Source organism: Myodes glareolus, chromosome 8 (assembly GCF_982192425.1).
Source record: "Myodes glareolus chromosome 8, mMyoGla1.1, whole genome shotgun sequence".
Classification (NCBI taxonomy): Eukaryota; Metazoa; Chordata; class Mammalia; order Rodentia; family Cricetidae; genus Myodes; species Myodes glareolus.
In genome coordinates, this window is record NC_142033.1 from 65,604,255 (window position 1) to 65,676,343 (window position 72,089).

The 72,089-nt window shown below is 35.9% G+C and overlaps 1 long non-coding RNA gene across 1 annotated transcript; it reads left to right on the forward strand.

Moving 5' to 3' along the window:
• The first annotated feature begins 13,455 nt into the window (after window positions 1-13,455).
• LOC125387376 (uncharacterized) lies at window positions 13,456-44,142 on the forward strand. The gene is made up of 3 exons (XR_015738502.1): window positions 13,456-13,665; window positions 28,529-28,665; window positions 43,773-44,142. It is a non-coding gene; the product is annotated as an uncharacterized LOC125387376 (long non-coding RNA).
• Window positions 44,143-72,089: the final 27,947 nt, after the last annotated feature.

Below are 72,089 nucleotides of genomic sequence, written 5' to 3' on the forward strand. Positions count from 1 at the left end.
CGGTTTTGGCTAGTGGAGTCGGCCATTGAATTTTAGCAAACTCTGGTTAAGCTCTCAGTTCTTTAAATGACATCCCAGTAGAGGTGTTAATGAAACTGTGTGTTGTCAGAGCATCAATTTCAATATTCCCTGTGAGCGAAATGATGTCTGCGAGGACCCAAGTATTCGCTCTCTATCCACTGCCTTCAGAGGCCAATACACAACTCCACAAACTACTGTTCAGGTAAAACTTTGTCCCTAGTGCCCACTAATAGCATTAACAAGAGCACAGCAGACACTCAGCAGTGTCTGACTATATGGCTGGTTCTCAGGTTCTCTGACAGATTCTCTTCCACTATCCATGACTTCAACAGGACTGAGTAGTTAGGTAGGCTTTCAGAACTAGACATTCTTTCCTCTTGTGTAGATCTTAAGGTTAATTACAGAGCTATTGACTACTGCCAAGTTAAGAATGTCACTACTACACCCTTAGGGTTATTGTGCCATGTTGGTCTTTGGTGTGGCTAATAGTCATCCTAAATGGGTAAGACTATTAGTTAATTCCCTGTTTTGAAAGTTTGCATGACAGCTTCTGGTACTTGGAATTTAGTTATCAGAGAGGAGGTCATCAGATCATATCCAATTCAGGTATTCATTGTCCTGTGTTTGGGACACATGGTTTCTTCAGCAATTGCTTACTTTTCACCTTTGGGGTCAACCAAGGATATTAACAATAGCCTATAATATTTTGGGAGTCTCTTGAATAGCTTCAACCAACAACTCAAAAGAGGGCTTTTCAAGCCTGCTGTGTGTAAGACTATGTGTGTTGGGGTGTTTGTTCGAGTGTCTATGGCTTTTGAAAGGAGGATTGCCAATCCTTTTTCTGAAGATAGTTCATGTTCAAGAAGCGTGTATGTTCTTCTTGAACTACCAACCATGTAAGTTATTCCATGTCTACTATGAAAGAGAAAAGAGGCAAATACAATCTGGTTGAGTCTCTCTATCTGATGTGAAGGAAATTTCTGGTATGGAAAGTACATTGCTACAGTATAATTTTTACAGAATTACAGTGTGGCTATATTTTCATATAAACTCTAACATCAAGTCACTATTATTTATCTTGTCCATGATTGTCTAAATCCACACCTTGGAATAATGATCAAGTTTTTAAATTAATATTCTCATTTTCACAATATATGGAAATACTGTTTATTTGCACAAGCTCTGATGCAACCTACACAACAGCCTGGGTTTGTTCACTTGGTACTGCCCTGCTGAAGTTTTTCCTCATCTCCTCTGCATGTGATATCAATGTTATAAACCAAGTACTCAGGAGATACACAGTGGTAAAGATGGCAAAAAGGGTTTATGATTCTTAAACTGTGTCTTCTGCTTTTTAAAAATCCATTCAGCCCAAGCAACTTTCACTTGTGTTTCAAAGTTCACATACCCAGAATGCTTTAAGAAAAATTACATACATTTACTTGTTCAGGAACAGTAGCATCTAAACAGAACATAATCTTCAACTGGTTGTCTTATAACTCTTACATTCATTGTATCTCAGATGGTACCAAAGAACAGTTTATCCAAGTTTTTCCACAAAGGGTCTCTTGTGACAGCATTAGGTAAACAAGCGTCAGTGCTGTGTAAATCAAATTGACTGTGTTTTGATATATGACCACTCCAGAATGACAGCAAGTGCTAAAAATACTTTTAACTACATGAACTCACTTAGAAAACCACATATTGAGAATGAAGCAGTTAATTTGAGTTATGATGTGTTTGGCTTCACAACTCCTCAAGATCATTAACCAGGATTCTTTTAACCATCTGCCCCACCTCAGTTCACCTCCACAGGATAATGACAACTGGATTTTTTGTATAGTGTCTTAGGGTTGTGTCTCACTTCTTTCACTAATAAAACAATTATTTAATTTACAGAGAAAAATGTAGAGCTCAACAAAAATTAATTTTAAAAAGATGTAAAAAATTTGCAGAAATGTTGGGACTTCTTTTTAAAAACAAATTGCCTTAAATGCAATTTATACTTACAAAAAAATAATTAATTATTTTATGTATAGGTGATTTGTGTTTCTATATGTGCTTGTACAGTTGTATGTAAATTTGAACGTAGGTGCTTACATATGTAGGTAGAGTTGTGTGATCATTATAGGTTGGCATCCATGGTTTTTGTCAATTGCTTTGTATTTTATTCATGAAGATAAGCTTACTGAAACTGACTCTTACAACTTTGGTAACGACAGACATACATTGTCAGGACTGACTTAAAATATGCATGACGGAGAATCTAAACTCGGGTCCTCATCCTTGATCAACATTTACTGTCTGAGTCATCACCCAATTTCATAAATAAACTTTATTGAAAGCAGAGTTGAAGAGTTGAAGACATTGCTCAGTCCTTGAGAGGACTGCTGCTCTTCCAATGTACCTAATTTTGATTCTCAGCCCCCACTTAAGGAAGCTTACAGTTATTGTAGTAACATATCTATGGGATCTGATACCCTATTTTGGTTTCTGCAGGTACCTACATACACTTGGGACATACACATAAATGGACAAATATGCATTCATAGAAATAAAATAAATCTTAAAAATACAATTAATATCTTACAGAACTTGTATCACTTATTTTAATTGATTAAAATTTATATAAAATTACTGCATAAGTTCAGGAGATAAGAGATGGATGTGTAAATGGACACTGCACTTATTATTTCTTGAACAATCATAAAGAAACTATATTAATTAAAGCATGGTTTGGCTGATGACTCAGGCCTATTTCTAGCTAGCTCCTAAATCTTAAATTAACACATTTCTATTCATATGTGATTCTCCACAAGGCTGTGGTTTATCGAATAAGGTTCTGACTTCTTTCTACTTTGACAGAGTGTCTCCCTGACTTCGCCTACTCTCTCTATATACCAATGCTCTTATTTTCTACCTGGCTTTATTATGCCTTGCTATAGGCTAAAGCAACTTCTTTATTAACAAATGGTAATAAAACATATTCACAGCATATAGAGGGAATCTCACATCATCATTTCACCTTTTCTCTGAAAAGTATTATGACCTTGAACTTAGTGATTTTTTAAAATTATAATTTGGGACATATTATAACTACCAGATATTAGGAATTGATTTAATATTCAAACAGACTTGGAAGTTACTATATTATATGAAGTCAGAAGTTTTGCTATTCTTAACCTTCCCAAAAATTTAATATGCTTATATATTTTATAAAACTCAAAATGAAGTTAAATAATATGTATTTTTAGACTTAGCCAGAAATAAAAATTGTTTTGAATGTGTGAATCTTCTATTTCTAGGTTTCTACATGTTTGAGAAATAAAATACTTTGGTATAACACTAACTATTTTTTAAATAAGCTATCTTGTGTCATTTATTCTTATTTCCCTCCTCTGTAATGGCTACAGAAAGGTTAGCAATGAATGACACATTCCCCAAAGTGACTCAGTGTCATACTTTGATACACATAGTCTGTGACATTTGCATCACAATTGGTTGATGTGGTGTCTGAGGAGACTGTCCCAGACCATTCATCATCACACCACTGTCTCACACAGACCCATTGTCTTCTACTTTTCTGAATGATTTCCTGCCCATCCTTACTGTTGAACAATTTAGCCTCCAGTTAAGGGAAGAAAAATGGAGAGTGTCTGACATGCAGTCATGCTGTAAAACAGCTTATACATAGCAAGGGACTTCTAGAAAAACGCAAGCATATAAGGCACTGCTTTAAGGTGCATGTTTAGCTTTAAAATGATAATTATACATTTATGATGCTGTGTAATGTTACCATGCATATACTAATTTTGTAATGTGCAAATTAATTAGAAAAGCCATTCCCTGTGATATTTATTATTGCTATATGTTAAAGCTCTGAAAATGTTCTTTTTATGCTTTTTTAAATATGCAGTTGTTATTTATAATAAATATAGCTCTTTTGAATATACAGTTGTTATCTATAATAAATATAGTACATGGAATTTTATTTTATTTATATGTATTATATATGGGCTTTATCAGAGTGACTTACAGGCTGTAATCAATAAGCCCATGAATGGTTTTCTATCAACAGAAGGTTCAATAATCTAGGGTTAAAAATAATCTATTGGTTTTTCAGTTCACTAGACTTATGTCTCAGATGGTCTTCAGTATATGCTGGCTTCAGTGCCAGTGAAGGACTGGACTCACTAGGGAGAGTGACAGCACAAATACATCCACACAAATCCCCCATTACCTTTCAAATCCATAGCCTCTTCTATCATCAATTTTATTACATACATATATATGTATTTGTATGTGAATATATATTCTCAAATATCCTGTTGAGTCCCATCTAACATTAGTTGTATACATGATTTTGGGGTTGACCATTTGGCACTGGGCAACCAATTGGTGTGTTCTTCCATAAGAAGGGGATCTCCATGTCCCAGCTTTTCTCAGTTTTCTGTGGTTATTTGTGCATTACTGATGTTTTTCTCCATACAGTTTGACGTGTTCACTGGAAAATGCATTTGAGTACTCATGTAAGTGGTGTGTGTGTGATTGTGTGTGTGTGTGTTGCATGTGTGTGTGTGTGTGTCTCCCACATTTTAAATTCCCTTGACCTGCCTTGCAAGATGTATTAAAATACCCTGTTTTAAGTAACCATCTACCACCATTTGGTAAGGTACTATCTATTCCATTAAGATATTTCTTCTTGTAACACTTTTCAACCCATGAATTTAAAGTTCTTTAAGGTGCCAGAGCATGTAATGAAAAAGCCTAATCCCATATAAATCAACTCAACGCCAAATTAGGGTAATGGACTCAGCAGAAAAGTAGGTTGCCAACTGTAAATCCTGTAAGTTGTTTCCTATTCCATGAGCTTTAATAGGAGATTTCTCTGAAAAACTCACTGCAGCTTCTCACTGTTATCTGAGGATGTCTTAGGTATATTTATCACCAGAGGAGACAACCTTTAAAGCTTAAAAGTAAATTCAGCAGGAAGCTTTCAATCTCTGCTTTTCTGTGAAACAGTATATTCCGTTCTTGAGAAAACCAATTCTGATATAATATAAATCCCTAAAACTATCCATTGCTATTTAGTACACATAAGCCATCTTATTTCTGTTGTGGTGCACACACACAAGCAAAGGAGTACACTAATTGTATACACACATGAATACAGGCAAAGATATATATTGTATGCACACATACACACTGTTGTGATACACTGAGTTTCAATCTTTTACTACAATTTAGTATAATAAATAGCAATATTGACAAATTGTGAAATCATTTATACACAATTTTCTGGAAATCTTGGGTACATTTTGCAAGGTACTTCTTTCATTCCTGAAATGAAAGTACTAGTGCTGAGTATTTTCTTTGTCTCCAAATCTCATGGAGTAACATTCTGTCTTCCTTCTGAACATGTTGTCTGGGCAATCTATGAGCAATGCAGACTCTGTCTGAAACATAAAATACTATTCTCTCAATTCCCCCCTCATTCACCCATTCCATGTAAAAATCTTATTCTTGATTCTTGGTATCCCTGATAGCTACATGCCATCCTTATGACTCTATAAAAAATAAGCAGTAACTTGACCTGTAAAGATGAGGACCTAAAGCTTCATTTTGACACAGACTATTCATTTAATGGTTGTTACTTAGAATATTCCTCTGCACCAGGTAATGAATGACAGGTCAGCTACACGATACTAAAAAAAGTAATGAAGTTATTTTGTATCACAGGTATATGAGTGGTATGGGAAGCTCTTTTTGCATATGTGTTGCTTTTATTGATTATTAAGGAAGCTGCTTTCACCCAATGCTTAGCAGAGAAAAGCCAGGATGAAAGAGATATATAGAGTAGGCAGAGTCATGGAGAAGCCATGCAGCCACTGCCATAGATAAATGCCTCCCCTGGAGCCTGTTAAAACTTTGTTGGTAGGCCATGACCTTGTGGTGATGCACAGATTAACGGAGATGATTTAGTTTAGAATATAACAGCTAACAAGAAAATATGCTTAAGTTATTGGCCAACCAGTATTGCAAATAATATAGCTTTTGAGTGATTATTTTGGGTCTAAGTATCTAGGAACGAATGAACAGCATCCGCCAACAGAATTGGGGCCCAAGTTGGGAACTCTAAATGAGATACAGTGTATTTTAAAAATGTACAGAGGCTTGGGAAAGAGACAAAAAGAGTATAGAATTATAAAAAGAAGTAAATGTATTTTTAAAAATTAAGACAAAGTCTTTAAAGAGACAGAGTAAACTTGAAGAAAGTAATAGAGTGAAAAATAATAAGCCACTTAAAGATGGAACATACACAGAAAGCCTAGATTTTGTATACTATTGTGTTTTCTTTGATTTTTTTTTGACTATGAAGGAGTACAGTACAGAGAGACATTTCATTGCATGGGCTGTTAAGCAAAACCAACATATATATTTTAAAGGTATTATGACTTCAAAATTTGGGTCTAAGGATTAGTTACATTGGAAAAGGGGTTCTTCTTTTTTTTTTCCACAGAGTAAGAGAACCTGTGGATTCCTTCCAGATTAATTGGTTTGATGGACCAAGACTCTCCAAGAGGTTGCTGTGAACACCCCCAAAACTTACTTCTTCCAACAGAAAGCAGGAAGCAGTTTGAAGAGATCTACACCCTAATTCCCATATACTGCTTTTAAATGTTGGTTTACATTTAAAGGTGGATATGCTACAGAGATGGATACTATGCATTGGTATGGTTCTTGGTTTATTGATACAAATTTAGGTCAATTTTGTTATATGAATACTTCTGCTCTTGATTAAGGTATTTTGCTTGTGCACATCATTTAAAAATATAATGTTTAGTAAAGAACTACAAATTAATAATCATCTATAATAGTCAAGCTTGTAGTCATGTTTGTTAGATTTTCTAGAAATATATAGATAACATTTAAAACTTTCAAAGACCTACAAAATACTGCATTTAAAATATTTTAAGAACTTAGGACTTTTCATGACAATGAGACATATCTGCTCCTGGCAGCATCAATCTTCTTCAAGAAAATGATAGACATTGAAGAGGCTCCTTAAGGAGTTTTCTCACGATTTAGAAAAAAAAAAACCTGCTCTTGCCTGGACTCCTTGATGGTATACTATATAAACTGGACATGCAGGACCCACAGAGAAATGACTGCTGAAATTGCCTAAAGGTGAGACACGCCCTCAGAGTTCCTGTTTCATGAAAACAATCTACCAGACATTCTACAGTATATAGTACAGAAGAAAATGACTGACAAACTGTCAAGATAAGCAAAACAGTCTTTCAAATTTCCTGCTTCATGAAAAAGTCTACTGGACACTATGGGCCTGTATGCTGAAGGCAGATGCCCCAACAGTACAAAAGAACTTTGGGTGACTGTCAGGGCATCAATATGTCTCTGTTAATTATAGAGTTTTGGAAGTTGATACAATGCACTTCTTGTTAACTTAGACAATATTATAACCTTCTGGAGTCTTGGATGAAGTTAAAGAATAGATAGTTATAACTATAATTTTCCTTATCTACAATAAAAGATAAAGAAGCTATAAATATTTTAACTGTAATTCTTACTTGATACCTGTTTTGTTATATGTAATTTTACTAGGTAGGAGTTAAAACCTTCCTTTTTATTTAAAAATAAAAGGGGAAATGATTGTGAAGTCCTTCTATATATGTGTTGTTTTTATTGGTTAATAAAAAAGTTGTTTGGGTCAATGGCTTAACATAGTAAAGCCAAGCTAAAAGAAATATATATAGAGAGAGTAGGCAGAGTCAGGGAGGGAGAAGACTTGTAACCACTGTCAGTGACAGATGCCTTCCCTGGAGCCTGCTAAAATGTTGCCAGTAAGCCATGACCTTGTGGGGTTGCACAGATTAATGGAGAAGAGTTAGTTTATGATACAAGAGCAAGCTAGAAAATATGCTTAAGTTATTGGCCAAAAAGTATTGCAAATAATGTAGTGATTATTTGAGTGATTATTTTGGGTTTAAGTGGCCAGAAACAAACAAGGAGCCTCTACCAATATATGAGAAAAAGGAAAAGAAAAATTTTAATCTCATACATTCATTGGTGATTCTAGCTACTGTGGTGGCCAGCCTTTAGCGAATCAGGAATTAAAGGGGATCCACAGAGTAGGCGGCCTAATCAAACAATTGAGGGAGTAAAACTTAATTCTCTAGGGCCAGTGAGAAGAGAAATAAACATAACTCTCTGGGACCTGCAAAGAAGGTAATTGAACAAACACAGTCAAACACACTCCTATACATACATACACACACACACACACACACACACACACACACACACACACACACACACACATCTCCAGCATGCCAGAATCTCACCAAGGGTGTTGGTGAATGGCAAGCCTTCTTCAGAGAAGATGAAGAGAAGATGCAGAGAGGGCCAATGACTATACAGACAAACAGACACAAGAAGACATTTCTGAGGGTCAAAGCTTTCATTTTATTATTTATTCTGTTGCTTCTTTTTCTTCTACCCTGATGCTATTCTTCTTCTTCTTTCCTGATATCTTCCTTCTCATTTATTTCCTGATGTCTTCCTTCTACATTTTTATATTTTCTTTTACAGCTATAGCAAAATCTTTCAAACAATATAAAAAATTATAAATATAAAATATTTATATATATATTTTATAAATATAAAAAATTAGAATGTGGTTACATTCATTTATATGTGAACAATTACAATGCATACAAGTAAAAATCAACATGTTTTCTGTTTTATATGTGATTAAACATTTCACATACTACAAGTGTAAAACAAATTATCCCCAAAAACTCACATGCTATTGAACATTTATCTTTTAGTCTTCCCATAGATCAGAAGACTTTCAGCCATAACCATTTACTTAGACAGTTGTTTTTGTAATTTCCAGAAAAAATATTGTCATTAAACTAACCTCTATCATAATCCCATGCTTACTACGTTTGTTATAAAAAGAACTTAGAACCCTTAATCATCAAAATTCTATTCAAACTAACACTATTACTCTATAAAATCATTATTTCAATTAAACAGTAGAGCTTAAGAGGAAATCATCTTCATAATAATCCATGGGTAAAAAAATAATACCCAGTAGAAAGGAATATTTCCATGGGATAATCACACTACATTAAAGGTAGAGAGGATCCCACTCACATCCGTTCATTCCATTCCAGGTTCCAGAGAAAAATGACAGTGGTAAACTTGTAAAGGCACAGCAGTAACAAAAGATACTCTGTAGCCAAAGCATTCAGGAGTCTTGCCTATCTGGGATCACCCATCAGTGCCTTGCTTCATGGTGTGCTGGTCTCATGAAGCTCAATAACCACCTGCTGCTCCACTGACATGGCACTGTCAGGGTCATTGGCAGAACCTGCTATGTAAGAACTATATAGAAACTATCTATATGTTGGCACTCTAAACTGGAACTTCTCCATTTCCTGAACTTTAAAAGAGAAAAAAAGATGCACACTAACTGTTGTCTACAGTATTCTGTTTCAGCAGGCCGAATGAACTACGAAAAATACTAACATTTTAAATCATGCACTCACTCAGTGACTCACTTGTAAATGATTTCCCTCTGTTCTGATTAAATAAATGATGAGCTGCTATAGAGACTGGATATGAGTTTACACATTCTTGTCGTGCATGTCTCTACTTTTGTTACTGTCTACTTTAACGTATTTGTAAACTGTTACTTTCCTTTAATTGTTGTTAATAGCAAAAGTCTACATATACCATCATATTCCTTATGCAATGTTTTCCGCATAAATAGCTGAATCTGTGCACTTTTGGAGGCATATACTGTAATTCCACCTAGATTTCAGTATTGACTAAATATGTTTCATATGTAAGATTTCCTTCATACACTGATGTGGAAGTAATTCCATTAAAGCTACTGAGAGCCCTAGAAGACAATGGACTATTGGAATTCAGCTGGTGTCTGACATTCACATCAATGCCCATAAAATAAAACAATTGTTCTCCTATTATTTTGTTTTCTTTGGTACTTTGATTTCACATCCATTTTCATGTTTGAATCCTTGAGTAGTTTACAAATAAAACGTCTCTAACAAAGCAAACTAATTCAAAGACAAGTAACTTTCATCAGGAGGGGCATCACAAGAACTTCCATGTTCATAAGCTTGCCACTTCAATAGCCTCAGTATTAAGTCACCTTCTCTTTCTCCTTCTGCCTTTGGCACATACACACACACACACACACACACACACACACACACACACACAGAGAGAGAGAGAGAGAGACAGACAGACAGACAGACAGACAGACAGAGACAGAGACAGACAGAAAGACAGACAGACACACATAGAATGGAGACACACACTGATGTATCTATTCTCTTTGTGCTTAGATATGTCAGATGAGTAAATTTCACGACGATGAATAGCTTTTTGACTGTAGTACAACAGTATAACTGAACACAGTTCAGCAGCTGCTTATTTATTTCCATCAAATTAATTCAAACTTCTGTGGTTCCTTGTACTCGTTCTTCTATAAATATATCCCAGGAAAATCAATATCACACATAATTTATGAAAATCTGCTCTCTACAAACCCCAATATGTACTTCATATACAAGCTGAATTATTGACATTGTTTACAGTCAGATGTGCTTTGCAAAGCCAATAGAAATTTGCGTGACACTAGGGAGGACAGGGAAGGAGCTGGGGGGTGGGCTGATCAAAATATATAAAAATTTTTTGAATAAAAAAATTAGTTACTAAAAAGGAACAGGCATTGTAGCTTTTATCAAGTGATTTTCTCCATAGCAATGACAAAAGTAATATATGATATGTATTATGAATATCATAAAACATGGTATTTTGATATATATTGTGATATTATTGTAAGCTAGAGAATCAGCATATTCATTATTTCTTCTTAATTTCATTATTTTTACAAAGAGAACATTAAAAATTAAGTCTTTTAGTCAAGTATTCTTTTCAGTAATAATAGTTGTAATTTTCCATGTATTATATTAGAGCCCTGGTACCTGTTTATTCTGATATTATAATTTTTTTTGACATAAACTCCAATCCTCAGACCCTGATGGATACCCATCTAACTCTCAGACTGCATGAGTTTGACAAGGTTATTTGATTTAACTTGCAAGTGATGTATTACACTGTTTCATTATTATAATATCCTCCATGCTCATTGGAGTTGTCAGATGACAGAATTTTCTACTTTTTATGTTGAATAGCTTTCATTGACAACACAATCACTGAGTCAATACTGCCTATGGCATTTGGGTTGAGTGTGTATTTCAGTTATTGTAAATAATGTTGTAATTAGTGTGAAAATGTAGGTATTCTTTAATGAACCAATTTCATTTCCTTTGGCAATATACGCAATAATGCACAAGCATTTTTCTTCCAGCACCACAAACTGATGTAGGTCTCTGTGCACTCATGGCCTACTCTCTGCTACTGAACCACATTCTCTGCGCCAAGTAGAGGAATGGTTGAATCTTACAGTAGTTTTGGTTTAATTATTTTTAGAATCTCTATTCTTTCTTCCCCACTGGATTGTTCTGCTTGTACTCACACTTACATATGGCTTTCATTTTTGTTAAGGCACATTCTTTCTTCACCCAGTTTGTTGAATTTTCTTCTAAGGAAAAACACTTTCTGATTGAAAAAATGGCTCAGCTCTTGAAGCTGAAATTAGCACACACGGTGGCTCACAGCATCTATAACTGAAGTTTCAGGGGATATTATAACTTATTATGGCATGAGACACACAGTTACAATGTGGCTCAAATATGTTGCACCAAGTGTTCACATATGCACATAAAACAAAATAAAAAATACACATAAAATAAAAATAAATCTTAAAAATGCTTAAGTCTTTGGTTATGAGCCTAGGCCTTAATAGCTGAATAGGGGAAATAAATATGATACTCTGGGTTAACTTGGGGGTAGGGAACAGTAAAGGGGAGGGAATGGGGGAATAGTATATGAGAGAACTAGATGGTTGAGTTGGGTCAGGGATGGAATGGGAGAACAATGAAGAGATATCTTGATAAAGGGAGCCATTAGGAGGCTACAGAGAAACCTGATGCTAGGAAATTCCCAAGAATCCTCAAGGATGACCCAGCTAAGACTCCGAGCAATAATGGAGAGGGTGCCTGAGCTAGCTTTTCCCTGTAATCCTATTTATAACTACCTTAACCATGATCATCATATAACCTTCAACCAGCATCTAAAGAAAGTAGATGCAGAGATCCACATCCAAGCACCAGGCTAAGCTACAGAAGTCCTGACAAAGAGAGAGAGGAGGATATATACAGACAAGGGGGTCAAGATCATGATGGGGAAACCCTCAGAGACCCAAACTTGCAGGAGTTCAAGGACTCTAGGTGAACAACTGGGGAGCCTGCATGTGACCAAACTAGGCACACGGCATGTGGGCAACAGTTTTAAAGCCTTGACTGTTTGGGGGACCCCAAGCAGTGGGACCAGGATCAATCCCTGGTGCATGAGCTCACTCTTTGAAGGCCATTCTGTTTGATGGGGTGCCTTGCTCAGCCTCGATACAGGGGCAGAAGTGTGGGGAGCTTGGTCTTGCCTCAATGAAATGTACTAGACTTTGTTAGCTCTCCATGGGAGGCCTTAACCTTTGTGAGCAGTGGATGGGGGTGTGTTGAAGGGAAAATGGGGGAGTGGAAGAAGAGGAGAAAAGGGGAACTGTGGTTGGTATATAAAATAAATAAAAAATTAAAAAATGTAAAGTTTTACTTTCTCTCTATCCACTAAAACAACCTTTTATTATATCACTTATTCTGATTATGTGTATATCACAATTTTTTGCATAAATTGATAATGATGAGCATTCCCATCAATTCGGTACTAAATTCAGGACAGTATCTTTAATTAGGATTTTTGTATGTACCCAAAATTATCATAAAATGTATTTCTTCTTTTATTCTTGAATGATTTTCATTCCTAGGTAATGCTGATCTTGCAAAATGAGTTTGAAAATATGCATTTATATTAAAATGTTGAATGTTTTGTATAGTATTGATATCATTCTTTAAAAGCTGGGAAGAATTCACACTTGAACTGCTTTTTTTAAAAAAATTATTTATTTATTAAAAATTTCCACCTACTCCCTGCCTCCCTTTTCCCTCCCCCTCCCCACCTTCCCTGAGAGCAGTCAGAGTTACCTGCCCCGTGGGAAGTCCAAGGTCCTCCCCGCTCCATCCAGGTCTATAAAGATAAGCATCCAAACAGACCAGACTACCACAAAGTCAGTCCATGCAGTAGAATCAAAACCCAGTGTCATTGTCCTTGGCTTCTCAGTCAGCCTTCATTGCCAGCCACATTCAGAGTGTCCAGTTTGATCACATGCTCCATCACTCCCAGTCCAGCTGGCCTTGGTGAGCTCCCATTAGATCAGTCCAAGTGTCTCAGTGGGTGGACGCACCCCTTGTGGTCCTGACTTCCTTCATGTTCTCCCTCCTTCTGCTCCTCATTTGCACCTTGGGAGCTCAGTCCAGTGCTCCAATGTGGGTCTCTGTCTCTATCTCCATCCATCGCCAGATGAAGGTTTTATGGTGATATACAAGATATTCATCAGTGTGGCAATGGGACAAGGTCAGCTGAACTGCTTTTGTAGATAGGTTTTTCAATGATGTTACAACAGCATGAGTTATTAATAACTTGTTTAGAGTTCCTACTTCTTCCGATTTAATATTTTAAAAATAATCTTTTTTAAGACTTTTATTAATTTTTTTTGCTTATTTTATGTGCATCTGTGTGTTCTCATTCAGAATTTATTAGTGGTGTATTTCCAGGAAAGTTTTCTCTTCATCAGGTGGTTCAGTTGGATGGTCGGTAACATTCAACCCTAATTTTAATGACAATCTGCATTTTTTTGTGGAATGAGCTTTCATTTCTTCTGATCTTTTATAACATTTATATGGATATTTTTGTTTTTTCTTTTAATATAGTCAAAGTTTTGGAATATTGTACCAATTCAAAATTTATCAAATTTAGTTTTATTGGTCAGTTTTGCCATTACTTTGATTGCTATTATAGTCTCTGTTTATTTTTTTTTAGAAAGCAATTTTATTAAATTATAAAAGTTTCCATTTCCACCCCTCCTCCCAACACCCTCTATATTGCTATGGTTTATACATTCTCTTTTTTTTCCACTTTGGATTGAAATTATTTTTTAATGTTTTATGTAAGTGACTATAACATTGACTATAATCTTATTTATTTGAGATTTATCTATGTTGTTTAATTTTCAAGTGTGTGTGCACATGTCTCTCTCTCTCTCAGTGTGTGTGTGTGTGTGTGTGTGTGTGTGTGTGTGTGCTTGTGTATGTGTGTTTGTGGTGTGCATATACCCACGTATGAAGGTATAGAAATAAGCAGAAGAGGAGGTCAGATACCCTAAAATTGGAGTTATACATAGCTGTGAGTCTGCCAACATAGATGCTGGGAACAGAGTGCACAATTAAGTGCTATTGCATGTCTCAAGTGCCTCTGTTATTTTTAGTATGTAGACTGATGGGCTTTAGCTTTCTTGTATGTGTTACTGAGAATTAAACCCAGGGCCTAATGAATGCTAAGTAGAAACTCTCCCACTGAGCTCTAGTCTGGCTTTCCTTTTAGATTTCCATTGTTGTCTCACATTGGTTTTGTTTAGCATGTTCTATTTTCATTTTACTCAATATTCAGATATTCTTGATTATCTGATTTCTATTATTTTTAATTTTTCCAATTTTCTTTCAGATATTGCTTTCTACCTTTGCAATGCTTTTCACATAATTTGAATCTTCTTAATTCTGCTATTTGTTTTTTGGGGGGAGATTTGTCTTTGTTGGTTTGCTTGCTTAGGTATGGGGATATTTTATTTTAGATGTGTGAGAGAGAACAGTCAGAGATGTCTCAGGAAGAGTCCATAGCAGAACTACAAAGAAGTAGACTAGAAATTGCTAGCAGGCTTGTCTGGTGTTCTAACACATGTTCTAGCTTGGAAGATGTTCTGTATATATTTGAGAATGTCCATTCTGCTGCTGTTGAATGGAATGTTCTATATATTTCCACTTGAACTTTGCTTAATTTGTCTGTTAAAGTCTGTTTTGCAATTCAGGACTGAATTTGTCTCTGAGTAATATTCTTTTGCCATTCTTCTACTCTTCTACATTCATCAATATATCTGTGGATAATTGTTTTTGTGAATGCATATGCTGTGAAGGTGTGTGTGTGTGTGTGTGTGTGTGTGTGTGTGTGTGTGTGTGTGTGTGTGTGAAACCCAGAGGTCAACCTCTAATGTCATTCTTCAGGATGCTTTGAAGCTTGCAATTTAATCAGATGTCCTTCAGCATGCCAAAGAGGTTAGTGTGGTTGGCCACCAAGCATTAGAGACGCATCTGTCTCTATACTCTACAGTTGGAATTATAAGCACATTCTTACATGCCAAATATTTTTATGTGAGCTCTTGGACTTAATTCTGGTTCTCATGCTTGCAAGGCAAACACTTCATATACTGAGTTATTTGCCAGCATGTTTCAGTGATAATTACTACATATTTTTTATTACTTCTACATTAAAAACATGTATAGTAATAATTCCTTTGACCCCATAATGAATTGATTTTGCTGTCAATACATAACTACCATCTTATCATGGCTGAATGTAACTCTTGCTTTTTCTTTTATTCCCTGTGACATGATAATTTTTTTCCATTCATTTATTTTTAACCTATCTTTGCCCTTCAATACCCATAAGGGTATACCTCAAAGACCAGCATAGCTTTGTGTTTTATATTCTTTGAACCATTCTTTCTCTTGTGCCAGTAACTTTAATCTATCTAATTTTAAGAAAATTATTCATAGAGAGCAATGCACGGCTGGCAGTAGCATAAATTCTATGTGGTCTTAATAATAAAAGCCCAGTGTCAGATATTAGGGAGTGAAAGCTGAAGATCATAAAAGCAGAGCAGTCAGCCACTGTTTTTTTCTATGAAATTCTTAGACCAAATGGGATACCTTGTCTCTACATGTCCTCAGACTGAATATGGTGAGTCCCTGTCTCCTCCCCTTTATATTCCTTCCTAGTGCTGGGATTAAAGGCATATGACTCCCAAGTACTGGAATGAAAGATGTAAGCCATCACCACCTGGCTCTGTTTCTCTCTTAGACTAGATCAATCTTGTGTAGCCCAGGGTGGCCTTGAACTCACAGAGACCCATCTGCCCCTGCCTTCCAATGCTGGAATTAAAGATGTGAGCCACCACTACCTGGCCTCTATGGCTAGCTAGTGGCTTAGCTCCACACTCTGATCTTCAGTCAAGCTTTATTTGTTAGATCACACTCAAAATATCACCACATTTCTCCTTTTTTGTCTAAATTATAAAAGGTTTTACAATGTCTAGTCCATTTACATTTGAAAAATTCAGAGAAAACACTCCATTATCTATTTTATCATGGTGAGTCCAAAGAGTTGTACTTGATTCACTTTCTATCCTAATTTGAATTATCAATCCAAAACTATCCCTTTTTTGTCTCTCAATTTTTTATACTTTACATTTATTTTGTAAGTTTCTTTTCTGAATCTGGTAATAATAAAAACTATAACTGCCTAGTCTTCAACTCCATCAGAGACATCAGAAGGAAACATTACTTGAGTAAGCAAGCAGAAAATTTAACTAAGCAATTTCTAAATTAAAAAGATGCGAGAAATAACAAAAACAGCTGACTGCTTGCACACTCACATAAGTTTCTCTATAGTGTTGGGATATCTGTCTTCAGTCTACCAGCCTAGCATACCTGACATCCTTTTCCATAAAGCAGGAAATCCTGAAGGGTTATCCTTACATTGTCTTGGCAAAGTTTGGCAGTAACTTTCTTTTGTGTCCTGCTTGTCCTGTTTGAAAGGCATACTGTCAGCAGTCAAGGCAAGAGTACTTTTTGTCTCCAGTGGCTTACTTTTGCCACAAAGAAAACTCCATAGACCTTAGTTAGGAGGTCATTAATATGTTCCCAGCTACCCTCTGTTTGGTCATTTCCCAGCTGCCAAGATTCTGGAAATAACCACATAAAACTATATTAATTAAATCACTGCTTTGCCAATTACTTAAGCATATTGTTAGCTAACTCTTACATCTAGAATTAACCCATCTCCATTATTTTATATTTTAACACAAGAATCATGGCCTACCATTAAGGTTTCCGCATGTCTCTGACAGTAACTCCATGGCTTCTCCTCTACTCCACCTTCCTTCTCCCAGCATTCCAGTTAGTTTCCCCCTCCTAGCTCTGTTCTACCCTCTCAGGTCAAGCCAGTTTCTTTATTAACCAATGGTATTCACAGCATACAGAGGAAAATCCCAAATTTCTTTGATGCCTATCATCTTGTCTGAAGGAGATTGGTTCTGTCAGCAACAGAAATGTCTCACTGTCATATAAAATAATCTATGTAATTAAAACTTCTTAAATATGCTATTCTGTAGATCTCTGAAGATTTTGAAGATGACTCATCTAAAATATATCTCTGTTTGAACTTGGAAACATACCTAATATGGCTATAAGTTCAATTGAAACAGGTGGCTAATTACTAATCTGCCTTCTCTTATCACCCTACATAGTTGTTAAAAATAACTTTCAAGGACTAGGAATTTGCACTGCATTTTTAAATGAACTGAAAAAGTACAATACCTTGAACAAACTAGAAACATATTAGAAACATATGTACAGTATTTTCTAAATATAATGTTAAGTTTATATCAATATACAAGAATCCATGTCTATGTAAATATTTAAGACTATTAGTTGTTTTGGGGGTTTAAAAGTAGATTCAATAATCTATGTTTATATCTACACCCCCCATTTTACTTATCAAAAAAATTCTGAATCTAATTCCTTTGTTCAATTTTTTTCCTGACTATTACCAAAGCAACTTGTAACCAACCACCATAAATGATGACAAATATACATAACCCATTGAACAACCATAAACTACCAAGCCCAACTCATGGGAATATTTACATCATGTTCTTAAATATACTTTTTGCTATTTGGAAGCAATGGCATGTGTAGGGGAACAAGAAAAGAAAATTTTGGATTAATTGTCAAGTCCTGGGAGAAGTAGCTTCATTATCTGTTGTCCAGTTTCTGCACAATGGGAAAGTATGTGGCTTATCTCAAGTCCTGGCTAGAGTAGTCTCTGAGTGACGTGAGCAGTTTGTAGTCCAAAAGCAATTTTTAGGTGGTGTTTTTCAGTTTAGTGTTATTGTTATTAGAGTCCTTCTCAAATCATTGCTGTGGTGCCCCAACATCCTTTTGGAAACTTACAAGGTTGCTGTGGGGCATGGTCATGATTCACTGCAGAAAATTGATAAAGTTTCTAACCCCAAAAGTTGGAAGCTAGATGTTATATGATTTAAAATTGGTCTATAATAAAATAATAAAAATCTGGAGACAGATATTGGGTTAAATGCTGTAAGATCAGAGAAATAAAGGACCTAATCACTAGAAAGACTTTTTACCTTCTTCAAATCCTCATACCAAAGTGAGAAAGATCCTGTCTCCACAAGTCCTTGAACTGAATGGGCTGAGCTCATGTCTCTTCCCGTCTTATGTTCTTCTCTCTATCTAGCCATATCAATTCTTGTCTCCACCTCCCTAAGTGCTGGGATTAAAGGCATGCAAAACCACGGACAAGCAGCTTTTTCATGACTTTGTAACACTAAATTTCATTTGTTGCGTAAAATCTATTATAATTTTATATCTTTATGTGACTTAAATGATCTCATTTGAGTCTCTGATTGCTGTTTGGTCACATTAAAGCCTAAGTAGTTCATCCATAATTATTTGAGAACAATGTTATCCACATTTAAAATCTTTGCACTTGAAGTTTTCTCTTTTTACATTTTTTATTCATGACACAGCATATACTCTTTAACTACAATGAGGAGCAATCAATCATAAAAACATTAAAGAAAAAATATATAATCATATAATTATTTAGGCAACATTCAAATTTTAATTTTCATGCCTGCAGTTAAAAGTGATTAATGAACCATCATAACAATAATCGACCCTTATCCTATGATATCAATTTCTCCCTTTTTCTTTTCAAAATAAATATAACAAAACTGCAACAGTATAGCAAAACTGAATATAAACTTACCCTCACTGTCTGTCTTCTTCATTTCATATTTTTAGTGTCCTTTATTTCATCTTGAAGAGTTCCCTCTACAGTTTTTTGTAAAACATGTCTACAGGCAGGAAGTGTCCATTGTTCTTTTCTGAGATCTGCGTTTTCTTTAATTTTCAATAGAATTAAATAAATGCAATACTCTTAGTAAGAAGCAGTTGCTTGTATTTAATATTTTAGATATCTGAGCTATACCTGTTGAAAGGCAGAATATTTAAAAATACAGTTTTAAGAATGAAGTCAATTATATGCATAGAAATGGTTGATTATATGTTTTCTAAAAATATTTCATTTCAGCAATACTTAAAACCATCATTTAAGTAATGGTAATGGAAATATCTCTCCTACATTCCAATTTAAACCTTTAAAATGAGAGTGGCTATCCACACACCATAGGGAGCTATACAAACTGAATGTATCTACATGGATTTCCAGATCTTCTATTTGGCTTCATTTCTTCTTAGATCTCATATAGCCATTCATGATGAGCTATGACTTCCTTTTCTGCTTCAGTGAACTTAATCAGTATTTGTCCAAAGACACTGACTTTAGTGTTCTCCTGGGTCAATTTCATATGACATTTTCCCAGGATGTTTTGAACAACCAAAAGTACTTTTCACAATCTTACAAAGAGTTTGTGTTTGACTGACTACCACAGGCTTGCCCATTAGTTTGTTGGTGACAAAGCATTTCTTTTCCTTACTTTTGTCATGCATGCTTAGCCTACTGGCACTTTGGATACTATGCACCAATAATCTGGGTTACTTCTTTGTCTAACCCACTGGGTTCTTCATGCTGGATCATAGTCACTCTATGTATACTGCTTGTTTCACTACGGTAGCCAGAGTCTCCAAGGCAGTGAGCACTTACCAAGCGGTAACAAAGACAGTGTGAATATTGAAATAAGTTGCATGAATAAAATAAGTTGTTCAAATATTTATGTCCTCAAAGTATTTAACCTCCACACACAGTAGCTAATAGAGCTGAGCTTAAAGGATATAATAATTCTGTATTTAGATGAGAGAACTAGGAAAGCCAGGGACAAGGATGTGCTCCCCGGTCACTGTGTCACACTCACTCAAGGGGGAAATTGAAGCCAGCATTTGGGGTTGCAAATTTGAGTGAGACTCTGCCTGCTGCTCCCACCACAACAGATAGAGACAGTCAGCACAGACGCCTTTCTATTTGCCTCCCTTCTAATTTAGGTTCATGTTACAATATTCTACCTGGCAATGTAGGCTATATTCATCGGTGATCCATATTTCTAAATGTATGCAGTAAATTTAAATGAATAAGATTCCTTGCTGAGTAGAAAATATGGATTATTGCACCCTGAAAGCAGATCAGCAAAACCATTATATTCACATAAAAAATAACCTAAGGGTTGTTAATATGAATAATATGTTTTATCACCATTAAAACAAGATTTAGACATTTAGCCTTTTCTTACATAACATGCTGTTCATTTTAGTGGAAGATTCTTAATAAAAATGATTAATGTGGTAAATAGCTTTTTATATACACTGTGTTTCTTCTTTCTGAAATTATGTCTCTTCTGGAAACAGCCTCTCTCTGCTATAAATTAAAGTTCCTTTTTCCTCCAATTGAAAAAAAAATAAAATGAGTGCATTCAACAAGAGCATGGGAAGTATTGATGCGACCTAAGAATTTTGTGTGAGAAAATTTGCCTATAAATTTACCAACAGATTGAAATTAACCATAAAGAAAGTATTCTTTTATGAATTGCTTTCAGCTTGTACTCATATTCAAATCTATAAATATTAATGTTGACTAATACTGTCATTAATATTAGTATTTCTGTATTATTGATAATATCAAAATATAAATAATGTAGATTAGTTGCAAAACAGTCAAAGCAAAGGAAGAAAAAATTTCCTTTTCTTTTTAAAATCAGACAGAAGAGACAATTCAACACGAATAGTCTCAGAATCCAGATTATGAAGCCTTGTTTTGTTTAATGTACATAACACTGTGTGACTTACAGAATACAAATATACATCAAGATCTAAAGAATTCCATAAAGACTTGCTTCCGGTGATGAAGTTCAGAGATGCAGGATGCAGAATTCAAACAACTGACACAGATACATAAGGGGATTCCTCGGGGGATTCCACATTTACCTTTTCTGTTCTTCTTGAAATTTTGAAAGAAACAGACCAAAGAACAATTTTTTGACTGTATTGGAACATTCTCCCCATCTTTCAAGCCCTTTTGCACAGTCTTTCTCAAATGCCAGAAACTCATTCTGAGGGCAAACTAATACCAAAGACTGGATCATATGAGAAGAAGGGGGATACAAAAGCATATTTCTTCACACTGTTGAGAACTATACTAAAGCAGAACTTAGTTTGTGAATCATTCTCTGGTTAAGACTTTTCCTGGAATGTCAATTTCTCACTTTACCAGAATGTATTATGCTCAACTCCTCAACATTTACAGACCTATTGAGTCTGAACATCTTTAGTATTCATTGCTCTCACTTTAACTTCTCCCTTTCTCTTTGGGCCTGTATATCTCTGCCTTCCTGTCATATTCTCTATCTTGCTCTCTGTCTTGTACCCTTTGTCTGACACACGCACACACACACACACACACACACACACACACACACACAGAGTTTTTCAAAATTTATTTTGCAGGTAATTTTCAGTGTTTGACTTACATCTCAACCCAATTCTCTCTCTCTCTCTCTCTCTCTCTCTCTCTCTCTCTCTCTCTCTCTCTCCCTCTCTCTCTCTGTATACATATATATATATATATGTGTGTGTGTGTGTGTATGTATGTTGTATAGATATTTGTTTTTAAGACAATGTATTCTTTTCTCATAATGCAACTATAGAACCATCAGAATAACAGATTATAAAGAAATTGATAAAAATAAAATTAACTATATGTCTACCTCAAGGATCCTGAATGGGACCTGAGGGAATGGTGACCTAACAACATATTAATCAGGATATTTGTAATGTAACACAAAGATTGAGTGTGATGGTTTCAGTCTTATTGCTGTTCTTAAATAGTTTCAGCTATATTCATATCTTTGGTTTGTTTGCCTTGCTTTTTTATTAAAACAATCTTTTTTATTTTACATACCAATACCAGTTTCCACTTCCTTCCCTCCTCCTGTTCCCTTCATGTTACCCTAACTCCACAATTCAAAGAATCAATGAAGCAAAAAGCTGGTTCTTGGAGAAAATTAACAAGATTGACAAACCCCTATCCAAACTAATCAAACGGCAGAGAGAGAACTTGCAAATTAATAGGATCAGAAATGAAAAGGGGGACATAACCACAGACACAGAGGAAATACAGAGAATCATTAGATCTTACTACGAAAGTTTATATGCCACAAAGTTGGAAAATGTAAAGGAAATGGACATTTTTTTAGATAAGTACCATATACCAAAGTTGAACCAAGACCAGGTGAACAATCTAAATAGACCTGTTAGTTGTGAAGAACTAGAAGCTGTTATCAAAAATCTCCCTACCAAAAAAAGCCCAGGACCAGATGGTTTCAATGCAGAATTCTACCAGAACTTCCAGGAAGAGCTAATACCTATACTCCTTAATGTATTCCACAATATAGAAAAAGAAAAGTCACTGCCAAACTCCTTTTATGAAGCTACAGTCACCCTAATACCAAAACCACACAAAGACACAACCAAGAAAGAGAATTACAGGCCAATCTCACTCATGAACATCGATGCGAAAATTCTCAATAAAATACTGGCAAACCGAATCCAAGAACACATTAGAAAAATCATCCATTATGATCAAGTAGGCTTCATCCCAGAGATGCAGGGCTGGTTCAACATACGCAAATCTATCAATGTAATCCATCATATAAATAAACTGAAAGAAAAAAATCATATGATCATTTCATTGGATGCTGAAAAAGCGTTTGACAAAATTCAACACCCTTTTATGATAAAGGTGTTGGAGAGACTGGGGATACAAGGATCATACCTAAATATAATAAAAGCAATATACAGCAAGCCGACAGCTAACATCAAATTGAATGGAGAGAAACTCAAAGCCTTTCCACTAAAATCAGGAACGCGACAAGGCTGTCCACTCTCTCCATACCTCTTCAATATAGTGCTTGAAGTTCTAGCAATAGCAATAAGACAACATAAGGGGATCAAGGGGATTCGAATTGGAAAGGATGAAGTGAAACTTTCGTTATTTGCAGATGATATGATAGTGTACATAAGCGACCCCAAAAACTCTACCAAAGAACTCCTACAGCTGATAAACACCTTTAGTAACGTGGCAGGATACAAGATCAACTCCAAAAAATCAGTGGCACTCCTATACACAAAGGATAAAGAAACGGAGAGGGAAATCAGAGAAACATCACCTTTCACGATAGCCACAAACACCATAAAATATCTTGGGGTTACTCTAACCAAGGATGTGAAAGACCTATTTGACAAGAACTTTAAGCCTTTGAAAAGAGAAATTGAGGAGGATACCAGAAAATGGAAAGACCTCCCCTGCTCTTGGATTGGGAGAATCAACATAATAAAAATGGCAATTCTACCAAAAGCAATCTACAGATTCAATGCAATTCCCATCAAAATCCCATCAAACTTGCCATTGGATTCAAACTTGTATTCTGACACGTCATGAATATAAGAACAGAAAGCATTTAACTGCATTCTAAGTTTTGCAATATCCAGGAATGGGTTTATTTGCAGCAGGCTGATATGTAAGAGGTATTTATTCTATGGGTCCAGGACAGCTGCATTTTTATTCCGGTTTCACGTAATCATAATCATTAACCTTCTGGAAGCTGATGTGACATTATGAGCTACAGTTTTCTCACTTGTATAATAAATTTACAGTTTCATGCGTTGCCTAGTTTGAAGAAATGCAGAAAAGATCAAAAGGACATGATTTGGAAAATAACAAGTTTGTCCTTACAAGTCTTTTCTATATGGGGGAGTACTGGAGGCAGGAAGATAGATATGCACAAAGGACATAGTATGCACAAATTTGACTCTAAACACTACTATAAAACATAGTCACTACTATCTGATTTCACTAAGACAAAATTTGTTCATAAGCAACAAATATGAAGTGAATTTACTAAAACAGCATCAAAGGACAAGAGACACCTCAGACTCATAAGGTAGTCCAGCAAGGCATAATAAAGTTTCTTGGAAATAGATAAAATCTTTACTAGGCTGCCTTACTGTGTCACTGCTGAGGGACTATGTAAGGAAGCTGGTTATCCATGTCAAGGAATGTTGCCCTGAGGAAAGGCATAAAAGACAGTCTGCTTCTTCCCAGGAAGAAAACAACCAGAGGCTTTATATGAAGATGGCAGATTCATCGGAGAGTACAAGAATAAGGTCCTCTTTATTTTTGCCAGGGCCTTTTTTAGCTGAGAATATAGATTCCCTACTACAACCATTGTTGTTCTTGATGGCTATGAAAAAGAGAATCTGGACAGCTGTCTAGGTCCAAAGCAAGCCAGAGAACTATCTTGTGCTTCCACATAATGATTGCTAATTACGCTCTAGGTAAGTAACAGTGGGGCAAAATGTATTTGCTCCTTATAATGTCATATCAGGTGAGTACATCTGACAGAGGAGGGAACTATTTGAAAATTCCTCATCCATGTCAGTCTCATTACTTCAAACCAAATGTTTTGCTTGAAGTTGCACTCCTGAGTCTAGCCTTTACTTATTCCCTCTTTAAGACTGAGAAATTTAAGAATTTATTTTCAATTATAAATTACGCTACAAACAATAAACACAGTCGTAAAATTTACTCTAAACACCTAAATGTTTATGGATTAACAGATCTCTCTCTCTCTCTCTCTCTCTCTCTCTCTCTCTCTCTCTCTCTCTCTGTGTGTGTGTGTGTGTGTGTGTGTATGTGTGTGTGTGTGTGTAAAACTCTCAACAAAACCTGAGAAGTATGCACTAATATTAATTCAAAGTTACACTTGAAAACTAAAAATATGGAGTACAATAAGGTGAAAAAAATCTAAGACCATGGTGTTTTGTAAGAAATATGCTCAATTTCATACATTGGCAAGCTTATTCTGAGCACTCTGGGAAACTCTGATATGATACTGCGTCTTAAACAAAGATAATGCATCACAGGATTGTTCCAAGGTCCTTGACATGAGAAAGTTGTATACCATATGGATGATATAAAATAACTTGATGTCATAAGTCTTATGAGTTATCCAGGGCTATTAGCTGAATATAAGTCTTTCTGGACTCTTAATCACCGCCCCCATCTACACACTGGAAGCAATTCAGATGTGACTGATCAGGATGTTGTATTCTGAGTTGGGAAAACATCCTTCATATTTGTAAAACTAGCCATTGTACAGTGACCATGGATACAACACAGGGAACCATGAAGTGTGGTGACAACACACAAAATTCAGGAAAAAATGAGGCAAATAATGGAGCCTGAAACAAAAAGTAATCAATGGAACAAGCTGGGAGACTTAGAAGAGGGTAATTATAGACCTTTAACTTTTCTGAAGATGATAAGATAAAGAATGGGGGAAGTAAGTGATATAGTCAGAAAAAGAATTTCAGAAGGGCCCTTTGTAAAAGGTGAAGGAAGTAGCCAGAGTCTTGGAGATGGCAGGTGGACAGCAGCCAGAAGTTTTAATCACTGCTGAAAGCTAGTGGCATTGCTACTTTATAAAGATCACTATAGAAGCCCTGAGGAAGACAGATGTGAAAACAGCAGGGTTATCCTATCCTGGAGATATCCCAAGGGCATTTTAGAGTTCTGACAGCATGTGTTTCTGGTATCCTTTACATCAGATTTTCACCCCGAAGCACTGTCCACTTAAATATCATTAAACTTCACTCAGGCACAGGTCCAACACTCCCAGTTAGAAAAAGCCTCCATATTTAAGGGTGGGCTCTTTGATTTGTGCTTTTCTGGTCTAAAATGAAATAAAAACTAAATGGTTCCTAACTGGTGCCTGCAGCATTGCCTTAATATAATCTCAATTTTGATTATTAGATGAAGCTTGCTTCTATTCTATAGCTAATTTTGTACAGAAAATAGAAACCTTCAGAGATTCAAATTTATCAGCCACAATCATATGTTGTAAACGGTCCTTTAGTGGAATGTCTTCACTTCATAATATTGCTCATCACTGTTAACTCTATGTTTATCAGAATGTTGTTATGAAATCTTTGCTCACTATCAGAGTGGTAGCCATGTGAAGAAATACCTTTTTAACTTCTGATTATGGTTCAGTACCATGCATGACACAGAAAAGAATCTATGGATATGGAAATGTGGCGAATTCCAGAAATGATGTCATACATCAGTCAAGCTGTTTCTCCCACCCAAAGTTAAGGGATCACTACCTCGACTCATATTTTAACAGTTAAGCTTGATGATGTGCTGTGTGGCGTGACAGTGTGCTCTTCTTTTTATCTAGTCAAAAGAATTTGAAACTCAGATTTGTACAGATGGTTGTACAAGCTCAGAAAGGGTGTCTCAGTTTCCTAGGCATGGCCTGACGAATTACTACAGTCTGGGATGGATTGAAACAAGAGGTATCTGTTGTCTTGTAGTTGTGCAGATGAGGAGATCAAAATCAAGAGCAAGTAAGGCCACTATTCTTGAGAAAATAGTGCTTGCTTCATCCTACATAGGGCTGTGTCTGGCATAGATACTTATGTCAGCATAAGTCCAACTTCTGCCTTTGGTTTCATTTGTCTTTTGTACCTCTGTGAATTAGGGAGCTTTTTTTCCTGTCTCTTGCAAAGACTCAGTATCCACCAATAGACTTTCTTTCACTTCAGATCTGTGAATAACCTGCTTTTATACAAATGGACATTCACAATGCCAAGGATCAGACATAGAGATAATTTTTATTGAAGAAACACTTCAATTTATTTATTTTTCTGGTACTGTTGTGTCAAAATGACATAGACAGAACATCATAGATATTGTCAGTATACTTTCTTATAGTTTTGGTGGTTATGGCCTCTAGAACACAGTAGTAAAATGTCTTGCATTTGAAATAAATATTTCTGTTTCCTTCAAAGATAATACATGCCTTTTGTCTGAGACAAAGCTATCTCTACACTGCAAATGATGCAGATAGGATGGCCTTGTGTCTTGCTTCTCTCTTCTTTGTTTTAAGTTGTGATACTTCTATGTCTGTACTCTCATATCTATTTCTGAATCCCAGTGAGGCAGTGATGGACCTGAGTCACACCCATGGTCTCTTCTCTCAGATGATGAGTCACATCTTTGATAACTTTTGAGTGAGATATCTCTTTCCTGGGCAACATGGACACCTAAGGAAGTTCCACATCTCTTAGTTTCAAGTAAGAAAACAAGAATCAGAACATCTTGGCCTTTAGCATACTTATCAATTCCAGAAAGAACTAGCATTTGTATAGTGGAGTCATAGAAGCCTATTTTTTATATGAGAGATAGCATCTCCTCTTTAACTCACGGGAGATGAGAAAACTTCTAATAAGTATAACTGCCTCATTCCCTACTCTTAGTGAACCCTCACGACAGGTCAGGCTCTGTGCTCAGCACAAGTCTCACACAGATCCTAGCTAAGATAATCAACACAAGTTAACTGCAGTGTCACATTGCAGAGAGAGGGAATGGTTAGTGAAAAGCATGCTACATGTCTACAGTTACTATATGATGCCAGTTAACAGAATAGTGTATAGATTGGGCCTGTAGAGGAGGAAACTAAAGCAGTTCCTTCCAAGTGGTGGTAGAATCTGTCTGAAGAGGGTGTTGGAATTGAGGTGGGAGTCATGACAAGGGATAACAACAGGGACAAATGAATGAAAAAAGACTTGAGACAGGATAGGCATGCTTGAGTGTAGGTTTCTTAGCGCACTTTTAGTGTGATAATTGGAAAAAACAGGGGGTGGAAAAGAGGACAGCAAAATATCCAAGATAAACTTTAAAGTGTCAATATTTTTGGTGTCTGTGTGCAATAGTATATTCCAGAGAACATGTATGAGGTGAGGAGACTAATTTGAGAGTCAGTTCTGTCCTCCTACCACATGAGTCTCGAGAGATTAAATTCGGGTGCCATATACATAATTATATATTTTAAAATGTATTATTTATATATTTAAATTATTTTAAAATATATTATATTTTAATTATCTTAAAATATAATGTATTTTAAAATAGCTTTTGACAGTCACGTTAGAAATTATGAATTTAGCTCAGAACAATGAAAAGCTCTCCACAGTTGACATCTCCAAATTATTTCATTTTTTTTTCTCTGTAGGACTCTGAGCATGCCTACATGTAAACTCTGAAAACTATCCCAGGATCGATAGGATGGAAGGTCATCATAACGAAGGAGAGCAAACACTATGGTGTATTTACTTCTTCTGTTCCTAACTTTGAGTCTTTGTCCTACAGGTAGGTTAGAGTCACACCCTTGTAAATTCATATTATTAGAATTCCAGGAGTATGATGGGCACTGAAAAAATTTCTAAAATCAGACAAAAAGTAAGCAATCTTTAAATCTTATGGAAATATAAATTTAAAGATTGAAGGAGCTCAGGGCATCCTAAAGAAAACAGTCCCTTCACATGGCAAATCAACATTCAAATGAATAAAGAAACAATAATTTGAAACACCTCGAAAGATAAAACATATTTTCTACAGTGGAGAACCAGTTTAATTTCACAAATTGCTTATCTGAAGGTATAAAAAAACTAGAGCAGAAACCCTAACATTTTGGACCTCTACAAGAGCAGGCCCCCTTGTGACCTTCAAGGGAGCAGGGATGAAGAAATAGCATCCAAGGGACTGGGCCCAATTCAGTAGTCTCTGCAGAAACAGGCCAGTCCAGAGATGTGGGACTGGGCCCAGGTTAGTGGCCTCCATTGAGCCAGAATTATGCACAAAAGCAGACTCAAGCCAGGGACATCCATAGAACCAGGCCAAAACCGGTGTTCTCCATGGGACCAGGTCCAAGCCAGTTCATGCTATGAACGAAAGTTCATAGCAGTAAATACCTACATAAACAACCTGAAAAAAAAATCTCACACGAATTAGTTAACAGAAAACCTGAAAACTCTAGAAGAAAAAGAAGCAAACCCACCCAGGAAGACTAAAAGGCAGGAAATAATTACATTGAAAGCTGAAATCAACAAAATAGAAGCAAAGAAAATAATACAAAGAATCAATGAGACAAAGAGTTAGTTGTTTGAGAAAATAAAAAATATAGACAAACCTTTATTCAAACTCACCAAAAGACAGAGAGTGAATATCTGTTTAACAAAATAAGAAAGGAAAAGGGGGCATAACAACAGACATGAACGTAATCCAGAGAACTATCAGATCATTCTTCAAAAACCTGTACCTCACAAAACTGGAAAACTTAAAGGAAATGGACAATTTTCTGGATAAATATTGCCCACTAAAGTTAAATCATGACCTAATAATGAAATTAACTTGACCTATAACTGCTAACAAAATGAAAACAGTCATCAAAAGTTTCCCAACCAAAAAATTCTCAGAACCAAATGGTTTCAGCACAGAATTCTACAAGATTTTCAAAGAATAACTAATACCAATACTCTTCAAATTGTTCAACACTATAGAAACAGAAGGAATGTTTCCAAACTCTTTTTATGAGACTACAAATACCCTGATACCCAAACTACACAAAGACATTATTAAGAAAGAGAATTACAGACAAATCTCACTCATGAACATTGATGCAAAAATACTCAATAAAATACTGGCACACTGAATTCAAGAACACATCATGACCAAATAGGCTTCATCTCAATGATGCAGGGATCATTCAGCATATAAAAATCTGTCAATGTAATCCACCATGTAAACAAATTTAAAAAAAAAGGTCCACATGATTATCTCATTAGATGCCAAAAAAGCCTTTGACAAAATACAGAGAAAGATGAATACAGCCAAGGGGTCAAGAAAAAAATGTATGGAATTTTCAAGGTATTAATAAAGATATCTTTAAAAAGGAAAATGATGATACATGGAATAGTATAGGTAATGCAAGAGTCAAGAGAAACCCTGTCTCAAAAAAAAAACAAGAAAAAGAAAAATAATGATATATTCAAAAGAAAGAATGGTGATACATGAATAGAATGAACAGGTAATAAAATTTCAAACATATAGAACTGAAATTTTTCAAAGTCTAAAGGATATGATGAGGAAATAGATAGTACTATAAGTATACATTAATAGTGTTAAAAAATGAAATGTGCTTTTCTGCTAAAAATTAATACAAATCAAAAATTCCTTGCTATAAATTATGTATACTTTATGAAAAATATTGTGATTGTTTATAAACTGGACATGAATCTTAAGAATAAAAATATATATGATTTGGGGCAGGAATACACAACCTGAAAAAGAGTATAAATTTAGATCTACTAGAAACTTGAAATTAATTTGTGCTTCATGAATTATCCCAATAGCAAAAACTGAGGAAATTCTGATAGTAAAAATATTTAAGAATTTGAACAGAAACTACAGAAATAAAACTTCCAAAACAGAATACAAGAAATAGAGAGAATCTCAGGCATTGGAGACAGAATATAGGAAATGGATACAATGGTCAAAAACTGTTGAAATTAAAAAAAACTGTTCACAGAAAACATACAGGAAATCTGAGACTTCATTAAAAAATAATCACATTAAATCTAAAAGTGATAGTAATAGAAGATAGACAATGAATTCAGGTCAAAGACCTAGAAAGTATTTTCAACAAAATCACAGAAGAATGCTTTTGTAGCCTACAGAAAGAGCTGCCTTTTGAAGTACAGGAAACACGCAGAATGCCAAATAGACTGGAACCAATAATAACTCACCTTATTTCATAATAAGGAAAACACCAAAGATAAAAAACAAAGATTATTTAAAGTTGCAAAGGAAAAAGATCAAATAAGTTATGAAGGCAGACCTATTCAAATTACTTGTCATTCTCAGTGGAGACTCTAATAGTCAGAAGAAGGGACAGATATGCTTCAGACTCTAAGGTACAACAGATGCCAGCTAATACTACTATGCCCAGCAATCATAATAGATGAAAAAAATCAATACATTCCAAGATAAAACCAAATTTAATCAATATGTATTTTAAAATGCAACCCTATATAAAGTGGTAGAAGGGAAACTACAAACTATTGAGGTTAACTACAATCATGAAAATAGAGGGAATAAATAATCTCAGATCTCAGATCAACAAAGTTAAAATAGCTAATGACACAGACATACATATACACACACAGCACCACCACCACCCCAACCCACCACTCCTAAAATAACAGAAATCAATAATCATTGGTCCTTGATATCTCTCAACACTAATGGCAGTAATTCCCCAATGAAAAGACAAAGCTTGACAAACAGGATGAGAAAATAGGATCTATCCTACTGCTGCATCCAAGAAATATACCTCTGCATCATGAATATTAAATTAGATCAAGGTAAAGTGATAAAGATATTCCAAGAAATGGATCTAAGAAGCAAATTAGTGTAGTCATTTTAATATCTAAAATAACAGACGTCCAACCAAAATTATCAAGAGAGACAGGGAAGGACACTATATAGTCACCAAAGGAAAAACCCACCAAGATTACATATTAATTCTTAACGTCTATGCTCCAAAGGTAAGGACACCACAGTTCTGAAAAGAAATACCAATACAGGTAAATAATGTATTGACCCTTACATACTGAATGAGGGATGTCTCCCAAATGTCACCAATAGACAGGTCAGTAAGCAAGAAATAAATAGAAATGATGACGCTCACTGACATTACAAACCATTGGACCAAACAGATAACTACAAAACAGTTACAGATAATTTCACCTAAACACAAAAGAATATACTTTTTTCTTTGCCTCTTATGGAATGTACTACAGAATTTTCCACATACTTGGACACAAAGAAAGTCTCAAAAAGTACATGAAAATAAAATAATTCTCTGAAAATTATCATATCACCATGGATTAAAGCTGCATATAAGCAAAAAGAGAAACAACAGAAAGCTTACACACTCATGGAAACTGAACAACTCTCTATTGAATATAAAATTTGTCAAGAGAAATTGAGAAAAAAGTTACAAATTTCTAGAATAGGATGAAAATGAATATACAAAATACCCAAACTCTTTTATTGGACAAAATAAAAGTGGTGGTTCTAAGACAAGTTCATAGCACTACGTTTAAAAAAAAAAACAACCTCCCCCCCCAAAAAAAAAACTCTGAAGAGGTCTCATGCTAGCAACTTCTTAGCACACCTGGAAGTTCTAGGACAGATGAACTAATCATATCCCAACAGGAGTAGATGTCAAAAAATAATCAAACTAAGGACTGAAATCAGTAAAATAGAAACAACAGCAAAAGGAAGAATAAGGATTTATGAAACAAAGAGCTTATTCTTTGAGAAACTGAAAGATTGACAAACCATTATCCAAATTAACTAAAAGATATAGAGCAATAGGAAAGGGATAGAACTGTGATTAGAAATGAAACTAGAACCAATAAATATAAAAGAATTTCAAAATTAACAAAATCAGAAATGAAAATAAGAACAGACAATAAGGAAATTCAGATAATTATAGAAACATTCTTAAAACTCATACTTCACCAAATTGGAAGATCTATAAAAATAGATACGTTTTTGGTTTTTATTTTTTGAGACAGAGTTTCTGTGTGTAATACTCCTAGCTATCCTGGAACTAGCTCTTACAGACCACACTGGCCTTGAACTTACAGAGATTCCCCTGTCTCTGCCTCCCAAGTTCTGGAAATTAAAGACATGCACCACCACTGCCCAGAAATATTTTTGAGAGATACCATTTACTAAAACTAAATCAAAATCAGATAAACATTTTAATTGACTTATATAAACGAGTAAAATAGAAGCAGCCATTGAAAATCTCCCAAGAACAACAACAACAAAAGCTCAGCACAAAAGTTTAAGTACAGAATTATACCAGACATTCAAAGAAGAGTTAACATCAAAACGCCTCAAATTAATCCACAAAAACTGTCAGAATCCACATTACCCTATATATATTTTTTAAGCCAAAGTTACCTGGTTACCCAAACCACACAAAGAGCCAACAAGGAAAGAAAACTGCAGATCAATATTCCTTATGTACAAAGATGTACAAATACTAAATAATGTACTTATAAACCAAATTCAAGCCACATTAAAAAACATCACCTACTGTGATCAGGTTAGCTTTATCCTAGACATACAGGGATGGGTCAATATGTAAAAATCAATAAGTGTAATATACCATATAAGAAAACAGAAAGAAAAAAAAAACTACATGGTCATCTCATCAGTTATAGAGAAGACCTTGGACAAAATCCAATACTGATTCAGGATAAAATTTCTGGAGATATTAAATATAAAAGGGACATACCTAAACATAATAAAGGCAGTTTACAACAAGCCCACAGCCAACATTAACTTAAATGGAGAGAAACTAAAAGCACTTGCACTAGAATCAGAAACAAGACAAGTTGTTCTCTGTCACTATGCTTATTCAATATTGTACTTTAAATCTTAGCTAGAGCAATAAGACAACTGAAGCAGGTCAATGGGATACAAACTGGAAAGGAAGAAGTCGAAGTATTGTTGTTTGCAAATGGTATGTTTGTATATCTAAGTGACTAAAAATCCCACTAGGGAATTGCTGTAGCTGATAAACACTTTCAGCAAAGTAGTTGAATGCAAAATTAACTCTCAAAACCAGTGTCCCTCCAACATAAAAATGACAAATGGACTGAGAAAGAAATCAAGAAAACAACTTTTACAATAGCCTCAAATGCAAACTATCTTAGCATAAGTTTAGGCAAGTTATTGAAATATTTGAATGACAAAAACTTCAAACCATGTAGAAATAAATTAATGAAGACATGAGAAGATAAAAAATATCTTCCTTTCTTATGGATGAGTAGTATTAACATAGTAAAAATGGTCATCCTATAAAAATAACATAGAAACTCAATAAAATACTCATTAAAATTCAAACACAGTTCTTCACAGACTTTGAAAAGGAAATTCTCAACCTCATAAGGAAAAAAAAACATCCAAGATAAATAAAACAATTCTGAAAAATAAAAGAACTTCTCAATATCCCTTCATTACTGATTTTATGTTGTACTACAAAGCTATAATAATAAAAATAACATAGTATTGACATAAAAACAGAAATGTTAATTGATGGAATCAAATTGAATACACAGACATATATCCCTACATATATGGACAATTTATTTTTATAAAGAATTGAGAAATACACAATGGTAAAAAGGAAACAACTTTAACAAATGTTGCTGATACAATTGGATGTTTGCATGTAAAAATGCAAATAGATTTATATATATATTACCCTACACAAAACTCAAATCTAAGTAAATCAAATATCTAAACATTAACTGTTTAGATATTAAAATACACTGAATGTAATAGAAAAGAAAGCAGAGAATGGTCTTGAACTCATTGTTACAGGAAACAGCTTTCTGAGCAAACATGAATAGTGCAGGCACAAAGATCAACAATTAATAAATGTGACCACAAGAAACTGAAAAACTGCTATAAAGTAAAAGACACTGTCATTCTAACATAACAGTACACTACCAAGTAGGAAAGTATTTTCATACAGTTCATATCCAATAGAGGACTAGCATCCAAATATGTCAAGAACTCAAGACACTATATCTCTCTCTATATATATAGATAAAGATCACATATATATATGTACATATGTTAAAAAACAACTAATCCAATTTTAAAATGAAGTGCAGAGAACACTCTCAACAACAACAACAATAAAATGTTCAGCATCTTGAGTCATCAGATAAATGCAATCAAAGCTACTTTGAGATTTCATCTTACACCTGTCAGAATTATTAAGATCAGTAACACAAGGGACAGCTCAGGCTGGGGAGGATATGGAATAAGGGGAACACTCATCTATTGCTGGCAGTACTGCAAAATTGTATAAATTTTATGAAAATCTGTATGGCAGTTCCTCAGAAAAAGTGGGAATCAATCTATCTCAAAATCCAGTCAAACCACTCTTGGACATATGATCAAAGGACATTTTATTCTACTATAAGGACACTTGCTCTGCTGATGTGGAATTCCTCTCTGTATGCTGTGAATACCTTTGGTTAATAAAAAATACTGTCTTGGACCTGTGCAGGGAAAATGGATAGGCGGGGAAAACTAAACTGAATGCCGGAAGAAGAGAGGTGGTCAGGGAGAAGCCATGGAGCCGCTGCCAGAAAAAAGATATGCCAAAACTTTGTCAATAGGCCAAGAGCCTCATGGTAAAATATAAAATAATGGAGATGGGTTAATTCTAGATGTAAGAGCTAGCTAGCAATAGACTTAAGTAATTGGCCAAGCAGTGATTTAATGAATGCAGTTTCTTTGTGGTTATTTTGGGAGTTTGGGCAGTCAAGAAACAAATATGTGACCTCCTTACTGCAAATTGGCACGTATGTGGCCAACTAAAATTCACATAAAACCTGAAAGAGCTTGAAAAGGAATCCTAGACACAAAATAACAGAGTTAAGCATAGTTTGGTAGTGACATTTTCTTGGTTGGGCTCTGGTTGTTAGAAGTAAGTAGAGGAATGACACCTTTAGGAGAAGTTTTCCAGATTCAGCAGTAGCAGAAAAAAAGCTGTGCTGTTCTAAAACAGTGGCTTCCTGGGTCATGCTGCTAGCATGAACTCTGACTCATTCAGGATGCTGAGAATTTAAATGAGGTTAATAAGCAGCATGTTACAAACTGTTTAAGGGTTCGACATAGAGCTGCTGCATACTTGGAACTGGGGCATTGTTCATGGCTTGCAGAGGCAGTAAACAGACTTCCACCATGTTGGAATGGGTGGAGCAAGCAGGCAAGGCCATATATATTCTAGCAATGCTGAGACTTAAATTCTTAAGAAAGACTTAGCATTTTATGAAGCACTTCTTGTCAGAAAGTAATTATAGATACACAATAAAGACAAATTCTGATGAAAAAGACCTCTAAATGAAATATAATATGTTTGAAAAAGTGTACATAAGCTAGGGAGAGAGAAAAAAAGAGTACAGAGAATTATAAAAAGAAGTAAATGGCTTAAAAAAAACAAAACAGTCTTCAAAGAGACAGAGTACAGACCGTCATAGATTAAGGGAGTAAAGATAATAAATTAAAATTTCAAAAGTAATAGAGTAAAAACAAGCTACATAAAGATGAAATATTCACAGATTCTGGATTATATTTTCTTTGATTTTTTTGACTGTGACAAAGCTAGGCAACCAACATATAAATTTGACTTCCAAACTTGGGTCTAAGGATTTATTGCTTTGGAAAAGAGGTTCTGCTTTGTTTCCACGGAGGATGAGAACCTGTGCATTCATTCCAGGCTAATGTAGTTTAATGGATGAAGGGCCTCTGGAAGGTTTTTGTGAGCACCCCGCAAAATTACTTCACCCAATAAACAGCAGGAAACAGTTTGGAAAGATATGCCCATATTCCCAAATATTTGTTTATAAATGTTTAATTCCATTTAAAAGGGGATATGCTATAGAGATTTGCATTGGAATGGATCTTGGCTTGTTGATATATATTTTAGGTCAATTTTGTTATATGTAATTTCTGCTCTTGATTAAGGTATTATGTTTGTCCAGAATTTAAAAATGCAATATATAATTAAGAAATATATGTTAATAGATAAACATCTATAATAGTCAAGCTTCTAGTCATGTTAGGTTATCTAGATATATAAATATATATTTTGGCTAGATAGGTACTCTTCAAATCTTTTGTAGATCTTCAGAATATAGCATTTAAAATGTTTTAATAACTTAGGACTTTCATGACAATGACACTCATCGGCTTTTGACAGCACTAATAACATCAAGAGGATGATGGGCATCAAAGAGACTTGTAATGGAGTTTATTAGTCATTTGGGTAAAAAACTGTTCTTGTCTAGACTGCTTGCTGGTATGATGTGTGAACTGAGCATACAGGACCCACAGAGAAATGGCTGCTGAACTTGTGTAAAGGTGAGACCATTCTTCAGGGATCCTGTTTTATAAAAGTGTCTACAAGTCATTTTGCAGGACACAGAGAAAGTGACTGACAAACTGCCAATATAGGCCCAACTGTCTTTGAAATTTCCTGTTTTGTGGAAAAGTCTGCTCAATACTATAGGCCTGTAGGATGAATAGGGATGCTCCAATGATACCGAAGAACTTTGTGTGACTGTCCAGGCAGTGAGAGATCTCTGTCAATTACAGAGTTTTGGAAGTTGCTTACAATAAACTTATTGTTTACTTAGTTAATATTATATCCTTCTGAAGTCTTTGATGGAGTTGAAGAATTTATAGTTATAGCTTTCCTCAGTTATGATAAAAGATAAATTATTTGATTCCTGTTTTGTTATATGCAATTTTACTATGTTAAAGTTAAAACTGTTTTTCATTAAACAGAAAAGGGGAGGTGTTGTGGGATTCCCCTCTGTATGCCGTGAATGCCATTGGTTAATAAAGAAATTGCCTTGGGCCTGCTCTGGGAATAGAGCAGTGTAAACTAAACTGAATACTGGGAAAAGGAAGGTGCTCAGCTAAAAGCCACGGAGCAGCAGCCAGAGAAAGACATGCTGAAACCTTGATGGTAGACCATGAGCCTTATGTAAAATGTAAAATAATAAATATGGGTTAATTCTAGATATAAAAGGTAGCTAGAAACACATTTAAGTAACTGGCCAAGCAGTGATTTAACTAATACAGTTTCTGTGTGGTTATTTTAGGAGTCTGGACAGCCAGAAAATAAACAAGCAACCTCCTTATTACACTCTATCAAGTTAGTTGCTACTCTAGTCAGAATAGTCAGAAAACAACATAGATGTCCCTCAACAGAAAAAATGGATAAAGAATATATACTTATAAAATAAAGTATTACTCCTTAAAAAATGTCATTATTAAATTGGCAGGCTTCAAAAAATTATCTTGAGTGAGGTATCCCTGACCCAGAAAGGTGTAAGCAAGGTATGTAGTCATTTATATCTGGATGTTAGCTGTTGAGTAAATGAATGATAAGTAAGTTCAATCTGTAGACCTAGAGAGGATAGGTATAGAGGAAGGGACTTTGCAGGACATATGATTTTCTCTGAGAGGGGAGAATAGAATAGATTGTTTGAGTTGATTGGGAGCTGCAAGGCCATGTTAAATAGAGGATTGGGAGGGGAGGGGTAGTTGACTGCTGTGATAGAAAGAAAGCAGGGAGAGATATGCAGAAATGAGGGAGATTTTAGGCGGTATGGAAACCTAGTACAGTGAAAATTTCCTAAATATATGAAGGCTATCCTAGAGTCTCAACTGGTTATTTCTTGTCAATAGACAAATTTCCTCCACCAGTACTGAACTACATTCAAATGAATCATTAACCAAAGGGGTCCCATTGAAATATTCAAACAAACAAGGCTGCTGCTTGTTATGTAAAGACATGAGAGTCTGTTAAAGGGTCTCAATAATTTATTTAGGTAAAGGATAGAGATAAGCACTCCCTGATACAGAATCAATTATATGGCACTGATTCAGATGTCTTTGTCCAGTATTTCAGCCCAGGGGTACAGAGCACCAACCTCAAACCACCTCTCCACTGCCTGTGTGAATGCAAAAACCCAAGAGAGCACAAGAGTAAGGAGTGTGTAACCCTTTCCATCAGGCTAAAGCTGTCACATAGGCAAATAAAAGCCATACCCTGGGGCTTGCTGCCCCAAAAATCATTGGCTAAATATATCAAAATTCCATCACTGTTACCAAGTCAACTAGTCTTTCTCCATAAACTGGCAGCAAGGCCTCATTGATGAATACAACACCACCAACACAAGATTTTTAAGATGAAAAGGTTGAGCCGCTGGGCACATAGAACCTTTACTCATACACTTTAGTATTTTCTATATGGCAAGATATTCTACAGGCTATTAGAAGATCAACATTTATATCAACCTTAACACTAAACCTTTGATTTATAATGATGTCCTACCAGCAAAATGTGTTAGTTCAAGGTTGACATTAAACTTTCGAGAGTAACCAACTAATGTCTGATTTCACTTAAGGCCTATACCAGTAGATGGAATGAATGCTTGACATTGCATGGTTGACTAACAACCAGAGAGTAGACAGCACAGAGATCTAGAGTAAATCCAAATATAACTGGTCTTTTAAAAAAAGTAGTGATAAAATGATTCATATGATATTCTGCTCTAGTCATCAGTCAATGCCATATTCAAACATCATCAGGAAATTTTTCACCTTAAGCAGATTGAACAAATACAGAAATACACAACCACAACCAGACATTAGACATTAGATAGATAGATAGATAGATAGATAGATAGATAGATAGATAGATAGATAGATAGATAGATAGGAATACACAGCTTGAAATGAGATGTCTTTCCCAAATTTACCAAATCCTTCCCCAGAGTACAGGGAATACCACAAAAGAAAGAAAAGGGAAGAGTATTTGAGCCAGAGGGGTTGGAAGACACCACAAGTAAAAGGCCCTCTAAACCCACTGAGCAAACATTTATGAACTCACAGAGACTGAAGCAGCAAGCACATAATCTGTATAAGTCTGCACCAAGTGTTTCATATATACATGCCAGTTTTCAGTTTAATGTTTTATGGGTCTCTTGAGCATGTAAATAAGTGCATCTCTTATTCTTTTGCTTTTTCTTCTATTGGTTTGCCTTTTTCAATTTAGAAGCATGTGCTTTTGTTTTAGGTCATATTTTATATTGTTATCTCTTAAAATCTTGTTCTTATCTAAATATAGACAGAAAGAGAATGAATCCAAATGGCAGGATAGCTGGGGAAGATCTATGAGAATTAGAGACAGGGGAAACTGTAATCAGGAAATATTCCATAAAAATCTATTATCAGTAAAAGAAAAATAAAAAAATTACTACAAAAGCATTTGTTCAAGTATGTTCATAGCAGCACTATTTGTAATAGCCAGAACCTGGAAACAGCCTAGGTGCCCCTCAATAGAAGAATGGTTAAAAAAGGTGTGGAACATATACACATTAGAGTTTTACTCAGCGGTAAAAAACAATGACATCTTGAATTTTGCATGCAAATGGATGGAAATAGAAAACGCTTTAGTGAGTGAGGTAAGCCAGACCCAAAAAGAGGAATATGGTATGTATTCAGTCATAAGTGGATTCTAACCATAATTAAAGGTCTTTGAGCCTATTATTCGTGATCCTAGAGAAGCTAAATAAGAAGGTGAACCTGACGAAAATCATGTAGCTATCCTCCTGGAGATTGGAAATAGACAAGAGTGCCAGGTAACCTCGGGTGCATGAGGGGGTGGGGGGGCTGTTGGAAGGGGAGAGGGTTAGAGAGAAGGGAGTAGTGGAGGAATGGGGAAAGATCGGGGGACTGTGATGAGGGGGAGGGAGGAAGGATGGATATGGGATTAGGCAAGTATATACCTCAACTAAGGGAGTCATTTTAGGGTTTACAAGAGACTTGATTATAAATGGGATCCCAGGAGATGGAGGCGGAGACCCACGTTGGAACACTGGACCTAGCTCCCTAGGTCCAAATGAGAGGCAGAAGGAAAGAGAACGTGAACAAAGAAGGCAAGGGCAGAGGAAACCTTCATCCGACGTTGAATGGCGATACAGACGGAGACCCATATTGGCGCACCGGACTGAGCACTCCACGGTCCAAATGAGGAGCAGAAGGATGAAGAAAATGAAAAAAGAAATCAGGACTGCGAGGGATGCGAGCACCCACTGATACAAGGGGACTGATATAATGAGAGTTCACCAAGGCCAGTTGGACTGGGACTGAACGAGGACGTGATCCAACCAGATTCTCTGAATGTGGCTGGCCCGGAGCCTTTCTGAAAAATCATTGACAATGACACTGGGACTTGCTTCCTCTGCATATACTGGATTTTGGCGATCCAGTCTGTTTGGATTCTCACCTTCCCTGGACCTGGAGGGAGGGGGGAGGAACTTGAACTTCCCACAGGGCAGGAAACCCTGACTGCTCTAAGGGATGGAGAGGGAGGAGGAGAGGGAGTGGGGGGAGTTGGAGGGTGTTGGGAGGAGGGGCTGAAATGGAAACTTTTATAATTTAATAAAAAAATTAAAAACTCTTTTAACAAAAGAAAAAATAAAAAAAAATGTCTAGCAAACAACCCAGTTAAATAATTAATACAGTACCTGCAGTCATGTTTCTGGTAGTACTGGTATCAAATGTGAACATAAAATATTTTAATACTTTTTTGTATAGGTTAGAAAATAAAAATACCACCTGAAAGGTCTCTGTGAACCTAAAAATGCTTCACCCACCAAACAGCAGGAAGCAGTTTGGGAAAAACTACTCCCAATTCCCAAAATTTTTCTTTATAAATGTTTGCTTTTTTTTAAAGGGGGATATGATATAGAGATGAATACTTTGCATTGATATGTACTTTGGTTTATTGATACAAATTTAAGGTCTATTTTGTTATATGTATATTTCTACTCTTGCTTAAGATATTATGTGTTCGTGAAGCTCATTTTAAAATGTAATGTATAATTAAAATTATGGATTAATAGATAGTCATTTATAATATTCAGTCATGTAATAATGTTAGTTAGGTTTCCTAAATATACAGAAATACATTTCAGATGGATAGATATTCTTCAGACCTTTCAAAGGCCTATAAAATACAGTATTTAAAATATTTTTTAACTTAGAATTTTTCATCACAATGAGACACACATGCTTCTGGCAGCACCAATCTACTTCAAGATAATAATGGGAATCGAGAGGTTTGCTATGGAGTTTACTTGCCATTTGGGCAAAAAAACTGTTCTTGCCTGGACTATTTGATATATGCTGTATGAACTGAATATACAGGACCCACAGAAAAGTGACTGCTGAACTTTCTAAAAGGTGGAATGGTCCTTCAGGGTTCCTGCTTTATGAAAGAAACTGCCAGATATTCTGGCAGGACACAGAAAAAAGACACAGATGAACTTTGTTATTACAAAGCAGAACAGATCTTCAAATTTCCTGCTTGATTGAAAAGTCTGCCAGACACTATGGGTTGTAGGCTGAAGAATTACAGAACGTTGGATGACTTTCCAGGCAACAAAATGTCTCTGTCAATTCTAAAACTTCATATGTTGCTTGCAATGAACTTCTTATTTATTTAGGAAATATTATATCCTTCTGAGGCCTTTGAAGAGTTGAAGACAAATAGTTATAGCTATAGTTTCCCTTATTTATAACAAACGATAGAATATTTCTTTTGCTAGATACAAATAGACTAATAATGATTGATACCTGTTTTGTTATATGTAATGTTATTTTGTTAAAGTTAGAACCTTCCTTTTCATTTAGACAGAAAAGGGGAGATGATATGGAATTCCCCTTTGTATATTATAAATATGTTTTATTATCATTAGTTAATAAGAAAGCAGTTTGACCAATTGCTTAACAGAATATAACCAGGCTGGAAGAGATATAGAGAAAAAATAGGTAGAGTCAGAGAGACGCCATGTAGCTGTTGAAGGAGACAGACACCATGTAGCTGCCCAAGAAGCTAGAGGTAACAAACCACAAGTCTTGTGGTGAAATATAAAATAATAAAAATGGGTTACTTTAAGATATAAGAATTAGCTAGGAATCCACCTAAGGTATTGTTCAAATAGTGTTGCAATTAATATAGTTTCTGTCTGATTATTTGCATCTAGGCAGCTGTTAAGGAACAAGCAGTCTCCACCTACAGGAAATTGGATAAAAAACAGTGGACAAAAGAAAGTAGTGCCATTTGATGTAATCATGCTGAATTGAAAGCATCTCAGATTATTTGAAACTGGTAGAAGGCAGACAGATAGGAATCCATCTACACAACAACAACAACAACAAAAGGCCCACATGTTAGAGATGGCACAGTGGCAATTAGCAAAGAACTAGGAAACAAAAAAAAACCCTAATTTTTATCTCAAAGATGTTTTGATTTGCATTTCCCTGATCGATAAGGAGGTTGAACATGACCTTAAGTGTCTTTTGGCCATTTGAACTTCATCTGATGAGAATTCTCTTTTCAGTTCAGTACCCCATTGTTAATTGGGTTAATTAGAATTTTCATGTTCAATTTCTTTTGTTCTTTATATATTTTGGAGATCAGACCTTTGTCTGATGCGGGGTTGGTGAAGATCTTCTCCCATTCAGTAGGATGCCTTTTTGTCTTAATGACAGTGTCCTTTGCTTTACAGAAGCTTCTCAGTTTCAGGAAGTCCCATTTATTCACTGTTGATCTTGTTGTCTGTGCTACTGGGTTTATACGTAGGAGGTGGTCTCCTGTGCTCATGTGTTGCAGTCTACTTCCCAATTTTTCTTCCATCAGGTTCAGTGTGGTTGGATTTATATTGAGGTCTTTAATCCATTTGGACATGAGCTTTGTACACAGTGATAGATATGGATCTATTTTCATTCTTTTACAGATTGACATCACTGTGCCTGTACTAATGGGAGCTCACCAAATCCAGCTGGATCGGGACTGAATGAGTATGCAATCAAACTGGACTCTCTGAATGTGGCTGAAGATGGGGGCTGACTGAGAAGCCATTGATAAAGGCACTGGGATTTGTTTCTACAGAATGTACTGGATTTTTAGGACCCTAGTCTATTTGGATGCAAAGCTTCCTAGGCCTGGATGTAGACTGGAGGGCCTTGGACTTCTCACAAGGCAGGGTTCCCTGCCCTCTCTTGAAGGAGAGAAGGGGAGAGAGGAGGGTGAGTGGAGGAGTGGGAGAGGACGTGTAAATTTTTGAATGGGAATAAAATAAAGAAAGAAAGCACATTTAAAACTAACTAATTTTTATAATATAATATTACTATCCATGTCTTACAAGTCACATTTACATAAACTTGACATAATTTTAGTGTTTTGTATCTTTAATCATGACTCCCAACCTTGATATTCAGGCATGGGATAAGGATATGGATTCTCAGTGCTCTGGGACTCAATAGGTTTGTGCTCTGACTTTAGCCCATCCTTTCACTCCTTCCACTAATAGACTCTCTCCGGTACCGTGTTCACTCTGTATAAAGAGAAAGAACAAAAGTATACTCTTTTAGCTTCCTGACCCATATAAGGTTACGTGAACTGACTTGTTAAGTAGAGCAGAAAAAAAAAACTTAGTTATTTCATTAAATAGTCAAATGGGAGAATACAGAGATGAAACTCACTGTGGGATTCACACAGAGTTAGTCGTGTAGACATGTGAAAGCCACAAAGCACAGCTGGTCTTAGGCTGCACCAGGCAGGAGTAAGTCAGATTAATGCCTGTCATGGGTAATGCCAAGTTAGTGAGCAAGGCATTGTAACTGAGAATGCGCTGGATTCAGGTTGTTATAGTTGATGTTTATGGTATCTAAGGCCTCCCACTGAGCAGAATGTTTACACAGACAAGTGAACTCTGTCAATACTAGTAATAAAGCACTGACAGGCTAGTAGACACTGCTGTCATTTGTGTCCACAACTTGTTCAATAGTCAATAGTGAGACCCTGATAAAAGCACTTTCTGTGTGTAAATTTATATAAACCTTCACAACTCGACACTGTGTGTTCTATATTATCACTTAATACACGGAAGTGTGAAAACAAAGTTAACAGAAAAGTTCACACACCTGTTAATGGTGTCGTAAAAATTAAAATGAAAGACAAAAGAAAAGAACCTACTCACTGTCCTGTGCACAGACACACAGGTCAGTCTTGCACATACATGCCCTCTCTCACATACCCCTTACCAAATTGATATGCATTATCAAACATAGAATTCATACATTATTTACCTTTTGAGGAACATTCTATTTTTTTCCAAATACAACACAAAGGTTTTTTTTTAAAAAAAAAGAAAAGAAAACATTTACCAATGTGAAATTTTGTAAGAATATGTTTTACCTTCCAGTTCTTCACTTGACAAACTTGGTATCCTGATGAAATCTATCCATACCTGAAAAGAATTGTTGACTCCCATAATAACCCCTGCACCATCTACATTGAATAGTGTGTTGAGATTGAATGTAGTCTTCGTATTCCATCTCTGTGATGATACAGGGCTGTCTCTCTATGCACATTCATAAAATCAGACTGTAGCAGGGAGTGGAGCAGAGAAACATGTACAGCTCAATAAAAATCAATAAAAAAAATCTGCCTGTGCAACAGTGACTGCTCCAAGTTCAAGGATGATGTACTAATCATCCATGCATTCACTGTTCCCATTGATCCTGGAGTAAATGTTAGATACATTTTGAAAGAATGGTTGAATGAGTGAGTGAGTGAAAGACAAAATGTATACTATTTCAACCAATTCTTCAAGAGATGCCATGTGTGAAGAACCATCTGTGGTCTCTATCCAAAAACCAGAAAAACAATTCAGAAAAGTAAATGCATCTTTGAATTTTTTCTAATAATAAGAAATATAAGCCAAACTAGGGGCAAAGTTGCTTATTTTTGTTGCAATCCACTACCAGTATCTTGTTAATATTTCTGTGGCTTTTTCTACCACTCAGAGAAGTGTGTGAAGACCTAAGTTGCAGGGTGGGATTCAGTGTGGAGGGAAGATAGCCACCTTTCTCTCAAATACAGTAGGCAGTTCCTCCATCTTGAAATCTTATCAAAGTAACCAAAAGATGAGACAAAGACAATGACTAAAATGTAAGGCTTGTCATTCATTCATTCATTCATTCATTCACTCATTTGCTCATTCATTTCAACAATTTTAATTTTACAAGCACATATGTTTGTTGTTTTTAGGTTACTGCATATTCAGACAATAACAACTGGGATGAAGCTAAATATCATTGATGCTTCATAAAAACAAAAAGTTGCATTTACAGAGAATGCAGAAAGAACACATTAAGAACACGATACAAAACAGATACTTGATCAGAAATCAAGGTGATGTATGTTTCTGTCACTAGGAACACTCTTGTGCAGGTCCCTTGCAATTCTAGTTCTTCCAAATTCCCTGAGAGTCAATTGAACATTTTTGTATTTTTCTTATTTCTCTCCTTCCAGACCTTCGAAAAGAATTTCATGCAAATATTTTCTTTATTTCAAATTTTCTTCATAACATACTTACAATGTTTGTTGTCCTCCTGGTTTGAACCTTAGCCCAAATTTCGATCTGAATTCAACCATAGAAATGTCAGTAAACAACCAGTTTTGAGTTTGCTGAGATTTGCAGCTGAGCAAGCATACAAAACCCAAAAACTAATCACGGTATTTTTACAGACACAATATCAAATTCCTCTGTTTCAAGGGTATTGGTAGAGAGGCCTGAATAAAGAGGCTATGCTGGAAACACAGGACAATCTGGGAAGTAGCAAAGATAAAGGGTAAAAAATAAATGCATAATGATAATGTTCATGATGAACCATCAAACAACTATGACCCTTGGTTTATAACAGAGAGGAAACAGTGTAGGCATGGGGAGTCCTGAGCTTGGTTCATGAAGTACCATGTGACGTATGTCAAGAGGTTTAGATCCCAAGGACTTTCAGAAGAGTGCCATGATTGAATATGACTAGGCACCCCACATCTGTGGACAGAGTCCGCATCAGCTTGTCAATAGCTTCAATGTTAATAACAAATATGCACTGGGAGTTGTAAAGCTTGCACAATGACTATTATAACTTCATTATATATTCATATTACCCTCATATACTAACATTCTGGTAGTACAAATTAGAGATCTGAAAATAAGAAAATTTTAATATTGTACTTGACATAAAAACAAAAGACATGAGATAAGACTGGAAATCCAGTACAAGTTTGACTGGCTGTCCTAGTTAAGGTTCTGTTGTTGAGAGCAATATCACATGATAAGACAACTTGGAGAGGACACAGTTAATTTTATGATCCAACTCACAGATAAACTCCCTCAGTGAGGGCAGTAATTCAAGGCAAGAACCTCGAGGCCCTTGCAGAAGCAGAGGTCATCAGGGAACATTGCTTATTGACTTGATCCCCATTGTGTGTCCATCTTTTCTTCATATACAACTCAATACTCTCTGTCTAGGATTGGACCTACCAGAGTGGATAGAGTCCTCCCACATCAATCATAAATCACGAAAACTAATAAACCTGCCCACAGGCTGATCTGATGGAGGAAGTACCTTAAAAGAGGTTCTCTCTTCCCAGGTGACTAATTTATGTCAGGTTTTCAAAACTATACCAGCATGAAAAGACATTTTTCAAGACAAGAGCTAGCATTTTGAACTAGGCAATGGGGTCGCTGTTTTGCACTAACACTAAGACAAAGCTTAAGGGGTATTAATGTTTTCCAAACTGATTCAAATTTTGGTTTGAATAAAAAGCATTCAGAGTCTTATGTCTTTGTGATCCAGTATTGAAAGTTTAATGCCATAAAAGTGACAGATAAGTCAAATTCAGAAGACAGGGGGGAAATGTAGCTATTGAGTCAAAAGCCTAGGTCAGCTGAAATTCTCTATGACACACAATGTTGAAACTCCACTGTCCAGCTACCATATGTCAGGTAGCTGTTCCCTGAGAATGTAGTTTTGAACTCACCTTTCATGTTGAGCTTATCAAGGAAAATTATATAGAATGTTCATTTTATATATGTGCTATAAAATTTGATAAGTGTTAGATATGTATTAAAAGGAGTTACTTATCAACTAATTTAAAATTGTTTGTTCTGCTGCCGAACAATCTAAGGCCTTGGCTACACTGACCATCCTTCTAAGAAATGTCTCTAACTTTAAACAATAAATGGATATACTTGAGCTAAGCCATTTTTCTCTGAATAGGACTGAAATATATGTAATAGAATAATGGCACCACTAAGGGTTAAATGTTTTGCCAAACAAGGAAAACATTTTAAGATAAAAATTAGAAAATTTGTGCGGGTATGGAAGTATAGGCATATTGTTCACAATTGCAAATTGGGATTGGATTAGACACAGAGCCTACTAAATTTAAATTTAATGGCTTTAAAATATAAGAGAAGGCTATTTTACTGAATTATTGAACACATTTAATTGTAGGTTGTGTACTGTGAACTATTGATCTAATAATTATTCATGTGAACTATTAAAAAAGGATGATTCATTTTCCATTTTACCATTTCAGGCAATCCTTATGTATTATTTAAAATTTGGGAGCTAGGAATAAAAGACTTTTAGTACAATACAGTATTTCTAAAGTAGGGCAGGTCTTTGTGGGAGTCCAAGGTAACATTATACAGTATAATCAAAAATTAAGTAACTTTAAATTTCAATAGGTGAAGAAGGATACCCTTTCCCTTCAGTTGCATATTTTAATTGCAGAACTATCTGCATTGACTTATGAACCTTTCCAGTGCAGCTGAAATATTTAAGTATGGTCTATAAAATATTTTAAGTGCTCTGCAGATGTTTCACAAAAGAATTCAAGGGACAGTCTTCTTATTTCTTTTCTGTTCTAAAAAAATGACTTCTTTAACTCAGTTATTTTTTCCTCTCATATTAAATACAAAGGAATTAGGTCAGTGGAGACCTTCAGTGAGGGGGCTTAGAGCTCCTCATTTAACTAGCAGTTAAAAATTTGGACAGCTCAACAAATTCCTTGTAAGTCCTGTGTTATTTTAAATGCACTCAGTGTTGGTTGGCACTTTGATAGTTAAGACATTTATTGTGCACCTTAGTACTCATCAATCTGGGAGGTTCCCTAACACTTAATAAGTCACTACTAAGGATCACATTACTCAGGAGCAATGCTGCATATACCGCTCCAGTGAAAACAGTCTAGTCATTAACCCAACAGTACACATTTGTCAAGAGAAAGTCAAAGCAGGTCAATAAAATTCCAAGGCTACAAATCTAGGAAGGAATGATACTCAGATTGCAAAGCCAACTCTAACATCACTGAAGATTATTTTGTTTATCTTTTTATGTTGTCCTAATCAAAGCATTGCATATCTGTTTTTCCTAAGCAGAATCAGGAAGCATAAAGGTCATGGCCAAGAAACTTTTCTTGCAAAGGGGAAGGTTTATGAACTGGAGTATCCATGTATAGAAAGCTTCTCTCATTGGAGGCTAGTGCCTAGAGGTTGTGGAATGTGAATCAGAGAAAAATCTTATCTGACAAAGAGAGGGGTTTGCACATTAACTTTGGAAGAAATCAACCCATTTCTGTCAAGTTAGTCTCCTATCACCATCAATGTTGAAGATGCTTGGTAGAAAGTACAGTAAAACCCTGCCCTGATTGAAAGCGAGGATCCTAGTAATTAGTTCAAATAACAGATAACTAGGGCTTTAGCTCGAGTTATGAACATACTTTCCAGTACATATCAATCCCATGGAAATTCTGCTAAAATGAAAATTATGATTCATTACTTCTGAGATGTGAAAAAATATGGATTTCTAATAAGCTTTCAAGTGATTTTAATTTTACTGTTAAATGGGATGCATACACACTCACAGCAAAAGAAAGTGCAGCTCTTAAAGTTTCATCCCAAAACCAAGAAAATCAGCATCACCTAAGAATTCATAGAACTCTTCATTGACTATCCTGATCCCATATAAATTAAATAAAAATAAGTGGAACCAACTAAAGAATATTTATTACATTCTAAATTCTAATATTAATTTCAGTAGAACAAGTGAACTGGAGTGGGGAAAATGGAGAAAAAATGTCATTGTAATATGAAATCAAGTGACTAAGAACCTACTGAGATTCTACTTAGGCTAAAAGGGTTCAAGATGGCATCACCTTTTCCTCAAACCCTTGTTTTATCCTTAAATTTGAAAATACCTTTTTGACAGTAAGTATGGCAGACTTAGAAAAAAATCCAGCCTCTTCTGTAATAGAATTAAGCAATTTTAACACCTAGGACAATTAGCAATGATGCCTAAACAAAACTAAGTCCATAAAAAGCCTTGGTGTGATGTCTATAAATTTACTGGGAAAGCAGTGTGTGTAAATGCAGAGTAAGAATGATGAGAAAGAACGAGAAACATAGGTTCTTAGTGCTTCCAACCTTTATATAAAACACCCATGGCCTATCTGGCAGTCTGTAAGAGAGGCAAAAACTCTTGGTGCTTTACCTACACTGTCTGTCATCTTACTGAACAAACTTTAATGAGAATACCATTAGTTTAAGAGAAACTGAGCAAACCAGTACTATAGGAACACTGTTGCTGCTGTAAATTGCAAGGAATTTATATTTTTTCACTAGCACAGAGTCATAAGCATAAAAATGATGAAAAGATACTTACAGTTTCTATGCTCTTTGACACAAATAAAATTATTGCAAAGAAATGTTGTGTGCAATAGTTACAATTTCTGGAAATCAGAAATTATTCAGTTAGAGTCCTGGACCTCTGTGTTTAGCTATTTTATCCTGGGAAATGGCTGTCTTCTGGGAACTGAGTCTGGGTTACTCATATGAAAAATGGAAACAATGGTTCTTTCCCAGTAGACCATGGATTAGATAAAGTATTGGAAATGGCAGCATAAATCCATGGTTGGGGGGACTACAGAATCACTTATTTTGGTAATTAACTGGCCATTGATCCTCTATGAGCCACTGCCTCAGTTGTTGGATTCATCACAGGCTTTAGTGGAAAGTGTGATTCTATTATTTTTTTTAAAAGAACATAGACAGCCTTCTAAAAATCTACATGCATTATTAAACACTTTTATCTCATACACAGAATGATTCTGTTCATGGTTCCTTCTTATGTAATAGAAGTCTCCTGGTGCACAGTAATGTTTGCTTAGATCTGAGGTGGTCAATTAAAGTTGGCCACAGATCTGACATTGGGTCTATCAAAGATGAATTCTTCAAACTTGAATCTGTACAGCTCTGTGCCGCAAATTCCAATTAACAGAGTACTGGGAAAGTGGTACCATGTGAGGTCCTCCTCTTTGGTTTCTTGGATCCCTGAACTTCGAAGTACTTTCTGAAGAGACACATAAAAGAACACTCCATGGAAAAGATCATAACATGGCTAAGATTGACTAACCATGACTATCTACATTCTTCTTCTAAAGCATTGGGCATGAAAATGAAGCCATTGCCTGAAGACCACAGAGTCACTTTACTGTTACTACATGGAACACTAATTTGAGCAGTGGAACTCTGTCTCAACTCCTAGCAAAACACAATGCAGAAGAACCAATTTTCGATCACTAAGGTTTGTATCTCTAATTAAGTTACAACATATCTGAATCCCCTGACTCCTTATCCTTGTCCCATAAAGCACTGTCCATACTATTCCTTTCTAAAGACAACCTATTCCTCCTTATGCCCATGTGCATCAGCTTTTAAAAAATATTTAAAATATTTTAAAATATTGCATGTCATATTATTTCTTTGTTCCTTATTTTTGTGTCATTTTTATTTTGACTGCTTTTATCATATTGGGAATAACAATTTAAATATTTATGTAAAATGAGTTAACCAAGAAATTTAGGTGAACTGAATTTATCATGAACTTAATAGAAACACATTTCTAAATTATAGAGATATGCATGCTATGCCACTGAGCATTTATGAATTCTTTTTTATTGATTTTATTGAGCTCGACCTTTTCCCCTGCTCCCCTCCCTGCCTGACTCCTCCCCTGCAACCCTCTCCCAAGGTCCCCATGCTCCCAAATTACTCAAAAGATCTTGTCTTTTTCTACTTCCCATGTAGAATAGTTCTATGTATGTTTCTCTTAGGGTCTTCATTGTTGTCTAAGTTCTCTGGAATTGTGAACTGTGGGTTTTTTTTTTGCTTTATTCAAAAAATAAAACCTATGAGTGAGTACAAATGATAATTTTCTTTCTGTACCAGGTTACCTTTTTCAAAATGATATTTTATAGCTCATTCCACTTTCCTGCAAAATTCAAGATGTTATTTTTTTCTGCTGTGTAGTACTCCATTGTGTAAATGTACTACATTTTCCTTATCCATTATTTGTTCAAGTGGCATTTAGGTTGTTTCTAGGTTCTGGCTATGACAAACAATGCTGATATGTACATAATTGAGCACATGTACTTATGGCACAATTGAGCATCCTTTAGATATATACCCAAAAGTGGTATTACTGGGTCTTGGGGAATGTTGTTTCCTAATTTTCAGAGAAATCACCACGTTGATAGCTAAATGGACTATACCAGCTTGCATTCCCATCAGCAATGCACAAACCCCAACAACCTCTCCAGCCTAAATTGTCATCAATATTTTTGATCTTCTCAATTCTTAAAGGTGTAGATGGAATCTCAGAGTTTTTTTTGATTTGTATTTCTCCCATGACTAAGGATTGAACATTTCCTTAAGTGTCTTTTAGCCATTTTAGATTCTTTTGAGAGTTCTCTGTTGAGGTCTGTTCTCCATTTTTTTAATTGAATTATTTGTTATTTTGATAATCAAATTCTTGAATTTTTTGTATATTTTGGAGATCAGACCTCTGTTTGATGTGGGGTTAGTAAAGATTTTTTTCCCATTCTGTAGGCTGTCATTTTGTCTTGTTGACCATGTCCTTTGCTTTACAGAAGCTTTTAGTTTTAGGAGGTCCCATTTTTTAATTGTTTCTCTCATTGTCTGTGCTGCTGGGATTATATTTAGGAAGTGGTCTCCTGTGCCAATGTGTTCAAATGTACTTCCCACTTTCTCTTCTATAAAGTTCAGTTTGGCTGGCTTTATGTTGAGGCCTTTGATCCATTTTGACTTGAGTTTTGTGCATGGTGATAGATATGGGTCAATTTCCATTCTTTTACATGTTGATATCCAGTTATGCCAGCACAACTGGTTAAATATGTTTCTTTTTTCTATTTGATATTTTTTGCTTCTTTGTCAAAAAAAAAATTTGAAGGAATGTGGATTAATATCTGGGTCTTCGATTTGGCTCCATTGGTCCTCCTGTCTGTTCTTATGCCAATACCAGGCTGTTTTCAATAATGTAGCTCTGTAGTAGAAATGAAGTCAGGGATTGTGATGCCTCCAGAAGTTCTTTTACTGTACACGGTTGTTTTTGACTATCCTGGTTATTTTGTTCTTCCATATGAAGTCGAGTACCATTTTTTTTTGAGGTCTGTGAAGAATTTTGCTGGGATTTTTATGGACATTGCATTGAATCTATAGAATGCTTTTGGTAAGATTGCCATTTTTATTATGTTAATTCTACCTACCCAAGAGCATGGCAGATATTTCTACTTTCTGGTGTCTTCTTCAATTTCTTTCTTCAAAGATTTAAAGTTCTCGTCATACAAGTCTTCCACTTTTTTGGTTGGAATTATTTCACAATATTTTATGCTATTTGTGGTTATTTTTGAAGGGTAATGATTCTTTGATTTCTTTCTTAGCCCTTTTATCATCTGTTATAGGAGGGCTACTGAGTTTTTTGAGTTAATGTTGTATCCTGATACATTACTGAAAATCATCAGCAAATAGTGAGAGTTTGACTTTTTCCTTTCTGATTTGTATCACCTTGATCTACTTTTGGTGTCTTATTGCTCTAGCTAGTACCTCAAGAACTATATTGAATACATATGGACAGAATGAACAACTTGTCTTGTTCCCGATTTAGATGGGATAGCTGGGAGTTTTTCTCAATTTAGTTTGATGGTGGCTGTTGGTTTGCTGTATACTGCCTTTATTATATTTAGGTATGTTCCTTGCGTCTCTACTCTCTCCAAGACCTTTATCATGAGGGGATATTGTATTTTGTCAATAGCTTTTTTGGCATCTAATGAGATGGTCATGTGGTTTTTATTTTTCAGTTTGTTGATATGGTGGATAACGTTGACAGATTTTCATATGTTGAACCATCCCTGCATCTCTGGGATGAAGTCGACTTGATCATGTTGGATGATGGTTCTGATGTATTCTTGGATGCAATTTGCTAGTATTTTAGTGAGTATTTTTGCATCAATGTTCATGAGTGAGGTTGGTCGGTAATTCTCTTTCTTATTAAGATCTTTCTATGGTTTAGGTATCAGGGTAATTGTAGCCTCATAAAAAGAGTTGGCAATGTTCCTTCTGTTTCTATTGTATGGAATAATTTGAGGAGCATTGGTATTAGTTCTTTGAAAGTCTTGTAGAATTCTGAGCTGAAACACTCGTGTCCTGGGCTTTTTTTGGTTGGGAGACTTTTGATGATTGTTTCTATTTCTTCAGCAGTTATGGGTCTGTTTAATTTGTTTATCTGGTCTTGATTTAATTTTAGTAAATGATACTTATCCAGAAAATTTTTCCATTTCCTTTAAGTTTTTAAATTTTGTGAAGTACAGGTTTTTGAAATATGACCTGATAATTCTCTGTATTTTCTCTGTGTCTGTTGTTATGCTCCTCTTTTCATTTATGAATATTCTCTCTATGCCTTTTGGTTACTTTGGATAAAAGTTTGTCTATTTTGTTGATTTTTTTGAAGAACCAATTCCTTGTGTCGTTGATTTTTTGTATTGTTTTCTTGGTTTCTATTTTGTTTATTTCAGCTTTCAATCTGATTATTTCCTCCGCTCTAGTTCTCTTGGGTGAGTTTGCTTCTTTTTGTTATAAAATTTTCAAATGTTCTATTAATTCACTAGTGTGGGATTTTTCCAGCTTAATCATGTAGGCATTTAGTGCTATGAACTTTTCTCTTAACACTGCTTTCATTGTTTCCCATAAATTTGGGTACGTTGTGTGATCATTTTCATTGAATTTTAAAAAGTCTTTAATTTCTCCCCTTATTTCTTCCTTGACCTATTGATGATTCAGGTGAGCATTGTTTAATTTCCATGTGTTTGTGAGCTTTCTGGATTTAGTATTGCTGTTGACTTCTAGTTTTAAACCATGGTGATCTGATAAGATACTTGTGATTATTCCATTTTTTTTTATTTGTTGAAGTTTGTTTTGTTACCGAGTATGTGGTAAATTTTTGAGAAGGTTCCATGAGGTGCTGATAAGAAGGTATATACTTTTATGTTTGAATGGAATATTCTATAGCTGTCTTTTAATTCCATTTGAGTCATAACATATGTTAGTTTCCTTATTTCTCTGTTCAGTTTTTGTCTTACTGATCTTTCCTGTGGTGAGAGTAGAGTGTTAAAGTCTCCCACTATTAGTGTGTGGGTTTTAATGTATGATTTATGATTTAGAAATGTTTCTTTTACATATGAAGGTACCCTTGTATTTGGGGCATAGATGTTCAGTATTGAGATTTCCTCTTGATGGATTTTTCCTGTGACTAATATGAAATGTCCTTCTTTGTCTCTTTTGATTGATTTTAGTTTGAAGTCTACTTTGTTAGATAATAATATTGTTACACCTGCTCCTTTCTTAGGTCTATTTGATTGGAATATTTTTTTCCCAACCCTTTACGCTGAGACAATGTGTGTCTTTGAGGTTGAGGTGTGTTTTTTTTTGTAAGCAAAGGAAAGATGGATTCTATTTTCATATCAAATCTGTAAGCCTGGACCGTTCTATAGGTGAGTTGAATTCATTTATATTAAGGAATATTAATGATCAGTGATTGCTATCTTCTATTAATTTAGTTTTTGTTGGTGGTGATGTTAATTTGTGTATTTTTCCCTTATTTGGGATTTGCTGCTATGAGACCATCAATTGTCTGTGTTTTTGTTGATGTAGCCCACTTCCTTGGGTTGGAGTTTTCCCTCTAGAATTTTGTGTAGGGATGGGTTTAAGATAGGTATTGGTTAAATCTGGTTTTGTCATGGAATATCTTTTTTTTTATTTTACTAAATTATAAAAGTTTCCATTTCCGCCCCTCCTCCCAACACCCTCCAACTCCCCCCACTCCCTCTCCTCCTCCCTCTCCATCCTGGTTTTCTGCCCTGTGGGAAGTTCAACTTCCTCCCCCCTCCCTCCAGGTCCAGGGAAGGTGAGAATCCAAACAGACTGGATCCCCAAAATCCAGTATACGCAGAGGAAGGAAGTTCCAGTGTCATTGTCAATGGCTTTTCAGAAAGGCTCCGGGCCAGCCACATTCAGAGAATCCAGCCACATTCAGAGAATCTGGTTGGATCACGTCCTCGTTCAGTCCCAGTCCAACTGGCCTTGGTGAACTCTCATTATATCAGTCCCCTTGTATCAGTGGGTGCTCGAATCCCTCGCGGTCCTGATTTCTTTTTTCATTTTCTTCATCCTTCTGCTCCTCATTTGGACCGTGGAGAACTCTGTCCGGTGCTCCTATATGGGTCTCCGTCTGTATCGCCAAACAACATCGGATGAAGTTTTCCTCTGCTCTTGCCTTCTTTGCTCACGTTCTCTTTCCTTCTGCCTCTCCTTTGGACCTAGGGAGCTAGGTCCAGTGTTCCAACGTGGGTCTCCGCCTCCATCTCCATCCATCTCCAGATGAGGGTTCTATGGTGATATGCAAAATATTCATCAGTATGGTTGTGGGTCAAGGCCGGTTCAGGCACCCTCTCCTCTGTCCAGAGAACAATCTGGGGATCTCTCCTTGGACCTGGGATCCCCTTTATAATCAAGTCTCTTGTAAACCCTAAAATGACTCCCTTAGTTGAGGTATATACTTGCCTGATCCCATATCCATCCTTCCTCCCTGCCCCCCATCATAGTCCCCCGATCTTTCCCCATTCCTCCCCTACTCCCTTCTCTCTAACCCTCTCCCCTTCCAACAGCCGTCCCCACCCTCCCATGCACCCGAGGTTACCTGGCACTCTTGTCTATTTCCAATCTCTGGAAGGATAGCTACATGATTTTCATCAGGTTCACCTTCTTATTTAGCTTCTCTAGGATCACGAATAATAGGATCAAAGACCTTTAATTATGGTTAGAATCCACATATGAGTGAATACATACCATATTCCTCTTTTTGGGTCTGGCTTACCTCACTCAGTAAAGCATTTTCTATTTCCATCCATCTGCATGCAAAATTCAAGATGTCGTTGTTTTTTACCACTGAGTAGAACTCTAATGTGTATATGTTCCACACCTTTTTTAACCATTCTTCTATTGAGGGGCACCTAGGTTGTTTCCAGGTTCTGGCTATTACAAATAGTGCTGCTATGAACATAGTTGAACAAAAGCTTTTGTAGTATGTTAGGGCATCTCTTGGGTATATTCCCAAGAGTGGAATTGCTGGGTCCTGAGGGAGGTTGACTCCCAGTTTCCTGAGAAACCCTCACACTGATTTCCACAGTGCCTGCACAAGTTTACATTTCCACCAACAATGAATGAGTGTTCCCCTCATTCCACATCCTCTCTAGCATAGGCTATCATTGGTGTTTTTGAGTTTGACTATTCTGACAGGTATAAGATGATATCTCAAAGTTGTTTTGATTTGCATTTCCCTGATCGCTAAGGAGGTTGAGCATGACCTTAAGTGCTTTTTAGCCATTCGAAGTTCATCTGTTGTGAATTCTCTGTTCAGATCAGTACCCCATTTTTTAATTGGGTTAATTAGAGTTTTAGTGTCTAGTTTCTTGAGTTCTTTGTATATTTTGGAGATCAGACCTTTGTCTGTTGAGGGGTTTGTGAAGATCTTCTCCCAGTTAGAAGGTAGCCTTTTTGTCTTACTGACAGTGTCCTTTGCTTTACAGAAGCTTCTCAGTTTCAGTAGGTCCCATTTATTTATTGTTTCTCTTATTGTCTGCACTCCTGGGGTCCTGCTTAGGAAGTAGTCTCCTGTGCCTATATCTTGTGGACTACTATACACTTTCTCTTCTATCAGGTTCAAAGTGAACAGATTAATGTTGATGTCTTTAATCCATTTGGACCTGAGTTTTGTGCATGGTGATAGATATGGATCTATTTTCATTCTTCTTCAGGTTGACATCCAGTTATGCCAGCACCATTTGTTAAAGATGCTATCCTTCTTCCATTGTATAACTTTAGCTCCCTTGTCAAAAATCAGGTGTTCATAAGTTTGTGGGTTAATACCCGGGTCTTCTATTCGATTCCATAGGTCGACTTCTCTGTTGTTATGCCAATACCAAGCTGTTTTCAATACTGTTGCTCTGTAATAGAGTTTGAAGTCAGGGATGGTAATGCCTCCAGAAGTTCCTTTATTGTATAAGATTGTTTTGGCTATCCTGGGTTTTTTGTTTTTCCATATAAACTTGATTATTGTTCTCTCAAGGTCTGTGAAGAAGTTTGATGGGATTTTGATGGGAATTGCATTGAATCTATAGATTGCTTTTGGTAGAATTGCCATTTTTACTATGTTGATTCTCCCAATCCAAGAGCAGGGAAGGTCTTTCCATTTTATGGTATCTTCCTCAATTTCTTTCTTCAAGGACTTAAAGCTCTTGTCAAATAGGTCTTTCACTTCCTTGGTTAGAGTTACCCCAAGATATTTTATGCTATTTGTGGCTATCATGAAAGGTGATGTTTCTCTGATTTCCCTCTCTGCTTCTTTATCCTTTGTGTATAGGAGGGCTACAGATTTTTTGGAGTTGATCTTGTATCCTGCCACATTACTAAAGGTGTTTATCAACTGTAGGAGTTCTTTGGTAGAGTTTTGGGGGTCGCTTATGTACACTATCATATCATCTGCAAATAAGGAGAGTTTAATTTCATCCTTTCCAATTTGAATCCCCTTGATCCCCTTATGTTTTCTTATTGTTATTGCTAGAACTTCAAGCACTATATTGAAGAGGTATGGTGAGAGTGGACAGCCTTGTCGTATTCCTGATTTTAGTGGAAAGGCTTTGAGTTTCTCTCCATTCAATTTGATGTTAGCTGTTGGTTTGCTATATATTGCTTTTATTATATTTAGGTATGATCCTTGTATCCCCAGTCTCTCCAACACCTTTATCATAAATGGGTGTTGAATTTTGTCAAATGCTTTTTCAGCATCCAATGAAATGATCATATGGTTTTTTTCTTTCAGTTTATTTATATGATGGATTACATTGATAGATTTGCGTATGTTGAACCAGCCCTGCATCTCTGGGATGAAGCCCACTCGATCATAATGGATAATTTTTCTAATGTATTCTTGGATTCGGTTTGACAGTATTTTATTGAGTATTTTTGCATCAATGTTCATGAGTGAGATTGGCCTGTAATTCTCTTTCTTGGTTGTGTCTTTGTGTGGTTTTTGTATCAGGGTAACTGTAGCTTCATAAAAAGAGTTTGGCAATGATTCTTCTGTTTCTATATTGTGAAATACGTTAAGGAGTATAGGTATTAGCTCCTCCTTGAAGTTCCAGTAGAATTCTGCATTGAAACCATCTGGTCCTGGGCTTTTTTTGGTAGGGAGATTTTTAATAACAGCTTCTATTTCTTCATGACTGACAGGTCTATTTAGATTGTTCACCTGGTCTTGGTTCAACTTTGGTATATGGTACTTATCTAAAAAAATGTCCATTTCTTTTACATTTTCCAACTTTGTGGCATATAAATTTTCATAGCAAGATCTAATGATTCTCTGAATTTCCTCTGTGTCTGTGGTTATGTCCCCCTTTTCATGTCTGATCTTATTAATTTGCATGTTCTCTCTCTGCCCTTTGATTAATTTGGATAGGGGTTTCTCGATCTTGTTGATTTTCTCCAAGAACCAGCTTTTTGATTCATTGATTCTTTGGATTGTTTTCTGTGTTTCTATTTTGTTGATTTCAGCCCTCAGTTTGATTATTTCCAGTCTTCTACTCCTCCTGGGTTAATCAGCTCCTTTTTTTCTAGAGCTTTCAAGTGTGCTGTTAAATTTCCAATGTGTGCTTTCTCCGTTTTCTTAATTGGGCACTTAGTGCTATGAACTTTCTGCTTAGCACTGCTTTCATAGTGTCCCATAGGTTTGAGTACACCTTCCTCTCTTCCCCCTCCCCTCTGGGGCCACAAGATCTCCCCAGAGCTGCTCCCTTGCATGCTGGGCCTGGGCTGTGGGCTCAGTCCGGAAGGGGCAGTTCCTGTGCTTTGAGAGCCTGCCTAAAGGCAAGATCTGTCTCAGCTCAGCCACATTCCTGGCCAGCAAGAGAGAGTGAACTTCTAGCAGACATTCATTGGAGGAGGGGTGAGTTTGCTACTGGCCCGAGGGCTTCGGCTAGGAGGAATTCAGACTTTCCCCGCCCCCCTCGACTTTCTGGTCACCCTGCAGTGGTGGCTCCTCCCTTCGGAGCTCTCCTGAATCCCGTCCCAGCCTTTATCCAGGCACACCTTCCTCTCTTCCCCCCTTCCCTCTGGGGCCACAAGATCTCCCCAGAGCAATTTCCTTGTGCGCTGGGCCTGGGCTGTGAGTGCAACCTGGCAGGAGGGAGTGCCTGTGTTTCAATAGACTGCCTGAGGAAAGGTAGGCCTTCTGTCAGTGAAGTCCCTGCCCAACAGGGGAACCTTACCTGGTACCAGAAGATCCAATAGAGAGCATTTGAAGAAAGAGATGGGCAGACGATAAGGCAAGAACTCCTCCAACAATCTAAAAAACGACATGAAAACACCAGATCCCAATGACCCTACAATAGAAGGGCTTGAACCTCTTAATTCAGAAGAAGCAGAAAACAAATGCCATTATGAAAGCAATAGAGTCCCTTAAAAAGGATATGAATAACTCCCTTAAAGAACCGGATGAGAAGTACAACAAAAAGATTGAAGAAATGAGTAAAAAAAATGGATGAGAAATATAACAAAAAGTTCGAAGAAATGAGTAAATCCATGAATGATACACTGGGAAACCAAGAAAAAACAATCAAACAGGTAATGGAAACTGTTCAAGAATTGAAAACTGAAATGGAGGCAATAAAGAAAACACAAAACGAGGGCCGGCTGGATATGGAAAATCTAGGTAAACGAACAGAGACTACAGAATCAAGCATAACCAATAGGATACAAGAGATGGAAGAACGAATCTCAGAGTCTCAAGATACCATAGAGAAAATAAATGCTCTGATCAAAGAAAGCAGCAAATCCAACAAATTCTCATCACAAAACATTCAAGAAATCTGGGACACAATAAAAAAAACAAATCTAAGAATAATAGGGATTGAAGAAGGAGAAGAACTGCAGATCAAAGGACCAGAAAATATATTCAACAAAATTATAGAAGAAAACTTTCCCAACCTAAAGAATGATATTCCTATGAAGGTTCAAGAAGCATACAGAACACCAAATAGACTTGATCAAAAAAAAAATCCCCTCGCCATAAAATAATCAAAACACAAAACATACAGATTAAAGAAAGAATATTAAGAGCTGCAAAGGAAAAAGGCCAAGTAACTTATAAAGGTAAACCTATCAGACTTACACCGGACTTCTCTATGGAAACCATGAAAGCCAGAAGGTCCTGGATAGAGGTACTGCAGAAACTCAGAGACCATGGATGCAAACCCAGACTACTATACCCAGCCAAGCTATCGTTCACTATCAATGGAGAAAACAAGATATTCCAGGATAAGAACAAATTTAAAAAATTCGTAGCCACAAACCCAGCCTTACAGAAAGTAATAGAAGGAAAATCGCAACCCAAGGAATCCAACATTGACAACACTGCCTACAATAACTCAGACATCTAGCGACCCTTCACGAACTTATTTCAAAGAAGGGACACATACACACTCTATTAAACAAATAAACAAAAAATAATAATAACCGTAGTCAACAACCACTGGTCATTAATACCACTTAATATTAATGGACTCAATTCACCTATAAAAAGGCACAGACTAAGATATTAGATACGAAAACAGGATCCAACATTCTGCTGTTTACAAGAAACACACCTCAACCACAAAGACAGACATCTACTCAGAGTAAAGGGTTGGGAAAAGGTTTTTCAAGCAAACGGACCTAAGAAACAAGCAGGTGTAGCCATTCTAATCTCCAACAAAATTGACTTCAAACTAAAATCAATCAGAAGAGATGGAGATGGACATTTTATACTCATAGCAGGAACAATTCATCAGGAGGAAGTCTCAATCCTGAATATCTATGCCCCTAATATAAAGCCTCCTACTTATGTAAAAGTAACACTTCTAGAACTCAAGGCAGTCATCAAACCACAGACACTACTAGTAGGAGATTTCAACACTCCTCTCTCACCAATGGACAGGTCAATCAGACAGAAACCTAACAGAGAAATAAGAGAATTATTGAAGGTATTGAATCAAATGGTCTTAACAGACATCTATAGAACGTTCCACCCAAATAGGAAAGAATATACCTTCTTCTCTGCAGCTCATGGAACCTTCTCGAACATTGACCACATACTGGGTAACAAAGCAAACTTCCACAGATACAAAGAAATATTAGTAACCACCTGTGTCTTGTCAGACCACCATGGATTAAAGTTAGAATTCAACAACAGTGCTACCCCCAAGAAGCCAACAAATTCATGGAAGTTGAACAGTCAACTACTGAATCACCCCTGGGTCAAGGAAGAAATAAAGAAAGAAATTAAAGTCTTCCTTGAATTTAATGAAAAGAAAGACACAACATGTCATGGAATATCTTGTTTTGTCCTTTTATGGTTTTTGAGGTTTTTCTGGGTATAGTAGTCTGGGCTGTCATCCTTGGTCTCTTAGTGTCTGCATAACACTGGACCTTGACCTTCTGGCTTTCATTGTCTCCAATGAAAAGTCAGGTGTAATTCTGATAGGTTTGCCTTTATATCTTATTTGGCCTGTTTTCTTTGCATCTCTTAATATTCTTTCTTTACTCTGTATGTTTACTGTTTAGATTATTATGTGGCAAGAGGGCTTTTTTTATCCAGTCTATTTGGTGTTTGGTAAGCTTCTTATATCTTCTTAAGCATGTCTCTCTTTAGGTTGGGAAAGTTTTCTTCTATGATTTTATTAAATATATTTTCTGTGCTTCTGAGTTGAACTTCTTCTCCTTCTTCTAACCTATTATTCTTAAGTTTGGACTTTTCATGGTGTCTCATATTTCCTCGATTTTTTGGGTTAAGCTTTTATTAGACATAATATCTTCTTTGACTGACAAGTCTATTTCCTTTATTTCATCTTCAGCACTTGAGATATTCTATTCCGTCTCTTGTATTTTGCTGTTCATCCTTGTGTTTGTCGCTCCTTATCATTTTCTCATGATTTCTTTTTCTATAATTCCCTTGGCCTTTTGCTTTCTTTATTGTCTCTATTTCAGTTTTCAAATCTTGAATAGTTTCTTTTTAATGTTTGGTTGCCTTTTCTTGGTTTTCTTTAAGGAGGGAGGTTTTCTGATGTCTTCTGGTTTTTTTTTTGTTTGTTTGTCTTTCCCTCCATTTCTTTGAGGGAATTTCTCACTTCCTCTTTAAGAGTTTCAAACATTCTCCTTAAGTTATTTTTTAGGTCATTATCTTTTGCTTCATCTATAATTAGTTGTTTAAGTCTTGCTGTTGTAAGATCTTTAGGTTTTACTGGTGTCATGTTGCTCTTTGTGGTGTTGTGTGTGTTCTTACCTTGTCTACCAATCTTTTTCTCTGATAGGTTTCACCAGGGGCTGTCTGTGATTTTGCTGATGATTTTCTAGGTGCCAGTAAATCCAAGGCTCAGATGGTTGCTTTCCGTGGTACAGTCAGTGCCACAATTCTAGTTACCCCTTTGGTCACTTCGTGTTCCTGGAGGTCACTCAGTGCTCCTTGGCTTTGCTTGACTCCCTTGGAGTTTGCTGTCTGAGGCCTGCTCTAGACGAGTTTGTTGGCTCAGACTTGTTTCTGTAAATGTCCCTGGTCTGGATCAGTTCCTGCAGAGGTCCCAGTTTTGGGGTTGATCCTTAAAGGACTCTGGCTCCAGTTTATTCCCTCAGAGTTCCCAAGTTTGGGTCCACCCAGACCTGCAGAGGACCTGTCTCAGGCTTACTCCCTCAGAGGTCCAAACTCATGCTCAGATCCGCAGAGGTTTCTGGTTCCTGCATATTCCCTTTGACACCCCGGACCAACAGAAGTTCTCACTTAGACCCACTCCTTCTGAGGTCCCAGACTCACCCCTGGCCCCGAAAAGATCTCTGATTCCTGCCTACTCCATTGGATGTCCCAGATTCGTGCCCAGACAGGCAGAGGTTCTGACTCAGGCCTTGTTCCTCAGAGGGTCTAGACTCATGCCTAGACAAAGAGGGGTCCTGGCTTAGGTCTACTACCTTGAAGGTCCCAGATTCATGTCTGGACACTCAGCAGTTTCTGGCATTGACTCACTCAGCAGGTGCTCCCATGAACCTGTTGCAGTAGAGTTCACTATCTCAGCACATTTATGAATTCTTATGGAAATATAAAAAAATGACTATCCCTGCCTCTAATTGCATACTAGGGTTCCTCTGAAGATTTGTTTATGCTCAAGATATTAAATAATCCCCATGAAAGCCAATCAGAAAGTATTGTTAATTTCATAAAAAATAAAGTAAGCATAAGGTAAAAATACAATGTTCCCTATTAGTGAAATGACTGCATTGAATTATTTAGACAGAATCTCTGTCTAGCTTCATCTGTCAACTTGATACATCTTAGAATCAATGAAATGTTTACGTGAACGTAAGGCACTAATTGTCCCAGTTAAAGTGGGAGGGCTCAGTTCACTGTATGTAACATCAACCCTGAGAATCTGAGACTGTGCACTGTATAAAAATCTAGGAAAACATATGTCTATGAGGAAATTAGAGAGCTAGCTGGAGATTTTTTTTATGGTTCCATTCCCAAGACCCTGCCCTTGAGTTCTTGCTCTCACTTCCCTCAGTAGTATACTATAAGATGAAGTAAACCTTCTAGCCACTGCATTTAAACTTTGCCAGAATATTTTTTCACAGTGAAAGGAATAAAACTAGAACAGAAATTGATGCCAAGAGTGGGGGTGTTTTGTGATGAACCTGACCACATTGCTTTTTATACCTTTGGGCAATTTTGTTGGAACATTATGGAAGATTTTGGAATTTGAGCTGGAAAAACCATTGTTCCTAGAGGTTATTGGATTACCTAGTGGAATCTTTAAACCCTGTAATTTAAACATATGGATATTTGCAATCTAAACAAATTTGAAAAAATAAAGTTAAAGCTAAACACTCACAATATGATCTTAAGTACATTAAAACATGATATGACTACATTCATATCTATGTATTCCTAGAAAAGTTTGAAAAAATGTTCTTGGAAATATTATGAGTCATCTTGCCTTTATAGAGTACATACTCTTTAAGTAAAAAAGAAAAGTACTTCAAGAAATGCACATAAGGGAAACTTTGTTTTTGAGGTCTCAGAGGGAAGCAAGACAAGATTGGGGTTAATTTTGTGTGATATTTGTGTTAAGCTTTGTGAACAGAATCATGTCTAGGCAGGGAAGCTCTGGGTTTGTTAGAGAGCAAGCAGAGCATAAGGCTGGGAACAGACAAAGAGGAAACCAGAGAGTGAGCCAGCAAGAGCATTCCTCCATTATATTTTTGTTACAAGCTCAAGTTTTATCTTCTTTTCCTGATATCCATTGAGAAGGGATTGTGGCATAGAACTGTAATCATGCAATAAAAATAATTTTTCCTCTAAGTTGTTGTTTGCCATAGCATTTGCTATAGCAACAGAAAGAAAACTGGGAACACAAGTAAAAAGATTTTCTTTCATAACAAAAATGTTTATTTATTTTTATGGTAGATTAAATACAAAAAAAAATCTGTAAGCCCAAGCAGACTATTTACCCTGTTTCTTAGATAACTTCCTCTAAAGCATTCGCAACTATCTTTACAGATGATCTTGTATAGGCAAAATAAAGCACTGGTAACAGTAGAAGTTCTTAAAAAATAATAAATGGCATTGATGATGATGGTGGTGGTAAAAATGATGATGATGATGACAGAATATATAGCTGTGCGTTCTGGCTCCGCATAGACCTGTAACATATTTGGGATGCTTTGGTAAGTCATATTACAGTCCTTTATAATTTAAGCAATTAAGTCCTTTTTAATAAAGTTCTCTAACATGACAAATTTAGAAAGCCATATGAAGCAACCATGGCAAGATAGTAGGAAATTATTAACACGTTACAAAGAGGAAAAATTTAGTATAGGTGTCCTTACCATTGAAGTATACTGTTAGGCATGCCACTGGTTAGTTGGTAAAGGTCATTAAGAGGGCTTAAGGTGAAAGATAATTTTCTATCCTCAATTGTCAACTCCCTCACACATAACATTACTTATAAATGTTGTTGAATTACTTACTCCTGTAATTAAAGATCTTGGAACACCTCACCAGGATCCTAACAAATTCTGTGCTAGCTTGGGCTGTAAGGTTAGATTCAGGCCAGTTTGGGCCACACTGTAAGACCCAGTTTCAATATAGAAGTGATGTTTTTAAAACCATTCTTCCCATATCTGTTTCTCTTTTTATCAATTGTTTCCTTATACTGCCCTAGGAGCACATGCTATATCATCAAAGGAAACTTCTTGGATGAGCATAAAAATAAAGAAGCAAACTATAACTTTTGAGAGGGCTTTAAATTCAGTTAGTATTTGGAGCTGAGTACTAAAGGATTCCAAATTCTGGGGGAGAAAGAGGGCTGGCACACCGATCAGGGGTATTAACAATTACCTATGTTATGTGATGCTCTGATAGTAGAGAACTGGACTTTAGGATCCCTGATTCCACAGTCACATCTGGACTTCTGATTTCCATGGCTTTGGGTAAAAGCACATCATTTCTTTTAGCTAGCTTTTGTTTATAAATTGATTTCCTCAATAATGTTCAGGTCCACAGGGGAAGTTAATTAATAAATGTACATAAAGTGCTTCAATTAAGATAATTGACATTACTTGCAGATAGTCTCATCAGTGGCTCTCTGGGAATAATCCAAAATCACTTCTTACTCAAGAGATTTCTGATAATTGCTCCAATGTTCTCCTGGAAGTCCTGTGATACAGAAGCCATTTACAAAACCATTAATTTTTTCTGGAAGTTTATGCCAGGTATTAAGATGTGCATATTATTTGAAACTCTATTACTTAGATAGATAAGTCACGATTCCTCTGCTGAGATATACAAAGCACATGTCTGCCACTAATGGTAGAGATGACCTTAAATCATACAATTTTAGTCAACTATGTCTTCATCTTGAGCAGATGGGAAGAGGACAGTAATTGGAGCTGCATCTCTTTTCAGTACTTATCCTGCTGAAGTTCCAATGCTTTTATTTCTCTTCTGGGCTCTTTACTAAATGTTCTGAGCAGCAGATCATCACTATATATCAAAGACATGGATGGTAATACTATTCTCACAACACCGTTTAGTGTAATCTGAGGCTGGAGTTCTGATGCAATTTAAGAAATCTGGTCCTGGAGTGCAAATGATGAGTCAAGGCTGACTCATTGTGCCAAGCACAGGAACAAAAGAAACTATTTGAGAAACAGATGGAAATAAAAGATGAATTGTACCCTGATCATTGTATTCCGATAATGACATTATAGGATCAGAAATTTTTACCTGAATCATACTTGTGATTAAATAGACAAGATGTGCTTGATCTTGGACACAATCCACTCTTTGTATTTGTTTTACCTTCAAACATGAAGCAGAAAATAAAAGAGAATTATGTGTTTATCATTGGGTTTTGTGCAGGTGCTCCTTTAAAGATAACACAAGTGAGGGGTCTGCCGTAAGAATGCATTCAGTGAGCAGGTAACCTTTTGCTTGGTCAGTCAGGTGTAGGTCCATTGATTTACTCTGGTTACATGACAACTATTATAAATTTAATGTTGTGTCATAAGGTTTGATTCAGTTTTGATTACTTGTTTGATGCTGAGATGATTTCAGGTCTGATCCCAGTGATCTTATTTTGGATACACTCATCTTATACCCATGAGTAACCAAACTCAGACTATCAGGATTGAGGAGGATCTGTTGAGTTCTTTGCACACCTGGAGAAAATCACAAGGAGAAATCCATTGATGAGCTAAGAGGTCTTATTTTGTAAATATCTTTAATATATAATGGAATTTCTGATTTAGTTAATGATCTTTTTGAGAAAAGGAGATTGCCTATTATCAGGATCTTCTTCTTATTTCCTTGGACAGTGCTCTAAATTGTTTTTTAAACAACACATTCTGGACACTGAGAACTCTAGACATCAATGAGAGAATGAGAGAAAATACATACAACTCCAGAATCACTGATTATATAAATTAGGAAAGTTTGGTTTACTTCCGGAAATTCAGTGACAGGCTCTATTCTCTCATCAGTAAACATAGAGACATAATGATGTTCCATTTTAAATGAGGTGATTGTTTTCTTACACATTTCACTGGATAGTATGGGGGTTGGAACTACCATTTATGAGATTAGTAAGATTTCAAATTTTTCTGGAACATAATTTAATCAAGAATTAAGCTATAATAAACCTCAGATTTTCAGACTTAATTTTATATATTTTAACTAGTCATCCATTAATCTCTATTTCCGATTTTTAAAACTATTCTTCATTATTATTTAGAGATGTTTACTTGTAAAAAGTACTGTCTTAAATAGTCTAAAATTGATTTTGGTTTCTATGTTTTAACAAAATAACCAGTATGACTTTTATTAAATTTAAGCATGTGTGAGTATAATTGGCCAATTGTGGACCTACATACATACAGGTTTGCTAACACTAGCCTATGGAAGTCTCTTTCACCATGTGGGTCCTGGAAATTGATCATGATCTTTCAAGTTTAATATCTAGGACCTTTAGTTTCTGTGTAATCTTGCTTGTCCAGAAAAAGAAGTAATTAACTAATAAGAAACAATCTGAATTTTTATATTGATAAGTGATACACATTGTTGTATTATAGTTATTATTTTATTTTTCTTAATTGTAAATAATCTAAGTAGATTCCAACTATGCAATTCCTAAATGTATCAATAAACAATATCACTTCAAAATAATGGCATTTCTACTTTAGTGTAAAGTAGCAAGATTCTGGGTGTATGCAAGACTTATCCCATGCTGCTGTCTCAGACATACAAAGTTTTTTCATGGTTTTGATCATTGAAATCAGTTCATATTGATATCAAACCCCAAACATTACCTAATGGGCAGAGCAAAAGTAACTCTTAAAGCTAAAGCCCTCAGTTATCTTAATATACTGGCATAGAAATAAATTTCAATCCAGTATGATTCTTAAATCACAGTTTATTAAAAGCAATTATCCAGAAATATTGCAGGTGGATAAAAATTAATAAATTGTGCTTTTAATGAGTTCATTGAAAGGTATTCCATGATTATTTAACTTTCATTTTCTCTCACCAACTTTAAAAAGAGTCATGCAGACATTGAGTCAGGTGAATGGTCCCTAAATTTTCTGATGGATTATGAATAGCAGGTCATGGATTTGGAAAGCATTGATTGCATCAAATCACATTCACAGCAGAAAACATAACTAGACATGTAACCCATTCTTTTTATTCACTTTCTGCTATGCTGCCACTTGCCTTCTCTGTTGACTCTAGAAATTTCTCCTTTGTTATTGCCACTGGTTAGTTATAAGAATGGCTAATATCCTTTCTGCTTCATCATTTAATGGAGCTCTTTGTCTTCTAGTACTTCTTTGCTGCTTACATTTTCCTTCTCATCCAGGTTTTTAATACCTTTAAGAGTACCAAGATTTGCTAAGCTGTTACTAAAGTACTAGACTTTATATTACAAATGCTAGCTCTCAAAAATTGTTTAATTTTAGTTAGTATGTCAAATAATGGTTTTCATTATTACATTTAATACATATAACACTATACTTGTACATATTTGCTTTCCTGATGTGGGATATCTTTCTGTATATGTGTTGTTTTTATTCGTTAATGAATAAAGTTGTTTTGGCCAATGGCTTAGCAAAGCAAAGTAGGCAGAAAATCTGAACAGAGATATATAGAGAGAGCAGGCAGAGTCAGAGAGATGCCTCGTAACTGCCAGAGAAGTAAGATGCCAGAACCTAGTGTCCAATAAATGGCAGGAAGCAGTTTGGAGAAAGAAAAGTACACTCAAATTCCCAAAATGATTATTTATAAATATTTGCTTTCATTTAAATGGAGTTGATTATAAGAGATTAATGGTCACAGTCAATTTACATAAAAATAAGAATAATATGATACAGATGTTAATACTTTGCATTAATGTGGATCTTGGTCTATTGATATAAATTCAAAGTCGAGTTCTTGCACTATGTGTATGCCTTTTTGCTTTTCTTTAAGGTACTATGCAGCTCATTTAAAATGTAAAGTACAGCTAAGAAATATGGATTAATAGGTAATTCTCTGTAATAATCAAAGTTTTAATTATGTTAGGTAGGTTTTCTAGATGTACAGAATCTATTTCAGTTAGATAGATAACCTTCAAAGACCTACAGAATATGGCTCCCTTAGGTGAGATATATACTTCCCTGCTCAAATATCCATCCATCCTCCCTCCCCCGCATCCCATTCCCCCAAGCTCTCCGCAATCCTTCCCTACTCCCTTCTCTCTAACCCTCTCCCCTTCATCCCCCCCAACCCCTGTGCACCCAAGGTTGCCTGGCAATTTTGTCTACTTCCAATATCCAGGAGGATAACTATATGATTTTCTTCAGAGTCACCTTCTTATTTAGCTTCTCTGGGATCACGAATAATAGGCTCAAAGACCTTTAATTATGGCTAAAATCCACTTATGAGTGAGTACATGCCATATTCCTCTTTTTGTGTCTGGATTACCTCACTCAGTAAAGCGCTTCTATTTCCATCCATTTGCATGCAAAATTCAAGATGTCATTTTTTTTTTACCACCGAGTAGAACTCTAATGTATATATGTTCCATACCTTCTTTAATCATTCTTCTATTGAGGGGCACCTAGGTTGTTTCCAGGTTCTGGCTATTACAAATAGTGCTGCTATGAACATAGTTGAACAAATACTTTTGTAGTATGATAGGGCATCTCTTGGGTATATTCCCAAGAGTGGAATTGCTGGGTCCTGAGGGAGGTTAACTCCCAGTTTCCTGAGAAACTGCCACACTGATTTCCACAGTGGCTGCACAAGTTTGCATTTCCACCAACAATGAATGAGTGTTCCTCTTACTCCACATCCTCTCCAGCATAGGCTATTATTGCTGTTTTTGACTTTAGCTAATCTGACTGGTGTAAAATGGTATCTCAAAGTTGTTTTGATTTGCATTTCCCTGATCGCTAAGGAGGTTGAGCATGACCTTAAGTGTCTTTTGGCCATTCGAAGTTCTTCTGTTGAGAATTCTCTGTTCAGATCAGTACCCCATTTTTAATTGGGTTAATTAGAGTTTTAGTGTCTAGTTTTTTGAATTCTTTGTATATTTTGGAGATCAGACCTTTGTCTGATGAGGGATTGGTGAAGATCTTCTCCCAGCCAGAAGGTAGCCTTTTTGTCTTACTGACAGTGTCCTTTGCTTTACAGAAGCTTCTCAGTTTCAGGAGGTCCCATTTATTCATTGATTCTCTTATTGTCTGTGCTACTGGGGTTGTACCAAGGAAGTGGTCTCCTGTGCCTATGTCTTGTAGACTATTTCCCACTTTCTCTTCTATCAGGTTCAAAGTGGACAGATTAATGTTGAGGTCTTTAATCCATTTGGACTTGAGTTTTGTGCATGGTGATAGATATGGATCTACTTTCATTCTTCTACAGGTTGACATCTACTTATGCCAGCACCATTTGATAAAGATGCTATCCTTCTTTCATTGTCTACCTTTAGCTCCCTTGTCGAAAACCCCTCACTTGTGTTATCTTTAAAGGAGCAACTGCACAAAACCCAAATATAAACACATAATTCTCTTTATTTTCTGCTTCATGTTTGAAGGTAAAACAAATATAAAGAGTGGATTGTGTCCAAGGTCAAGCACATCTTGTCTATTTAATCACAAGTATGATTAAGGTAAAAATTTCTGATCCTCTAATGTCATTATCAGAATACAATTATCAGAGTATAATTCATCTCT